Source organism: Glycine soja, chromosome 6 (assembly GCF_004193775.1).
Source record: "Glycine soja cultivar W05 chromosome 6, ASM419377v2, whole genome shotgun sequence".
NCBI lineage: Eukaryota > Viridiplantae > Streptophyta > Magnoliopsida > Fabales > Fabaceae > Glycine > Glycine soja.
The window spans coordinates 4,159,669-4,228,749 of NC_041007.1; the positions used below are offsets into that span (position 1 = coordinate 4,159,669).

Here is a 69,081-nt window from a genome sequence, read left to right on the forward strand (position 1 = left end):
TGGGCCCTTTCAGTGGGAGCATTGACGGGCGTAACGAAACTATTCAATCCTTGACCGCAGCTTGCATTTTCCAAAACTTGATCAACGGCTACAGATTCGAATTTGTAGTTGATCAAAGCAAAAAATGGTGGCGCCGAGGGGAAGTTGGATGGAGACGCACGCGCGTGACGACACCTTTATAAAGTCCCTCACACTGTTCCCTTCTCCTTCATTCCAAAGCGTGTCACTCTCTGCTCTCATTACTCTTTTTCTTTTCTCTTTCTCTTTCTCTGGACAAGGAATCAATTACCCTGTTCACGTTTGTTTTCTCACTACCACAAACACAAAGCCTACAAACCAAGCAAATCATCCCCTTCTTCTTCAATCATGCCCCTGTCATAACACATCGACATACTAGACAACCTAGCTTCCATGGCAGCTTTTTAACCTTCCTCTATTTCTCACACCTAGAACAAACCCCTACCCCACCAAACAACACTTTATTATTCCCCTCTTCCTCACCCTCCAATCTCTCATCATTCTCTTTCACCCGTGCTGCTCCAATTTTATTACACACCCAACATGTACACAACAAAGAGAGAACAACAAAGGTTCAGGTTCCAAAACGACTCTAAAACCCCCTCCTTCTCTTCAACTCTACTCGATAAAGTCTACCGTTCCATCGACCAGAGCAACGACATGAAGCTCTACAACGAAACGATGGGGAAGAAACAGAGCAGAGTCGTCGTCGAAGAAGAAGAGATAACAGCTGCCAGCATTCGCCGCGCTTGTTTGCTTGAAAAATGGAATCGAAGCGAAAAGGTTGGAACTCAATGGAAAACACAAACGCGTTGGCATCATCATCGTCATCACGAACATGACCAGGACGTTATGTTCTTCAGTTCAACTTCGAGTTCCTCGGATTCTAGTTCTGGTTTGTTGTCCTCCTCTGACACGGAATCATTGTACGGACTGAGGTCGAAATCGCGATTTTCGTGTTTCGCGCCGCCGAGGCCGAAGCCAGTGATGACGTCAGCGAGCAATGAGGAGGGTCTAAGAAAGTCAAAATCGAGGGCGTTAAAGATTTACAACAATCTGAAGAAGGTGAAGCAACCCATCTCACCGGGGGGTAAGTTAAGTAATTTTCTTAACTCTCTGTTGGCGACAGGGGGGAGCGTAAAGAAAACCAAAACCTACGACGACACGAAAGCTCCCAAGTCGGGACAAGACTCCACGTGTTCCTCCGCTTCCTCCTTCTCGCGGTCTTGTTTGAGCAAGGCTACACCTTCCTCCTCTAAAGACAAGTTGCGAGATGGAGTTAAGCGAACGGTGCGTTTTTACCCCGTGAGTGTGATCCTGAACGAGGATTCTCGACCGTGTGGGCATAAGTGTTTGTATGAAGAGGACACGCGCGTAATGGCGTGGAAAATTGGGCGCAAGAAGAATGAAGATGAAGAATTAAGGGTCGTGGATAACAGTAGGCGCGTGGAGGAGGCTGCTAGAGAGTTCTTGAAAGAGTATCGTCGAAGCCAGAAGAAGAGCGATTTCATTAATTTGAGGGATTTTACTAATTTGGATAATGACGATGATGATGATGATGCAGCGAGTTGTTCAAGTTCGGATCTGTTCGAGCTTGATCACCTAGCGGTGATGGGAAATAATAGGTATCGTGAGGATCTTCCCGTTTACGAGACTACTTATGTTAGTACTAATCGCGCCATTGCTAATGGCCTCATATAATGTACTACTAGTAGTTCTGTTCATTTCAAGCCTATGATAATAAATTACATGCAGATTATATATTACTATAATCATTTTGTTTCATCTTCATAACTGTTTTTTCTATACAAGATAGGGAGACGAATTAAGGCAGCGTTTTATCGAAACAAAAATGTACTAGTTTTAATTAGAAAGCAATATGATAGTATTATATTTATAAATTTAATAATGGTTTTTCTTCTTAACTATGAATTTATAAGTAAATGGTTTGATTCGGATTCCAAATATGAATTAGCAACCCAATTATTAGTACGAATTAGAAATCGTGATTTGCTCATTATAAAAATAAATAAATAAATCATGAATTGTTTGAGATGATTGTGGGCATATATTGTGAATTAGAAACCAAATGAGTCGTTTTCTACTTTGTTTTGTCATTGTTTGAGCAAGACAAAAATGCGCCAGTTTTAATTAGAAAGCAATAAATTTAATAATGGTTATGGATTATAAAATTAAGTAAATGGTTTGATTCGGATACCAAATATGAATTAGAATTCCAATTAGTACGGATTAGAAACCGTGATTTGCTTGAGATCGATGATTGTGAGTATTGCGAATTAGAAACCAAATTAGTCGTTTTCTACTTTGTTTTGCCATTGGTGAGTATCTGGATGAATTCCAAACGTAGACATGGTAACTTTTTTCTGGTTAGTAATTGCATAGGTGCTTAATTTTGTGGCGGTGTGAACTGAGCTAGGCTCAGGCACATCCCGTGTTAGATACAGTAACTTTTATCCTTTGTGTAAGTAGGTATCTAGGAATGCGTGCGTGTGGCTGGCTGAAGAGAATGTTTTTGAGTGAACGAGAATATGATAAAAAAAGGACAGTAGCTGCGTGATTTATAAAAGCGAGTAGGTTACAAAAGGAGAGAGAGGTTTGGATGTGTTAATATTTCTGGATCATGATCAAACATTCACACATAGATACTGACAGAGTAGGTAGATGAAGGAGGGGTGATCAAAGAAGAAAATTAATACTAAAAAAGAGGAAGAGGAAAACGAAAGATTCGAGATGGTAGTCACAAGCAAAATGAGGGGTGCGATGGCAACCCATGGGAATAGAGAAAGTGAACACTAAAGCTTATGCTTTCTCAATTTTCTTTCTTCCATCCTCTCTGGAATTCGTATTTTGTATTGGCCACCGTTACTTGCAGGTTGCGCTACCATTCAAAAATACTACAAATGACAACAGCAGCATTTTTTTTCTTTTTAAATTTTAAATGTTGTTGTACTTTAATGGGGTCTTATAGGTTGGTTGATTGTTGCAAGTTGTTGTTTTATGGTGGGGAAAAAAAGGTTATGATAGGAGGGGGCAATCGATGATGTTGAGTGATGAGGGCAAGAGTGCAGTTAGTTTTGTCCTTTGTTTTGAGCACTTGTTGGTACATAGTACAATGCAGACTCTGCTTAGAATGATGGTGTTGAAAGCAAATCCAAGTCACTGATGCGCGGTAAAGTAAGCAATTATTGTTGCGGGGTGTTAACTTAAGATGCTGATTGCTGATTATTCACAGCCACACAGAACAGGACACTGGTCAATAGCCAGACATCTGGGTTCCTTGTACTTAACAAGCAACAAAGTTTTTTTTCTTCTTTTTTTTTCATGTAATTTTCGTCCTTGAGATACTTTTTATAATCTTTTTTATTTTATTATAAGAAATTTTTCTAATTTTGAGATATATTGATTTTTTTATATTTTTTAAAAAATTAATGAGAATCAATTAAGTGAATAAAATGATAAGAAAATAATAATTTTAAAATTATAATACCAATAATTGATAAATTTAATATAATGAATTAAATTAATTATTTTTTTTTAAATGTGAATTGATTAAAAGAATCTTATAATTTGTAACAAAAAGAAATATAATTTTACTATTTCTGCATTTTAGGAGTCACTTTAATGGTACAACTTACAAAAATGATTAAAATATTAAATACTATATATTTACAATACACTTCTTTTATATATATATAAAAGACAACACACTATATATCATCAAATCACAAATTATTACATATACTAAATTTAATAATAATTTCTTTAAATATTGTTTTAATTATAGAAATTAAATTCTAATCAAAATGGATCTCATCATGAAATACATACTTTTATTTTATAACTTAATTCTAAATATTTTTCCAGATGAAACTCGTAAATTAATTTACATTTCTTACTTTTAGTTTTTTTTCCTACTGTTATTAAAACATAAACATATTATGTGATTGTTAAATCCCTTTATATAGGAATATTTTCAATTTTTTTATAAAATTCTTTTGAAATAATCTCTTGCATTATTATTATTTTTTTTGAATGGCAATGTTTCAGTCAATCTCTTTCTCTCTTCTTGAGGATGGGGAAAGATAACTTAGCTGCGCATTCATTATTTAGGTGAAGCGCAATTTAGTAAAAAGAGTGAGATAAGGACTCTTAATGGTTTTAAGGGTTTATTTAAATTAAAAAAAAATCGTATAATTTTTATTTATGATCATTTATGTGTGCTAATAAGCTACACTTTTAGGATTTGTTCTACAAATATAAGTAAATTATTAAAGTATTTTACCAAAAATTAAATGAGAGTATTAACAGTTTAGAATAGTTTAACAAACTTAAAATATAACATAAAATTATACGTAGAGATAGTTAAAATAAATTTACTTAATCCATATTTCACTTCACCTAAACATTTTGTGTGTGTCCTAGCTAAAATAAATTAATAAGAGTCCTAAAGACCCATGTGCATAGCAATTCTCAAGTTAGAGGTGTTGGATCATGATCGATAAATAAAATTTTATTCTAAAGAGAAATTATATGTTTTAACAATAAAATATACAATAGAAGGGGAAATAAAAAGATAAAGGACATAAATGTGTGATAAAATAATATGATGGAGAGAAAAATATTATGAGAAACTAACACAGTTTTAAATAAACAATACTATTACTCTATTTTAAATTATTCGTAACCATTGGAAAGCGAACCACTGAATGTAGGGTTGATTGTTAGTTAGTAGACCTAATAATAGCCTACTCAAATAAAGCATATTATTAAGATGACTACGTGACGAGCATGCATATGGTTGCAAAATGTAGGAAGACCCACATAAAAAGAATCTCTCCCTTAGTCAAAATATCAACATGATCACATATCATTTAGAAACTAATATTTACCTGCTGTTGTGCAATTAACGGATGGTGGATGTATGACTAAATTATTCAGGAATTGCAGGTAGGGAAGTGCTTACGTAATTTTTAATGCACTATTTTACGGGTTTGAATTTAAAATTAGAGCAAAATTAGTAGGGAAAAGCTTTAAAAACTCTCTCGGAGGATTTAAAAAATGAGTAAGGATAGTTCCTATGGTTAAAGATTCCGTACAGTGGTGAGTTGGACAAGTAGCAAGCAATGACGAGAGGAATAAATTTTTGCTGGTTCGTCCAAAAAGACTAAGTGTTTTTTTTTAATGAAAAAGGATAATGATTATCGCATATTTTTCTTTTTTTTTACCATCTTCCTTTTCTTTCTTTTTTTATAATATCTTTATTTTATTTATTTTCTTTCTTTTTTTATAATATTTTTATTTTATTTCTTTACTTTCTTTTCTCTTTTCACCGTCTACACCTAAAAAATGATGTATGAAGTCATCATTATCCAAAGAAAAATATACCCGTTTGAGAGATTTTGCATATACTAAAGAGTATACTATTTATTATATTATCATTAAATAATTATGCAGAAACTACTATTCAGCAAGGCGATCCACATGATGTTATTTTACGGCATGAGTATCTTTTTTCAATTAAATTGTCCTTGTGGGTATCTAGATTGAGCAAGTTGTTACTTGTCACGTTAAAATACTTAGCTATAATCATAATTATATTCATTTCCCTCGCACTCATGAATCCCTATATCCACATATTTTATATTTAGCCCTTCGGTTAGAGCTTGGACTATCTAAGCAAACTTATTAAACTGAATTGATTCGGAAGCTACAGATAAACTAAAAAAGTCAAATACTGCTGCTATACTTTTATTTGGATGAATTAATGCTGCTAAACTATTCCGTATATATTCCACGCTGTGAAATTGGAAGATAAAAGAATAATAATGGAGATAGAAACAGGCTAAGAAAAGAGTAAGAACTCTTGTGGGCCTTTCCAAGGTGGGAGCTTGATTTAAGTAAAGATCTTGCTATTTACACCACAATTTTGCTAAGTATACCTCCATAACCCCTTTCTACCTCCCAACTACCCATTATACCCTTTTTTCTTAAAGATGTAGATCCCTTTTCTTTTTGGAAATGTATTTCCGGAATAGGTATATATTTTTTTTAATAAAATATCACTTAGGAATTAAAATTGTTGATGAGAAATACAAAAAAAAAAAAATCATTGACTAGATAGTCGCTTATCTTAAATCCATTTATGTTAGTCTTATTTTTATTTTATCATTGGAGTTTTTTAAATCCTATCTAAAATCTTATTTTTTTTTCTATTTTCATTATTCTTTAAACCCTAATTTTAAACCATCTTCACCATATATTCATTATATAATATTGTATTTTTATCAATAACATACAATATTTTGTATTTTTCTTCATGTAGCATTATATTTCGAGGTATGTTCATGTCTAAATTTATATATCATACACCTTAATTCTAAAGCAAAACTTTTGACGATAATTTTTTCCTTTAAGTGCATTCACTCATTTTTAATCCAAGTCTATGTTAACGATTTAGGCCTCAACCCTCAACGACTCTTAAGTACTTTGATTGAGGTACAATTTATTATTATCTAAAATGTTTTTCTTGAATAACATATATCACTCTAGAAGTGTATCTACAAAACTATAAACTATAGTTTTGGAGATATATTTTCAAAATAGGTATATTTAATTTCAAAATTACATTTTTGCAAAGCAAAAGGGATGTCCATCTTTAAGTGAGAAGGGTATAATGGATGGTCGGGAGGTAGAAAGTGGGGTAGGGGTGTGCTTAGAAAAAAAGTGTGTAAATAGCAATAGCGTTTAAGTAATAGACACAGGGCTGACCCAATGAATAATTACATTTAGGACCATTTCTTCTCATCAATTCTTTTTTTCTAAGTTCGCATCTGAACTTTCTTTCCTACAATCCTCTATGCAAACAAGTTTTTATTGTATACTCTATCTAAAGAAAACTTGTATCTGGAATAGATATACAATGAATATAAGTTTCTTTATGTTAAACAATGGTTCTAAAGGTAGAATATTATCTACTAATAAGAATTTTGTTTTTACGTAAAATTTAGGCATTACACAACTTTATGTATAGCAATGACACTATGTATCCATACCCAAAAACTGATTCTTTTTTTTAGAGGAACACAAAAACTGATTCTAAACTTGAGTAAATGATTAATTTAGTCCCTCAAGTATTACATTTTTTTCCTTTTAATAATTCTTGAAATAATAAAATTATATAAAATATTAAATATCTGTCAATTTAATCTCTATATAATTTCTAATACTTGAATGATTATTTATATAATTTATTTATTTTATGGAGATCACCCCTAAGTTTGTAAATTACTGTCTTAATTTTCTAGAGTCTGGTTATTTCTAGTTATGATTTTTTTAAAATACTAATAATTCAAATATTTTTTTTATAAACAATGGAGTTAATGAAAATTGAATTTAAGCCCTTTATGTATCTACCTCAACTCTCCAATCCTTAGGCTAGCCTTAATGGGTTGTTCAACTAAATTCTTATTTTACATTTTTTTACTACAGATCATATTAATAACTTAACCTTTAATTTTTTTGTTATGAAACTTTCAATAAAAAGTATTATATTAAAATTTTAAAATGTTACAACATTGTTGGTTTTGTTTGTTTTTTCGTTAATAACTATTTAGGAGAAAGTGTGATACTTTAAGATAAAATAATGATTTATTCTCTTGATCTTCTAATATCATTATAGTATAATAAACAAAAATATCAAAGAGTCTAACTCAGGTGATTGAGATGTGTGGATAGGGATGAAAATAAGTTGAGTCAAACCAAGCTTTACTCACCTTTAAGGATTGAGCTTGGTTCATTATCTGTCATGGGCTTTTTTCAAAGGCTCGACTCGGCTTACATAAAAACCTAACTTGACCTACGAGCTTATTTAAAAGCTTGCTTAAAGACATCTTTGATCAGTTAATTATTTTAAAACCTAGTGAAATACAAACTAAAAAAAAACTTATAAAATTTAGTATAAATAGTGTACAAATCCAAAAATAATTGATAAACAAAATCATATTGAATTCAAGTCGTTAAAATACAAAGTATATAAAAAGAAAATGAAAAAAAGAGCATAATATTAAAAAATGTATGAATTAGAGATGATTTATATTAATATAATCAAACAAAAATATTTAAATTGTCTGAAAATGTCTTTACAAAATATTCATTTGCTTGAAAGTATTAATCTAGTTGTATTATCCTTTTAGCTTGAGTCTCTTTCTTTTTAAAAAATTTTCACACGCAAATGAACTCTGTAGACACTTTATGTCACTTCATCCTCTCATTCATAATGTCATAAAAATGAGTTGCTATAAAGCTACCAAACAAAATATAATTCAAGATATACACTCTTAAACCAATAAATTAAAGTGCATATTTCTATTTATTTTATAAGAATCTGAAGAGTTTTAAAAGTTTTTTATTTAATAATAATAATACTTATTATTATTATCATTACTTAAACAAGCTTGTCAAATTTAACAAATTTTTTTATAGTTTGGATTTTGATCTTTTTATTTAAAAAGACTTTTTAAAAAGCTAGAACTTGATCTTTATAATAAACAAATCAAGTCGAACTTTAGATAGGTCAAGGCAAAGACTACAAGCTGCTCGACTCATTTTTTTTCATCCCTATATGTGGATGCAATCCTCGTATTTAATTTCTATAAATAAAAAAATATAATAAACAAAATAAAGATTCAACAACATGCATCACGTACGTGATACGTCGATCTTTTATGTACAGAATACTTGTTTTTTTCTTTCTGAAAGCTTAACAGCGATCGAACACCCTGAAGAAATCTAACTCCTACATCCTAGGAAGATATTTGTTGTTGCCGCTTTTGAGATGTTTGTTTTCGAAAAATTCGAATTAATCGCCTGGGTGTGAAACAAAAAAATTAACTATGATAATGAATTAATCAATCTTTGGTTTATGTTATACCTATCTTCTTGGTTTTGAAGTAAGTAAACTCCGCCAAATTCTTACCCCGCCCCTTGCCGTTTTGCGAAGGTCGAAATTTATAGGCAACATCTCATGTCCATAAGATGGACAAACAAAAACATTTGGCCAGCCGGGAAATCTGTCCCATTCTTCAACTATATACTATTGTAAAATTCAAGCTATCTCAATTTGATATGAATAATGATTGGTGGGAAATATATGCCAAGTGTGGAAAAAAAATTATTATTTTTTACCACCCATGTTATGCGAGCAACGTCAGAACACACTCTCTCTCTAAAACTCACATTAAATTTATCTGAGTAATAATAATTTTTTTGGATATTATATAAAATTAGCTTCTTCCAAATTAATTAAAATTGTGTCATTTTTTGTAAATTAATTTTAATTTGCTAGACTAAATAGATTTATTATTGTGTGAAAGTAACCGAAGGCAAGGTTCATGACAAAGTCCGTCAAGATTGTCGTGTGCACTTGGCCTTCAGTTAACAACGAAAGTTGATGATTATGACTAAAGCACTCTTTAAGACCACATTGTTGATTGTTACCCTCCTGCAGAAATTGAACGCAAAATTTGGAAGAACAGACATACAAAACTACGTACATTAAACCGACATGAATCTGCGTGAGAGCCCTCGTACTCAACAGAAACTTTCTCGGCAATCATCGAAGTCAAACAGAGGGGTGAAGCAAGAGGCAGCTGCTAGCCCTCTCTCGAGTGGATGCTGTCGAGGCTTGAGCAGCGTAAGGACTGTGTCATCCACCGCACCAACCTCGCAGCAACACGATCAGCTCCAACAGCGTTATGAAAAATTGGAAGCGAAGGTAGTCTTCAATTATACACCGTAGTATTTAGTTTTATTCAGAAAATATAGAATCCGTGACTTTTCTACTCTCCACTTTTTCCTTAATTATCTAACTCATTCAAGTGATATGTGTGAGTTGAATTAGGTAGCAGGTTTGGAAAAAGAAGTGCAAAGGCAGACAGAACTTCGAGTCATGTATAGGAAAAGAATGGAAAGAACACAAGATTACTTAAAATACTGTCTCCAAATAGCACAGGAAAATGGAATCTTGGACCTCATTGTCCACTCCAAAGTTGAACTCTCACAGTCTCCCCTCTCTCTATATACCGCCAACTCCACTCCTCCCATCCCCACTCCTTCCCACCACCCCAATCTAACGGCCATCATTGATCAAGCCAAAATCAATGGATGGTATATCAACCCAAGTGAGGTAAGTTTACTTGTTCTCATTCATTCAATAACTTTTAACATGTCAAGTACATACGAATATACAAATTTAATTTTTTGCAATTAATGGACAGATTGAGTTGGTAGAAAAAATAGGGCAAGGAACCACCGCAGACATTCACAAAGGGACATGGCGTGGATTTGATGTGGCGGTGAAGTGTATGTCCACTGCATTCTTCCGCACAAACGAAAACGGTGTCGTATTCTTCGCTCAGGAGCTCGAAACCCTCTCAAGGCAGCGCCACCGGTTCGTGCTCCACCTCATGGGTGCATGTCTTGAGCCTCCTCATCATGCATGGATAGTTACTGAGTATCTCAACACCACGCTCAAGGAGTGGCTACATGGGCCTGCCAAAAGGCCCAAAAACAGATCCGTCCCACTTCCTCCCTTCAAAGACAGACTCATACGGGCCTTGGAAACAGCCCAAGCCATGCAGTATCTCCACGACCAAAAGCCCAAAGTGGTTCACCGTGACTTGAAGCCCAGCAACATCTTCCTGGACGATGCATTGCATGTTAGGGTTGCGGATTTTGGACATGCACGGTTCTTGGGTGACGACGAAATGGCCCTCACCGGAGAAACAGGCAAGTTCTGAATTCCGATGAATATATTGAATTATTTGATTGAGGTCCTATAATGAAATTTTGTTTTCATTTTTTCAGGAACATACGTGTATATGGCTCCAGAGGTAATCAGATGTGAGCCCTATAATGAAAAATGTGATGTATACAGTTTTGGAATCATACTGAACGAGCTACTTACTGGAAAATACCCTTATATTGAGACACAATTTGGTCCCGCCAAGGTAACTACATCAATTTGATTCTTAATTATTTGTTTTGTTGATTCTTTTTTGTATACTACTGCTATGTTTAGGATAGTTTAAATAAATAATCACTTATTTTTGAAGAAGAAAAAAAAAGAGGTAAGCTAACAAAAGATTAATTTTTTCAAGATAAAATCAAACTAAACAAGCATTACCTTTATTATTAACTTATATGTTCATTTGTTTAAGAATAACACATAGATTAAGAAATATAACTAATATTTTGTTTATATTAAAACTATTTTAACTTTCTAATATAACCTTTTGTTATGATAAATACGTAAAATGTTCAATAATTTAGTAGAAATATAGACATCATTGAAAAAAACTGTCAATGTTATCTTGAACTTTTAAGATGACAAGTAAATCAGATCCCACAAAAAAAAATGACAGGTAAATAAGAACTAGATTTTATCCTAAAAGTACACAATTAATCACCGAACTAAAATTTTGGACACAAAATTTTTTGGTTGTAGTTAAAGTCCTATTTGAATATATTTCTTCAAGAGTCCTTGTAAGAAAAAAAAAGTAAAATGAATTAAATTTTTTCTCATAAATTAAAATACTCTCATACACTTAACTTTTTATAGAAACTCTCTTGTCCAACTTTTTAAAACAAAGATAAGTAATTGATTTTAACTTATAAAATAAGCTCAACTCATTTTTCCTTCTTATTTTCTTCTAATCTTACTTTGTTGTAATATATATTACGAATTTGATATTAGATTGCCATGGAAGTTGTGGAGGGCAAGCTAAGGCCTTTGCTTCCATCAAGGGACGATGGTGACCAACTGGGAGAGCTAATTGACTTAATATGTCTTTGCTGGGATGGAAATCCATCCACTCGACCATCCTTCGCAACAATTAGTCGTAGCCTCAAAAGCTATGCCAAGAGGGTCCTCCAAATTTCTAGTTAGTGTATCGAACATCAAATCAATTGTTTACTAATTCGAAAAGCAGTACTAGTATAATTAAGCAACATATGATGCACGATTCGTTTATACGTGGAATTAATTAATAAAATGCATAATGAATTTTATAAAATTTATCTGGTAAAAAGCAATATCAATAGATCATTTTTATAATATAAACTATTTAATTAATTTATATTTACATATGTTGCGTAAGAAGATCTCTACTCTAGTCCAAGTAAGGAAATAAATAAAAAGATGTGGTGGAATATTCAACTCTTCCACCACCCAAGTCCCAACCCAGCACTAATTATTGTTTATTTATTTTTTGTCATGAACTATTGGTCTTGAGGATCAAATGAGATATCATGCATTATCAAGTTTAAAAAAAATGGAGATCAATATCATTTAATTTACATTAAGACTAAGCCAATATTCGAATAAAGATTGGTTTAATTATATATTAAATATAATTAATAAAATGATATAGGGACACCTTGTGATCTCTCAATAAAAAAAAGGAAAGGATGTTATTTATGAAAAGTCTTCATTTACCATGTACGAAGGTGACTAGACTCGAGAAAAAAGAAAGGACAAAAAGAATATTAAATTGTCAATGCTGTCTAACTGTCTAAAGCAGATTATAAGGAAGTCTTAATCAGGGTCCCCCTCTAAGCTATGATACATTGTAGTTGTTGTTGCATTGCTGGGAGGTGATGGTGATGATTTCTGATTCTGATCCAAGTTACAAAGCAAAATGCATTATTGATTTTGCTATATATGCAAAGTTGCTCCTCCGACCTCTATTTTGAGTTGTTCTTGTGATGATGGGGGATTTTCAATTTCGGAATATATATCTCTAGAGAATCCTCTTATCATTATTCTCCACCGACGATATGCTGGCAATGTCTGGTCTCTAGTGCTTTTTGTGGCTCCTTCTTCCTTTTTGTCATAATTTGTTTAGCGAAGCAATCTGTTTGTTGCATGGAAATATTTTTTTAAAAAAAAAATACGTTTTTCTGTTATTTAGTTCAATTGTTCAAAATTCAAATACATATTTTTACTGTTATTCAATTCAATCAACGTTTTTTTTTTCAAAATATTTATTTTAAATGAAAGAAAAATGTGACTTTTTAATTATTACACCTCACCTATATTCAAAATACTACTATTACATATGTCAAAGGGTGTCAGTTGGTTCAATAAGTTGCATGAGCTCATAATACTCACCAAAAAAAAATACTACTATATATGTTCTCACTTCTCATTTGAAAATGATATTATTGAAAAATACTTTTGGGTTATCTTTCCCTGGTAGAAAAAAAAAAAAAGAAAATGTGAAAGAAATAAAGTACAATAAAAAATAATTAAACTTGTGGGCATTCCAGAAAATAAAAAATTGGGTATGGCCTAATTTTTTGGTATGGACTCTCACGTTCTAAAACTTACTAATGAACGGATTCATGAAAGGAGGGTAAAATTTCTGGTACGCATATCTCTGAAATCACATGATGGAGAAGTGCGAAGGCAGAAAACACATGGGCAGCTTGAATAATTCAGCCAACTTACGTCAAAGACTTTCCACCTAATACGAGAAAAATATGAAATATGTGTTTTGGATTATCCTCGTTTCCTAATGAGTCACTGAATATTATCAGGGTGAAAGTTGACGAGTTCAAGAAGTCGAATAATATTAAAATAAATGCAAATAAGCAAATATTTAACCATCATAGATTTAATTAATTTTATTTGCTTTTTACTAATTAATAAAACTTACATAACTGAGACCTGATCAATTATTTGATAGGGAAATTCTTTAAATAACTGATACTGATTCAATTGTATATCGATTTTCTTTCGTGCATAAAATATAATTAATTTTTAATTAGAATTTTAGGAATAGAGGCGTGTCATTCCTTTAATTATTTATTAGGATCTAAGCTCCAAATTTTTTCATTAAGATTAATCTCACTTTAACTAAGTTCTATTTTTAAGTTGTAAAGTTTAAAATACACTTAATAAAAATAATAATACTGCACTTGAAAATCTGAAATCATATATAAAATTTATAAAAAAAAAATAGATTAAAAATATTTAAAATTCAAATAATATTAATAATAAACAAATAATTTAAGGTAAAAACTTAATGGTCGAAACCTAAATTATGTGTGCCTGCATTGATCTATATATTCTCATTACTTCTTGATTGATGCTAATATTAAGCACAATCCATTAGTATATAAATATAAGTTGTAGCCCTATTTCTAATTAATATAGACAGTTGCTCTGTTATGCTTCCGAAGACGTAGACATATTGTTGAATCAGTAAATAATATGTATAAGTTATTCCAAAAAATTATTTATAGTTGGCCGTATTGATTAGAGTTTGGCCAAAAATCAGTCTTTGATCAGATTAGTACTCTGACATTTTGGGTACGTTCTCTTCAGATACTTGCATTCTTACTTTGTTGCTTAATGACACTTGGGCGTTAGAATTTACATACGTGACTACAACCATCACACTGCACGTTGCCCCAACACAAAGACAATGAACATCCTCATCACCCACCAGTGTGTTTACATGTGCCTTTGGAGCTCCAAATTTGAGCTTCAAACTTTAACTTCAAATGTGAGTTAAAAATGTGATTCTAACTTTACGACTCAAGTTTCATTGAAGTAATTAAAAGTAATTTCTCATCACCCAAAACTTGAGTCACATAATGTGTTTTAAGTATATTTTTATTATCTTGATGAATAGCAAAGATAAAAAACATATGTGCATGCATATTTGATAATTTTACATCCAAAATAATTTTTATTGCAGGTTTTTAAACAATTTTGTCTGACAAAATTAATTTTTTAATATCTGTCATACAAATAAAAAAATACATTACAACCGACTCACGTTGTTTTAAAATTAATTTTACAAAATTACATTAATTCAAATTAATTTTACAAACATATATATGCACACACATCTGACTTGAATTGCAATCATATTAACACCATAGCTGAACATAAGTATATATTATATTATGTGTATACCAATCAATTTACTTAGCCAATGTTTGAAAATTTGTTAGCAAGCTCCTTCAACGTATCTTGAATCCATAAGACACTAAAACTCTAAAAGGTTAATTACTTCTGCAAACGTTCATTCAAGGTACAGAGAAACGACGAACGGAGAGCCAAACATGTGTTTTAACGATCAACACAGTTTATAATTACAAATTTATGGGTTAAATATATTTTTTATTTTTTACAAATAAGATAATATTTATTTTTAGTCTCTCAAAAATAAATTGCATCTTTTATATCTATCATTTATAAAAAAGTGTCAGTTAGGATCATTGTTCGTCACAAAAAATTGTCTCCATTTAATTTCTCTTTTATAAATTATGTTTTAGGAACTAAAAGTCATCATTAGTTTTATTTACATGCTGCAAACATATTTAATAATAATTTTATTGAAAATATTTCTAATAAACTATTCTTAAAAATCAAGCTAAACTGAACACAAGAAGTGATGAGTACTAACAAATACTATTTCTAATCCTTTTAATTTAGTATTTATTTTTGTTTTTAGTCATTATAAATTATATTTTTTTTTTTGTATATAACGCTTTAAATAATATTTTTTGATTCTTTAAAATATTATCTAAAGTATAATAAAATAAACCGAACATAATTTATAAAAATTATAAGTATCAAAAGAAAAATAAGTTTAAATGGTAAGAAAAAATATATTTAAATGTAAAATAAAAGTAGGATCATTTCCAATAAATTGACGGAATATATATATATATATATATATATATATATATATATATGCATGAAAAGAAGTTAGAAAGTGTGCAGTTTTTGATGCTGAAGCAACATGTCTCATTAATATGGATTATGTTTGTTTAGTAAATAAACAATACCTGCTCCGCTATTTGTTTATTACATCCATATACATATAGACATAGTCATAAAGTCTTGGTTTCTGTTTAGTCATTTTGGCCTTTCTTGGGGGCTGTGATGCAAAACCAGAGTTTCCTCTTACCGCAAATCACTCGCACACACATTTCCATCTAAAAACTCTTACTTTCAAATCAGTCTGCCTCTCTGTCCCCAAACAAAACCTTTTGCCGTTGTTTATGACTCACATCACTCACCCTTAATCCCTGTTCTTGTAAATCTATACCTGTGTTTGTGTGTGATTTTTCCAACCTTTGACAACCAACTTTATCCGCCATCCATTGTTTTCTATCTCACATAATTAGTTATAACTCCACCTGATCTGTTTCCTTTCATCTTTTTATTTATATCAGTATCAGTAAGTGCTATTCTTTTTTGTCTGGTACTCCTAACCCAAGTCCAAGTTGTTCTTGGTATATACTCTACACATATTAAAAAGAATAAAATCATTTATAAAGTAGACTTGCGCCAGTGTGTTTTGTTTCTTGTGACTGCTTATTAATTTCGTCAACTTTGTATTATTTTTATTTTTTTGCTGTAGGGTTGTGAATGGATGTTATTAATAAGCAGCAAGGTGGTCTAAAATGCGGTGAAGTAACCATGGCTGAGAAGAAGAGAGAAGTGATGGTGGCGATTCCAAACGAGCAGCAGCATAGCAGGGTGAATTCGCCACACAGAATATTAAACGACAACGAGGTTGCCGGAGCAAAGTCGCCACCTTTAAACTGTGCTTCCCCTGAGATAAGGTTCATGCCAAGCCCAAACAAGCCCCCAAAAGTTTTCACTTCCAACGCCAACCTCACTCGGCGAAAATCACTCACAAGGTCAGTGTATTCCAAACCCAAATCAAGGTTTGGTGAACAACCTTACCCCATTGATGGGACCCTTTTGGAAGATAATGCAAACTCAACTTTGCAAGAAAACTTGACTGTTGGTTCGCCATATAAAGCATCACCTAATAACAACAACAAAGCTGGGACTGTTAATAGAACATTCTCCATCCTGTCTGTGATCACTCCCAAGACACCGCTGATGGCGTCTCCCGGGCCGGCCGGGGAGGATTTCGATGAAATCATTTACAAGAAAGTTGAATTGAGTAAAAACAAGCGTAGTAGGAGACTGACTGCTAAGATGTTGTTTGAATGGTTTGTGTTTGTGTGCATTGCAAGTAGCTTGGTGGCTAGTTTAGCTGTTGGAAAACTTAAAAGGACCGAGATTTGGGGTTTGGGGTTTTGGAGGTTGTGTGTGCTTGTGATGGTGACCTTTTGCGGCATGTTGGTTACAAGATGGTTTATGCACATTGTTGTTTTCTTGATTGAGACCAACTTTTTGCTGAGGAAAAAGGTGCTGTATTTTGTCTATGGACTGAAGAAGTGTGTCCAGTTCTTCATTTGGCTTGGTTTGGTTCTTCTCACATGGGTGCTGTTGATTAACCGCGGGGTCCACCGAACTGAACTGGCCTCAAAGATTTTGAATGGGGTAACATGGACTCTTGTTTCCCTCCTCATTGGAGCATTCCTGTGGTTCGTGAAGACATTGTTGTTAAAGATCTTGGCATCGAATTTCCATGTCAAGTCTTTCTTTGATCGAATTCAAGAATCGCTCTTCCATCAGTACATTCTGCAGACTCTCTCTGGACCTCCACTTGTAGAAGAGGCTGAGAAGGTTGGGGCATCGTACAGTGTTGGTCATTTTAGTTTTAGGAGTACAGATGGTAAAGGTGGCACAAAGAAAGAGACTATTGATATCGCAAAGCTTCACCAGATGAAACAAGAGAAAGTTTCTGCGTGGACTATGAAGGTTTTGGTAGATGCAATGACAACTTCAGGGCTGTCCACAATCTCTAGTGCACTAGATGAAAGTTTCGATGAAGGAGAAAATGAACAAACTGATAAAGAGATTACTAATGAGATGGAAGCAACTGCTGCTGCCTATTACATTTTCAGGAATGTGGCTGCCCCTGGTTGCACGTAAGAATATATGCACTATAACCTCTAGATGCTTGTAAATGCATTATTTGTCCTCCTCCTCCTCCTCCTTTTTTGTAATATCTGCCACTCTTGTTTCTCCATAATAGTTCTGTCATTATGAATAGGTACATTGATGAGGATGAACTTCGGAGGTTCATGATTAAGGAAGAAGTGCGAATGGTATATCCCCTATTGGCTGAAGCAGAAACGGGGCAAATTACTAGAAAGTCCTTAACAGACTGGTTGGTAAGGTCTTTGTTGTAGCAACTGCTGACTCTATATTTGATTGGTGCCTCTACCTATTGCTTGTAACTGCTTTACCTGTCATGGCTGTTATAACTGCTGGGGTTACTGCTATATATATATCCCCTGCATGTTTGCCATAGTGTGAGTGTGAGTGTATGTACAGAGCCAATATTGATTCCAAAAGAATAACAACAGCATTCAGTTTTGTGCCTTGTGTCTGTGTGTGATTATATCTTCTTTTTCTAGTTTTGATCTTGCTTTGCAGTATCACAGTTCTTGAACCAACAGTCTTCTATATGTGCTCATCTAAAATTTGTCATGATAATGAAGGACTGAAATTCTGTTTTGGTTGCTAACATTTTCACTCCATAATGTCTGTGTTCTTCAGTTGAAGGTTTATCAAGAACGCAGAGCATTAGCACATGCCTTAAGTGACACTAAAACAGCTGTAAAACAACTAAACAAACTCGTGACCGTACTCCTAGTAGTGGTGAACATAATCGTGTGGCTTCTACTGATGGAGATTGCAACAACAAAAGTACTTGTATTCCTCTCATCACAGCTAGTACTTGCAGCTTTCATGTTTGGAAACACATGCAAGAACATATTTGAAGCTATCATCTTTGTGTTTGTAATGCATCCATTTGATGTTGGTGATCGGTGTGTTATTGATGGTGTTGAGGTAATCTATAGCTTCTAGATTTTGTCTCCTTGTTTGAGATTTGTATGTTTATGGCTTCTGATCGTCTGGCAGCTATTGGTTGAAGAAATGAATATATTGACAACAGTCTTCTTGAAGCTTAATAATGAAAAGGTGTACTATCCAAACTCTGTCCTGGCCACAAAACCAATTAGCAATTATTACAGAAGCCCAGATATGGGTGACCGCGTAGATTTCTCCATTGATTTTATGACACCAGCAGAGAAGATTGGGGCACTGAAAGAAAAAATAAAAAGGTAAGCTAATCGTATCTTCATGGGTAAATGAGTAGGTTCTTTAGTCATCATCAAATGCATTTTCCTTTTTAGGTTATGGCTTCCAAGTATTATTTGACCATCCATGGATGTAATAACCTATGAACTAATAAAGGAAAAATGAAACATTTTAATACATGCCTCCAAATTTTTTCACTAGTTGCTGTGATTTTCTTTCTAATCTAAATTGGTGGAGTACCATCAAGATTACCATATGAGGAGCATGTCGTATTCTTTTATTGTGAATTAAGATGTTGCATATAAGTTTGATTGAGAGTTGAGACTTGTTGTAAGTGAAGGTGTGCGTCTGAAACAGGAGGATAGATGGGGTGTGCAAATTTTTTCCTATTTTTTCTTCACAGGAAATTTATAAGATAACTGGAGTTTTGTCACCAAAATTGGAATAACTCGTATTTCTGTTATGCCCTTGTAGCATGTCTGTGCTTTCCTTTGTTCTTATGTCTTTTTATAAAATTAGGTACGTGGAGAGAAATCCACAATACTGGCACTCCAATCATGGCTTAGTAGTGAAGGAGATTGAAGATGTAAACAAGATTAAGATGGCTCTCAATGTTACCCACACAATGAACTTTCAAGAGTTTGGGGAGAAAACCAAGCGAAGAACTGAATTGGTGATGGAAGTAAAGAAAATGTTTGAAGAGCTCAATATCAGATACAACCTTCTTCCTCAAGGCATTCATCTCAGACATATTGAACCAAACTCGAGTGTGCTCAATACATGATTCAGCTGCATGCATGTGTGTCTCCTATGTTTCATTTCATCTGTCAAATACCACCAGACCTTTTCTTTGGTTGATTTAATTCATGATAGTTGTGAGTGGTGCTTTAGTAAAGTATATATATATATATATATATATATAGGGCCTTAATTAACAGACAGTATTAACAAATGTTTTTTCCCTAGATATGATAATGAAATTATGAATTCAGGACTCTTATTCTTGACTATACGAACCTTCAAGTGGATCCAATGTAAAAGTAAAATTTTGTCCCACAATTGAACTCCTTCCTGTGTCTGGTTATAATTCTGATGCCTGTTGAATGGAGGTTTAGCTACTTTTCTTTGTCATAGTTGGATTTCCTCTCTCTCTCTCTCCGAGGCTGTAGTAATTGAGATAGATCCCACTTCCCAGGTCCAAAAGAAAAAAAAGGCTAACTGTATCTGTAAGCGAAACAATTGTTCTGCGTTGTCAATTGCAGCGGTTTTCAGTTTTGTTACGAAGAACTAGTAGGTTTCTTCCTTTTTTTTTTTTTAAAAAAAAAAAAAAAACTACTAGGTTTCTTTGAGTAAGTTTGTTCATAAACACTTTTAGTCTAGATAAAAAAAATAGGAAAGAAAAAAAAATCTTTTCTTGTAAGTTAAAATTAATTTATGTATAAGGTAAAAATATGTTTTTAAAAGAAACTAATATAAGAATTTTTACAATTTATAAGTTAATTTTAATTTATAAAAAAGTTTATTTTATTTTTTATTTATTTTTTTCTAAAAGTGTTTATGAAAAAATTTATCTAAACAGACTCAGAATAACTTTTAGCTTATTTTTTTATTTTTATTCTTTTCTCTTCCATACAATCAAATGAGAAGGGAAGTAAAATCTCTCTTTTCATGTATGTTTCCTTTCAATATTGAGAGATTTTTTTAAAAGAGAAGAAAAGCAAATAAAATATTTTTAAGGTATTAAGTACATTTTTTTTTTCAAAATTACAAAAATATCGAAGTAAAAAATTTTAAAATTTATTTACTTCTCTTATGAATTAAATAAGAAAAGGATTAATCAAATGATCCGAACATGTAAAATTTCTTTTCTTTTGAACCAGTGAAAATTACAAATCCATAGTCTGACCTAGTAAAAAAAAAAAGTAAAGGATTATTTCCTCTCTTTGCCCGTTAAATGTCTATTCAAGTTAGTCCTTGCTCCTTAATGTCACAAGAGTAAGCAACATTATCCCTCTTGAAGCCACAGCTCTTAAGTGGATCATGTTCCAGATTATCGATAACCTTATCCTCCCAATACCAGGTAAAGAAAATCCCACGTAGGATAACCTACAGGTGCCACGTCAACATAAAATCTCCAGTTAACACCTTGCATCTTATCGTGTCCATTTCGTGATCCACTCTCTGAGCCCCAATCTCTTGAGCAGCAGAATCTTCAGGCCAAGCCAGGTAAGCAAGCACAACACAACCCCGAAATGGCTTCTGCTTCTGTTCCCATGGCTTTCTCGCTGAGCTCTGTTATCAACAACAACAAGCCTTCATCCGAAGCCTTCTTCAGGCCACTACCCCTACGGCAACCAAAGAGGACCCTCTTCACCACAAAGGCAGTGTCAAACTCCAAGGCTCAAATCAATGCATCTTTGAAGGAGAAGGCAGTTGCAGGACTCACAGCAGCTTCTGTGACAGCATCTATGGTGGTTCCGGAGGTGGCTCATGCTGCTGGATATGAGTTCTCCCCTTCCCTCAAGAACTTTCTGCTAAGCATCTTTGCTGGTGGGTTTGTTCTAGTAGCCATATTTGGAGCCGTTATTGGGGTTTCCAACTTTGATCCGGTTAAGAGAACTTAAAGCCCGCATGCTCCAATGCTTTTTAATTTCATATGTCTTTTTCACTACTCTTCTATCTTCTTCTTTCATGTATGTTATATGCAACTGGTATATGTTATATGCATACTATCTATATCCCAGCTGCACTTTATTTTATGTTATATTCTCCTTATATATGCTTATTAATCTTCATGGTTCGATGTTATGTTTAATGGGTGATCCTGCTAAGAGATTACGGTTTGTGATATAGAAGGAACCACATTTTTAAAAAGTATGATGAACCATTATCAGAATTCTGAATAAAGGAATGCCTCAAAACTTAATTCACAATACAAACAAGTATGTCATGAGTTCATCATTCCAATTCAATGATCCTAACTTGGATATTTAGAAGCAAATTGATGAAACTCTACGTAAATTGTTGTTTGAATTTTTAATTTAGGTGTCCTTGTATTCTTACATACTTTTTTGAGTGTTGTACCGAGTCCCTCATACCATAGCGTGACATGAAAAATAAATTTGTATCCTCACATTACTTTTGAAGTAGAATCAAGACTCGGTACAATACTGTTAAGTGTAGAAGAATTTATCCTCAACCTTTTCGGCTTCAGAAAACCTCAGAGACGATAAGCCACGCCATGCCCTGGAATGAATCTAGCATTTTTTCCGTTTACACGCGAGTTTCATTCTGAAGCCTGAAATAACGATTAGAGTCAAGATCTAATACATTTATGTGCGGATATTGGTATTAGTAGAATCTAGTTATTCACTTGTGCCAATTTGGTTATCACTCATAATCTATTTCTTTTGTCGGGATACATGTTCCAATGGAAAATCAATGATTATTATTAAACTAGACACACATTTCAGTTATGTTCACTGATTCAAAATTAATTCTATTAAAATCAATCTTACCCAAGTAACGAAGGTCTTAAATTTGTGGGGAGATGTTGGGTTTTGCATGTGAATTGCAAAGAAAATGTAATTACCATGACAGCCAAGTCACAAGCAAAGATTTGTCTCAGGCTTACCATAACCCATCCCATGTATCAACAAAAGATGGTATATGAATTGTGTATGCCATTACATCTGCAAAGAAACAAGCGCAAGAAGACATAAGAAAAACAAATCTATGAGCAAAACCATAACACACTGTCCTTGCTATCTTTTGAACCGCTATTGGAGTCTGAATTTGAAACCTTGCAAGTCACAACAGATGGCTTAAGTTAAATTCTTACATTTGAAGACTTGTTTGATAATGTTGTAAATAGAACTGAAGACCTCTTTGTGTGCCAAGATACCTGCCGGTCCAGCCTGTACAAGATACGATATGGCATTCTTTATATTAACAATTTAATTATAGAGAAATTTAGATTATCAATCATAGATTTAATTTTTAATATTTAGCATGAAATTCAATTTTCAAATGTTAATACTACTAATTGAATCAATCAAGAAAGCTCATATCAATCTTATAAAAAATGCACTACCCTTTTAAAAGTGCAACAAGGTAAATTAAATTTACTGCATACTCCAGTAAGTCTGCGGTTGATAAGCTCCCTCGAAAGTCCATGGTCTAAATGGAGAACTATTTCTAGCAGCCTTCCACAAATAGGCATATAAAAACACAAGATGGACGGAATGAACAAATAATTTTCCTAACGCTAAAACAGAAATATCAAAGGGGTGTTGTGTGTGTTTGTGACTTTAAGAGAACCACACAAGACATGTAATGTATCTATATTTCTAGTTAAATTAACTAGTTGATGGAAGGGTGCAGTGACCACCAAAGTTTGATTGCACAACAAACTGGGCTTGAGTGTGTTATGGGGGTGTGGCAAAGTGGGCATGCTTGCTTTTCTTTACACCATTCTGTGATACAGTTCCTTCATAGAGCACATCAAACAGGAGATGAAAGAACAGACACAGAGGTAAAGGGGCATTTGAAGAATTGAAAGAATGCAGGTAGACAATACCAGAATAATACATGCGGAAGTAGCTGTTAGGTGTTGTCACTTTCCCGGCAGACTACATTTGCTAACCCCAGTAGTCGCTTCTTTGCTTGGGTGTTGGGACTATTAAACGGAAAATGGATTTCAGCTAATGCTATTATGAAAAATTGGGTCATGAAATTTTCTGCAAGAGGACTAACACTCACACACACAGAGCAATACAGTACCTGTGCAAGTAATAACAGACAAAACAACCCAAGTACACATCAAAACAAAAAGAAACAATACTGAGATAGAATAAGGGAAAATGACACCAGGTGTATGTGGCGCCATGATTCAGCCAATATAACCTACATCCATAGCCATAGGAGAGAGCAGTTCAATATATTTTGTAATCAAGATTGATTTTCTGTTACAATGGAGCTTTTCCCTTGGGCTTCTCATGCCTCTTCCCTAGCACTCGTGCTAGAATCTCCCCAAGAATCCCAAGTCCCTTTTTTGTTTTGACACCCTAAATCTCTCATTTGTTTCTCACTGATTTTGATTATAGTAGCAGTGTTTTGCATGCATGTTGTAAAATTTTCATTAGCCTATACATTATATAAGGGTCACACATATATATTATATATATATATATATATGGAACTAAATCCGGCTGATTTTTTAGGCACACTTCATATTGATAATGAGGACATGATGGTCATAGAGTTGCCTAATTCCATTAATGCTTTCATTTAATTTCACTTGTCATCTGCTGTGATGAAGTTAATGACATTTTTGAAGGAATGATGGAGCTGCCTGATTTCACTAATGCTTTTATTTGATTCTGCTCACTATCTGCAGTAATGAAGTTAGTGACATTTCTTTAAGGAAATTTGATAAAAACAACTCTCTTTCTGTCTTGAAAGAAAACAGGCTTCCTTCAAAACTATATATGTAAACTTTCACAAAATTAGTTTGGCAATGTCAGAATGTGTTTATTCCACTGTAGATCCTAAATTTGACAGGTAAAGCAATATTTAGAATATGGATTGATGAGAATATTGTACCTCATACGCTGAAGAATCAGAGACCCAAATTTCTTTGTCGGTATCAGGAAATACAAGGGTACTTTCTTCACTTAAAACAGGCAAGCCATGTCCTATTCCAAATGACAGTGGAATCAGATTATTGTAGAAGATAAAACTTTATTGATAAAGCAGATAAGCAAAGGATATTATTGGTAGACATGACAGTTCCCATAAAATGCTACAAATGAAGTAATACATACAACCCTCAAAAGGAATAAAGAAATTAACTGAATAAATAGTCAGTGAAAATAACTAACTAAAAAATAAAATAAAACAATCTATAACCTGCTGATCTAGGATGGGTCACAGAGATGTATGGTGAATTATATGTAGATATATCAACTCGACACTGCAACAAAAATTATACTTGGTTGAGTCAGTAGAAACAGTCTCAGTATGTAGTATCTGCACATAAGCCAAAATTAATGCAAAACATCTGGAAAAGAAACACAGTTGTCATGATGCTTAATATGATAAGAGAGAAAAACTTAGATTCATGGAATTAAGCGAAGGTGCCTACCTGATATGTTATTTAACTTCACGTTCATGCTTCATTTCAAGGACAGTAGTACAAACTATCATATGCATCTAAACCTTTTATGAAGCAACCCAAGTCAAGGATCAGCTTCCGAAAACTAAACGTATATCACTATGATTAACTTAATTCTAGAGGGCAATTTCCCCAATTGTTAGCGGCTAGTGCCTTTTTTCAAGTGAACACATAATGAGGCAGATTTGGGTATATGATAATAGAGGCATTTGATAACTGACTGTAAATGTAATGAGCCATTCTCAAACCCTTAAAAGTAGAAGAAGAACATGAGGTGGGCACGAAAGAAAAACCAATTAGAACAAACTCAAAAAACAAGAGATAACGGCTTGAGAACTAAGAAGGAATAACGAAACTAGGAAAGCCAAAATGAACGCTTGATTTTTCACTAACACGACGTTGTATTGAGAGAAAACGATAAATACCAAAAAATATAAAACGCCGTTGCCGGGGATCGAACCCGGGTCACCCGCGTGACAGGCGGGAATACTTACCACTATACTACAACGACATTTTTATTTAAACCATTATCAGATTTTTTTATATTAATAAAAACTTCTTACTGTTCACACCTGATAGCTTTTTAATGGCGAATAAATGTTGCTTTATCCCACCATGCATGTGTGTGATTAGATAATAACATAGCCCAAGTGCGTGGCATAGAAAAGGTGAAGCAATGGCTGTGTCCTCCACCACCGCCACAGTACGTATTCCTGCTAAGAACATTCCAAACCCTCAAGCGCCAAAAATTGGATTCTCAAGTACAATCGCTTTTACTGCGAAACCGCAAAGAAGATTATTACGCATCAGAAGCTCCTCAGCCGAAACCTCTGGCACAGAGGTAGATTCAAAGAGTTCCATTGAAGTTCCAGAAGAAACATCATCACTCATTTCTGCTCTCAACGTCGAAAAGATTCTCCGTGGCTTACGTAAGTTTTTCAAAATACTATGTGTTTATTACTACTATTATTTGTACGGGTAAAAAGGCATTTAATTGATGAAGATGTGGTTTAGAATGCAGCAATTACAGATGCAGATCATTATGGTAGGCTAGGTATTCCACGAGGATGTCCCTTTGAATTGGTCGGAACTCGGAAACCACCTTAATTCAGTTTTTTGTTTCAACATAATTAATTAATTAATTATCCATTTTAAGTTTTTAACCTCTCTACAGGTGGGGGGTGCATATAATATCAAGGTTCAGGAATTGAAGAGTCAGAATTTAGAGGAGGATGAACTTGAGAAGAAATTGGAACTTCTCAAAGTCAGTAATTTAATATATATATATATATATATATGCAGTTATGATCACATTTGAATTACTTTTGTGCTATTTGTTCATGATTATTTGATTACTACTATAGGAATCATACACCATCCTGTCATCGGAGGAAGAAAGAAGAATATATGACTGGAGCTTGGCCAGAGCAGAAAATGCGGACAAATTCGTTTGGCCGTTCGAGGTTGACATAACACAGTCAAAAATTTCAGAAGAAGATCCTCCACAACTGGTAGGTGGCTCTAGAAAATAAATATTAATATAATTATTTACCAAGAATGTGTTTGATTAAACGGATATAACTAAATGTCAACATAACTTAACTCTAAGTAAGAGTAGCTGGCTTTTAAATGAGATGTTTCATTAATTTGCTAACGGTTACACAAATATATATAACTGAATAAACAAAAAATATATTAAAAAGATTATTATGAAAATTTTGTCACAGCATATAGCTTAACATTTAAGTACATTACTCCTGACTCCTGAGTATTTCCTCTTTTTTGTGGCAGGACCCCGAGGATGTCGGACCAACGAGAGTGGTTGGGTATTTCTTATTAGGATGGATAATGTTGTCTATTGTGTTATCTATTGCACTAAACTTGTAAAGAGAAAGATCAATTCTACAATTTTTTAAGTGAGTTTGGAGTATGGATTTTTTTCTTCTTCTTTTTATATGTTATATGATATATGAAAGGTAGTTTTTGTTTCAACCCATTTTTGTGCATTTGAAGATAAACTCATATTATACGATATGGTTGTATTTTTCTTATTATTAGTTAAGATTTATTTAAGAAATTAATTTTTTTTATTATTCTAACTTTTTTTTGTTATTTAATAAGTGTAACTTATGTCTTTGTAATTTTCTATAAATTTTAATTAAATGTAAAAAATATTAAAATAAATATATTAGAAAATACATTGTTAATACAACATATAATATTTTCTAGAGTTACAAACCTTGAGTATAATATTCCAATATTTTCATATCAACTTCACTAATGATGATTAGAAAATCTTATGATTAGAAAATATAAAATTGATTTGATGGTTAGAAAATGAGACTTATGGGTGAAGAAAAAAAATAAGAAAAAAATAACTGGTTCAGATCCAAAAAAAAACTTCCCTGATAACTACACTTTGATCAATATCTCTACACAAGAATAAATCATGATAGATGTTGCTAAAAATTGACCAAAACCTCTTAATACTATCTTCTCACAAAGCAAATACCTGAAAAGTCAATAAACTACAGAAAACCGAATGTCATAAGTTTAGAAATACTTCCCAATGAAATTGAAGAAAAAGAAGAAAATTCTCAGAAAACGAAATGTGTATAAAGTGTAAACCATGTATATAATTCAACTCAAGGCAAACCACATATGGTTACTGGTACTTGTTACTGAATTGCCCTTTTTTGCACACAGTTAACCCAATTTATCCAAACACTAAAATCATGGACTTGTAGCTGAACATGTACAAAGGCCGAAAGACATAACATAATTTCTCATCGATCACATTCTGTCATTCTTAGTTTCTTACCACAGTTTAAGCAAAAGGGGGTTGGCCTTGCATAGTCTCATCTGAGTGCACAACGTAGCAATCTCATCCCTAACATCTTCCTTACTGCACTGTTCATTATGCAAACTGCTGAACGTAAAAAATGTTGTGATTTTGAAGGATGAGTCTCACATTCCCTAGAAATAGTTTTGTCTGGTTAGTTTATATAACCTCTTGTGCAGGGGTGGACGGACGTATAGTTCAAGGGAGGCCTTGTCACCCTGAATTTTTAAATTTATTTTTATCATAAATATATTAAATAATTATTTTTATTAATGGTTTAATTATATAAATAATAGAGATTTAATTATGTTGTCATTTTGGTTATCAATAGGAATCAGAGACAGTGACTCACACATATTTTAACAACCGAATTATATAAAACAATCATTTATAAGTGACTAACAAAAGATAGAATTTTCGCGCACGAGCTTTTGTCACACCATCGCTTGCAAGCCATTTTGAAATATCCTTCAAAAACACAACAAAATTTTAGCGTGATCATCCCATCTATTTATTGAAGCTGCCAATATCTTCTAAACTTGCTTTATATTATATCATTTGTTTTTCAAAAACAAATAATAAAAAACACTTTATCTGCACTAGATAAACTAATGATATATCAAACTTCCTTATAGAATATTTGTTGCATTCGATAAAATATATATATATATATATATATATATATATATATATATATATATATATATATATAATGAACTTGATAACAAAATTATTCCAACTTAATCCATTCTCTTTGATTTTAGTCATAAATATATACTTGCATTAATACTTTGAGGAAAAAAATTCTCATCATCCACTATTATATATACTATCAGTCTTTAAATAGATTTTCTCATGTAAAAGATACATATATAGCCTTAGTCTATAAAAAAAAATCTTTTTTAATATTTTTTTTGGTGTATTATCTTTTTTAAGATGCTTTATTATTAAATATACTTTCTAGTCACATCAAATTTCAAAAAAAAAATTTATATTTAAAAAATATAATTTTAGGTAACTCATTTTCAATTCTATAGTCGTATTCATCCTTTACTTCTTTTTTTTGCAAATTATACTTATATCTTTGTAATTTCTCGAATATATACATGATATTGTTACCTTTTTTAATTTCCACAATAATCCTTTTAATTATTCAATAAACATTATACTAATATTGTCCCCTATATCACCCCAAAAGACACCTTACACTATATACTTTTATAAGTAGGGGTTATTGCTGTAAAAAAAAAAGAGTAGGGGTTATTCAAAAAGTTAAAAATGAAGGGATGCCATATGTAATATCAAGAAATTATAAGAGAGGTAAGAGATCTAAGTGAAACCCAGTGTTATTCTTTTAAAATAAATAATATACTAATATTTTAGTTTTATTTTGAATACTTTTTTAAAAAATATATTAAGTATGAAAAGTTGTGAAAATATAAACTTTATAAAAGTTATTACTATTTCCTTAAAAAACTAAAAGTTATATCGATGGTATACATGTTAAGTGTGAAAGAAAAGACTAAACCATCTAAGGCTTGTTTGTTTAACTGTTTTCAGGCCTTAAACATGACAGGAACATGTGTGGACTGTAAAAAAAACAAATGGAGTGTAAGAGATAGAAGAAAAAGAAAACAATTGATATGATAAGAAGAAAAATATGGTGGAAGAGACAGAACAGAACAACCCAATGTGAAATTCCACCATTAATTTTTTTATCAGCGAACCAAAAATGATGCCCATTGCTGAAGAACTGCAACTAACCCAAAGAACTGCTTAAAGATCGGCTAACATAACTCTGAGCTAATCCCATCTTTGTACCTCAAATTGAAGATTCACCATTCAACAACGTTACTGAATCGCTCAGAGAATAAAATAAATGCCTACCTTTCATATCGTTGATGTCAATATTCATGTATTGTAGATAATTGCTCGTGACTACTCTTCCCAGAAGAAACAAGAACGAAGCTTTTTTGACCTGTTATCTTCTCTAAGTTGGAAACAATGGAAGAGTCTCTCTTAGAAGCAAGATCTCGCTCACGCGCTTTCACAATCGCTTCTCTGTCGTGAATTTCCCTTTCTCGAACCCTCCAACCTTCTTCCCATTCCGCTCTCTCTTTCTCCATTCTCTCAATAGCTTCCAGCAATTTGTTCTGAAGAACCTCCTGGTGCTTAATCACACGCTTCGCCAACCTCTTGAAAAATGAACCCATCAAACCCATTTCTTCTTCCACTTGCTTCTTTCTCCTCCTTTTCCTACCTTTCTTCGTCCGTACTCCATCAACCCCAGTTGTTTTCGTCGCTAACAATTGACACTCATTTGCCACATTACATGTGTTTTCAACGGCAAGGGCTGAATCAGTCTTTTTTTTATTACGAGCGTTTATGTATACAGCTTCAAGTTCCCCAAAGTTTTCGTTTCCCTCTTGGTTTTTTCCATTTGCGTCAGAGAGCACCGTGTTGAATGCTTTCCTGAAACACCAACACAAGCAGAATTACATAAAAAGAGTGTAAGAAGAGACAAAATAAAAAAAAAGGGGGTACGGGTTAATATATGGAGAATGTGTATTACCAAAACGACACGGTGGTTGTGGATTCTTCTTGGGGCTGGTGACAATTAAGTGCTCCCAGATATTGGGGTTGTTGTTGGTGTTGTGGTGATGGATGAAATTGATTTGGGTGTTGTTGGAACAATTGATAAGAATGTTGATACTCGTGTCGCTGTTTGTGTCGTGGGTTGTGGAGAAATTGTGGATAGTATTGGTGAGCACTGTGGTTTGGGCATAAACTGGATGATGAGTTAAAAGCGTCAAGTGAGAGTTCCTCATAAAAGGTGTTGGCCACCATATCGTAGTGAGGCTGCTGCATAAGCAGGGTTGGATTCAATGCTCTCTGGTTCTGGGATGGTGTAAAGGACGCCTGAAGAGTGGGAACTGACTCGCCCTTCCAGTTTTGGACAACTCAACACATATGATGCCACCATGGGTTAACTCATTCCTCTATTAAATCTTCAAATTTGTTTTGTGAAACCTCAATCTCATGAATAATTATCAACACTTTTTTTCTTGGAAAAAAAATGTAGATGGAAATAAGATATACAAAAAGGAAGATAAATAGATTAATTAATTAAGATTAAAATTTTATATTATTTGATTTCAACAACCCATCATCTAATGTATAATTATTCTAATTTAACTAAAAATATTGAGTGGAGTCATAGGGATTCTGCTTTGTTCATAACCGAGAAGAACTTTGAAGGAAAATATTAATATCAATAAGAATTCTATTTGAATATGATTGTCTTTAATAAATATATTTATAATCCTACTTGACTTGATTGAAGCACGAGTACATTTTATTTTTTTTTTCTATTTGAAAGTGTTTATATTTTAGTGACCTAGCATGCTAAAAATAAATTTAAGTTAAACCAAGTTTGAGTGAACTCATCATGTTTTACCACAATTCCACCACCAATTCAAATATATACTTTTATACAAAACACCATCATTTTTATCATCATCTCTATTTTCACTCTTTCTACTTTATTTTTAGCCTATTTCTAAGCTACCAAACACAATGTAGGTGTTTTTAATTGTCATATTTTTTTGCAAATCTCTATATAATATGTAGTTAAAGTATTATTAATTATTTCCCATAAATTAAAAAAAAAGTACCTTTCATATATAGATCAGCACATATTATGAATATATGATAATCACATGTTATTTAATAATTTATTTATCTTGTCTATATCTATAAAGAGATGAAAATAGAAAAGAAATTATAAATATAATAAATGATATTTTTATACCTATAATATGGTATATACAAAAATAGAATGTAAAGTAAGTGAAGATAATATTAATGTCTATATATTAATATTTTAAATTCAAGGATTATTACATGCTTTGGCGTTTGACACTTTGACCAATATAATTAATTGAGATATCAAAATAGAAAGAGAACTTTTAAATAACAATATCATATTTTTAAATTTATTGAGATATCAAAGTTTTCTCTTATTATAAAAAAAAATCACCTTTTTTTCTTGATTGAGAATATATGTCATTCACGTCGCTTTCCAAGGAAAATCTGAAAATCTTATTTTTCTCATATTACATTATTTATTATATTTATAACTTTTCTCTCTCTTTTAAAGGCATCTATTCAGTTACATTTAAATTTGATCGTATAATATGGAAGAAAAAATGTAAAAATCTATCCCTACCGTGTGAATCAACTGTAAAAAAATAAGTTGATGTTGTTTAACGAATGCGTATTGTGAAAAAAAATATATATATAAATACAATTTATAAAATCATACATGATAAAAAAAAAACATGATAGAAAATATAACTATTATGTATAGTTATTAAATTTAAATTTAAAATTCTAACCATATCAGAACGAGATGTATTCTTATATATCTAGATTCAAGTTAGAATCATCCAAAATCACATGAAAATACTAATTAATATGATTTTAAATAAACATTTATATGTTTTGATCTCACATTAAAGAATTAATTTTAAATTCAAATCAAGTTCAAGTTAAAATAACTTAGTATGCGTTTGGATTCACATTAAATCATTCAAAATCACGTTAATATTAATATGTTCTGTTTATGTTTATAAATTGATTATGAATTTATAATTATTTTTTAGTTGAAACATATTCAAGAATATTTCTGCGCTTGATAAAATTTTTATATTAAATTTTTCTACTCCTACTAACTTGTTATCGGAATAAAAGATACAAACATATAAATCACATAATTTTTAAGATCCATTTTATTCAAAATCAATTTTAGAAATAGTTTTTCAATGAGAAACAAAGCATATAAACATTGGCATACCAATATATTAAGTGATATTTTTTATGTGACTTCAAATGATCCAACATAAATTCAAAAGCGAATTTAAGGAAACTTTTATATTAAATAAAAATATCTTATAATAAATTGGACTTGTAACTTACTTTTAAAATAAAAGTTTAATATAAATAATTTCTCTTGAAATTTAATTTTAATTAAATTTATATTTTATTCGTGATCAACTTTCCACTCACCCAAAAACACACTTCCTATTCTCCGTATTGTCCTTATTTAATATAATGCAGCGTTCTTCCCTATTACTTTTGGTTGGATTCTTTTTTTTTTTTAATAACTATGTTATAGGTGCAATGTAACTATTCGTTTTATCAATAGTTAATGTACATCGAGGAATTGGTTGGTTGTGTTTAGTAGTTTTCATTCTTAATTATATTTGTTCTATCTATAAGAATAGATATTGTTAGTACTTGAAAATGTCTCAAAAGAATTGTTTAATTAAAAAGGTTTACATATATTTTGAATTCTTATAAAGTGAATGGATTTTAATTTTGGTACCGTTGCTTTTTTTTTTAAAAAAAAAATCTTTTAGTTTTTAAAATAAATATTTTTGGTCCTACAAATAGGACTTAATTTTAATTTTGGTATACTTAAAACATTTTTCTTTGATTTCCTTAATACTAATTTTTATGATAGATATTATGTTAAAAATTAAAAAATAATAGTAGTGTCACGTGTTTACATGATACTAGTGACACTAGTGAGTGATACTTCAAGTGATTATTTGACCTTCTATTAAACATGTTAGTAACTATTGAGTGTTACATGACGATAAAGACAAAAAAAAAATGATTTCATTTTTTTTATTAATAAAAACAAAAAAAAGTATTTTTTATTAAATAATTTTGTTCATTTAAATATATAATTGTTAATAATTTCTATATTTTATAAAACGAATTATTGAATTTCAAAATTTGTCAACTAGGACTTTAAAAATATAATTATTAAGAAATATCAAACTTTGCATTATGATTATGATTTTTGGATAGGCCCCAAATATCTATCATAAGACACAATCTTGTACAAGTTAAATAAAAATAAGATTATATTTCTTTGAATATTTAATACAATAACTAAATTTTAAACTTAAGATAATTAATTAAGTTAAACAATTATGTCTTAGTTTTTTTTTTTGGCACAGAATCATGTGTTAGTTTATTTATACATTTGTCGGTATATAGCTTGCTGAATATTTTAATTGTTTTAGTTATATATCTTTTCATTTTGTATGACAAATGTTTTAATCACGCATTCTTATTGTTTTAAAAACACGTGGAAATATTTTTTTTTTAACCGTGGCAATGTTTTCTTATTGATAACACTTTTATTTTTATTATCTGTTTTTGTTTTCTAGGTATTTCCTACTAATATCATTGTACTTAACTCGAAGATATATATAAAGTTATTTTAAAGGCGGTGAAGAAGAAAAAGAAAAGAAAGAGGCTGTGAGTTTAAACCATTATGATAATAGTTTAACAAATTATCAAGTGAATAATAGATTTAATTATTAATTTTTTTTAAATGGTTAAACTTGATCACTAAATTTTAAAAAGGTCTAATTTGATCTTAAATTCTAAAAATTAAATCATTTAGGTCTTTAAATTTTTAAAAGATTTAATATGATTCAAGTTTTAAAAAAATGAATTAATTTAATTTTTATTTTTTAAAAAATAAATTAATTTGATTCTCATATTTTTAAGGCTGACCAAAGTGAAATATTTTAAATAGGCTAAAATACAATTAAATCAACTTAATTTTAGTCTTTCTATTTGTTAATTGAAATATTTTTTCTAGTTTTAAAAAAATCATCATTTTAATCTTCTTAATTTTTAATTAAGACAAATTTTTTAAAAATTATAATTTTAATTCCATTAATCAATTTTTTAATTGTTTATTGTGCACTTTTTAAATCTTTTTAATAAATTAAGTTTATTAGTAATTAAATAATTTTTTAAAAATTATTATATACATAATAAATAAACATGTGTTAGATCAATATTTATAAAATATATATAATAACGCTTGAAATTAATCTCAAAAATTAAAATTATGAATTTTTAAAAAATAAAATACAAAATATCTCAAATTAAAAATTAAAATAACAATTTTTTTAAAAATAAAACATGAAATATCTCAATTAAAAATTAAAATTTAAAAGCACAAATATTTTGGAAATTAAGTTTTAACCTTATATATATATATATCGTAGCCAGCTTGCAAAAGTATAATAATGAAGCTGGGCCCATGGGATGGTTTTCTTAAGACACGTGTTATGCAATTAGAGTTCTGACGAGATGAAGACAATGTTTTGGAAGTATACTATGGATGTGCACATGACTCGTACATTACGTCGTTTTCTTGTCTCCGCCATTAATTTCGTGTCTGGAGAATCTTACGGTCATAGATGTATTCTTCTCAGATTCAAATTTCAAAAGCAGATTTTCTTCTTTCTCTATTAATGGTCTTAAAATATTATTATAATCAATTTTCATTAAAAATTAAAAAAATATTTATAAATTAATTTAATAAATTAGAGTATTACCAAATAACAATATTTTCTTAACTTTTTAGATGAAAAAAGCTTTTAAAATAAAATTTAAAAAAAACTTAAAAAAGTAACATTGAGTAGTTGTTTGTTTCAGACATCCAGATTTGAAGTCGCAGGTAGGAGGAGGAGGGGCTGGGGGGCCACCCACATGACACCTGCACTCTATCTTTTCACTGGCTAGATGTAATGTAAGTAAGACGTATAGTCATCTTGTACAACGACATTCCTTTTTTAGTACAAGCATTTCTGTTTGGCGGGGAGAAATTAAAAACTAAAAATAATGAAAGTGGGAGAAAAAAAAGTAGTGAAACATAATAACAAAAAAAGGTAAAATTATATATTTTTGTTTTCAGCTTATCTTTAGTTCTCAATTTGGTTCTTCATTAATCTAATTTACGAATTGAGTCCTCCTATCTTATAAAATCATGTAATAAGTGACATGTTATGTGACCGATCCTTATTGAATATGGAATGTGTTATTATTTTTATTGATTAATTAGAACATGACACGTGATCGTTATCATCCAATAAGAACGTGACAGTGAATATTTTTGTGTAACGTTCAACGTCAATTGTGAGACTTGAAAGACCAACATTACATGATTTTACAAAATAGGAGGATCCAATTCGTGAATTAAATTATGGGAGATCAAATTTATAATTTAGCCTAAAAAATATTATTTAATTCAAGTGAAATAAAATGAAAAAAATATAAAATATTTTAATAAAGTATTTTGATAAGTAAAAAAGAATTTAATAGTAAATAATTTATATATTAGTATTATTTACTATGTATTATTAATATTATTTGCTATTATATATATAACTAACGAAATAAAATAGAAATGTAAAATATTTGATGAAGAATTTTTTTATAAAAAAAGTAAAAATAGATAAATGAGTGAAAATAAATATAAAAAAATATTACAGTTAATTTCACAAATTTTAATATTATTTTTTCTCTAAATCTTCTTTGTCAAGCAAGTAGAACAACTAACTAATTTTCATCTTTTTTCCTTTTTCCAATTTCTTACATACTAAACAAACATTAATGTTCTACTACCTAGGTCCAAAATATGCATGAAGACCAGATATTTTTATTGAAAACAATAGTGTTTTCTTCATTAAAAAGCAATAGTGTGTTTTAATAGGGTAGATTGGCGTCACCAAATACTATAGTAGAAAAATACATCAAAATTAATAATACTATAGATCATACAACCAACTCTTTATTTACTCGATCTTTAAAAAAAAACTCTTTATTTACACGTACATAGCATGAATCTATAGTCTAGTTAAATTAAATTTAATATACAATATACTTAATAAGTTAATATCTTAAAAACATTTAATATTTACTCTATTCGAATATATAAATTTATATGAACAACAAATAAAAATATAGAATTATTCTTCCTTTATCGGTTAAGAGGCATCTATAACTATTATAAAAGCCATAATTTTATTTGATGTGATATTTCTTTTTGGACATTTTTACTTTTAATTATTATAAATTATTACAATATTTTATTTTAATTTTCAACAACAATTACATCTTTCAAAACAAATTATATCTAACTATAGGTAACTTTCAAGTAATTTTCAACAACAATATGTGCTTTTTTTTTATTAGTACATTTTTTCTAAACTTTTTTTCATTAGTCTCTATAATTAATTTGAATTTTTTAATTCATAAAATTTACATTTTCATTCTTATCATTAAAATTCTTTAACTCAGGGAGTTAAAAAAATTAATAGTATGAACCTTCTGGAAATAAAAGTGCAAACTTCAAAAAGTTCAGTTGAACTAATATCCACTTATTGAATAAATTTGAAAATTATGTAATCAAAAAAAAAAAAAAAAACTAATGAGCAGTGTTGTCCCTCGATTACTTTTAGGAAATTGCTATTTGCACTCCTCCTTACTTGTAATAGAGTCCCCTTTCTAATTTTCCTCCCCATGATACCCTAGAAAATAATTTCAAGGTCCATGTGATTTTGCATCCCCCTGCCCCCTCTTCAATCAACCACCACTTACTTCGACTAAGAGAGAGATAGAGATAGAAAGAGGTGGTAGGCGGTTCAAAGTGCTACGGTGGCTTACTAGCTTGATGGCCTTTTCAGAGGTTGGTGAATGATACTGGTTTTGGATGTCCTTCGAATATGCTGATGCTGAAAGAATGGTTGATCCAGGGAAGATGACACCATAACCATGTGTGCCACATGGGTGCCACGTGGTTCGTTCTTGAGGTGGTTTCATGGTTTAGGGTTGATTGATTCTATGGTGTCGCTGTTGGGTTGTTAATGGATAGGAGAGCGTGTTTATTGGTTTTTTTTTTCTTTTTCTTTTTCTTGTATTACACCTTGTCTCTCCTTATTTTTTCTCAAAATATATATACACAAAGTATTTTCTAAACTACACTTATTGAGATTTTTTTAAATTAAAATTAAATTTTTTTTATATATATATTTTTAAATTAATTCCCTTTTTTTATAAATATTATCTTCACATTAAAAAAAATAAAACTTTTAATGTTATTATTTTATTTTTTAAATAATGAATTTTTTTATTTAATTATTTATTAACAGTTTTAAAGTAATTAATTAATAGTCTTAAAATAAATAAATAAAAGATAAAGTGATTAAAAAATAGATTGATTAAAAATATTTATTTATTATAATTTTTAATTTGAAAAATTAAAAATTATTTTATGCATTACAAATAATATAATATTTCCTTAAAAAATCAATTTTTTATTCTCAAATATAAATATAAATTTAATTATTTTTTCCTTGTTTAATGATATTAGGTTAAAAATATTTTGTATTTAATAAAGATTGCATTTAATATCAAATTGTAATGAAAGATAATTTAGAAAAAAATAATAAATTTTTTAATTAAAAATTACACAATTTAAGTATGAATTAAGTTTTTTTCTTCTTCTTACGAATGAGAACAACAAAAATACTAATTAGTAAAAACATCTATATCATTAACTTCCATCTACCCGTTTAAATTCCGTGTTTATATATTTCACGTCATGTTTTATAAATGTCACCAAATATACTCATATATGTTTGTGCATATCACCCGTTGTGTGAATTAATTAGTATAAAATTGTTTGGTTTAATTAAACTTTGATTTCAAATATGATTCTTGATGCAGTTACATTAAGGAAAACTTTGACATTTATAGTGATACTCAACTAAAATAAAATTGCTTCCTATATAAAAAAAAAACTAAAATAAAATTGCTTATGATAAAAGATATATATAATCTATACCAAAACTACATGCACAGACAAACATTTGAAAATTTTGGTGCGTTACAATGTGATGCTAATTGTGTGTAGTTTGTAACAATAACAGTAAACAAATGATTTGTTTATTTACATTTTAAAAAATTCTTATTATGACTTTAGAGAATAAAAGAAGATATTGTTTTTAATTTTCAAAACACAAGAAAAATTATGTAAAGACAATAATAGATAGAAAGAGAAGGAAGGGTGAAACTGTAAAGACAAAGAGAGAGAGAGGAAAAAAGAACAAAGAAAAAATCCCAGCCTTTTTAGACATCTAAAAGTAAACAAATCTAACGACCCAAAATATATTTTTTATGATAGGATTTTGAAACGACAAACTTAATTACAATTACAAAAAATAAAAATAAAAGGTAAATGTGATAAACAAGCCTTAAAGGTACTAAAATTATATTAAATTAAAATGTAATTAAATCTAAAATATTTTTAAAAAAAAATTATACCAATCATAAATTATGTAATTAAATTCACATAAATTATTATAAAACTTTCTTAAATTCTAAACACAACGTTTAGTATAAATGATAATGATTTATGTTATTTATTCAAGTGATTCAGGATTTAAATGTTGATTGACCTTTGATATAAAATAAATCATATTAAAAAAATTAATTTTAGACTTAAAGTCTCTAACAAAATTCAATAATTTATTTTCGATGAAATTACTAATATCATAATTAAAGGAAAAAAAAAAACCGTTCTATAAACGTCCAATCCATGATTTTATTTATGAATCCTTCATAGTCACCATTGATTGCTTTGGTGGAACCTACCTGTCATTGTATAAGGAATCCGCTTGGTCATTTCTTTCTTAATTTGAGTGGTTTTCTTGTATCATTGTTACTGATGCCGGAGACAAGTCCTTCGTCAGGCACCACCTTTCATTGTATTGTTATTGTTAGTTTGTTTTATTTCTATCCAAAAAATACTATAGTAATTTGTTTTATTTCATCGTGGAATCCAAAAATATTGTAAATCATACTTCATGGTTAACTGGTTATGCATGAAAGTAACTTATTTTTAGTAAGGTTGCATGATAAGTTCTTTTACAAATAATTATATTATTTTAGTGACATTAAAGATTATTTTGGGTAAAATTAACCGTTGAAAGCTGAAAAATTAGATTATTAAATAAAAAATATTCAGTAAAATTAGTTATTAAAGTAACTGAAAAAGTATAAAATGACTAAAAAATAATAAAATTATAATTTATTTAAAAATGACAAGAAAAAAATTGATAAATATATTATAAATAAAAATAAAAGAAAGTATAAAAAACTAAAAATTAACGTGTTAAAAAATATTATTTTAAGTAATGTTCAAAAAATAGAGTTACTAAACATATATAATAATTTTTTATTTCAATGTAATTAAAATATACAATAATTTCAATTAAACATTTAAGTAATATAATTTTATCACCATGTCATTTAAGTAGTTCTATAATTTTATCAGCATGCCATTAATCAAAATATTAAATTGTTGAGATTTATTTCATTTTAGTAATTTAACCCCAATTTAATACTAATAATAACATACAGAATCATATTGAATATAAATATAAACTTCTTTTACATTGATGGCCTATCTTTATTAATTTTGGAATGTTACTTGAAAAATAATAACTATTCATATCAATAACACAAATAAATCTGTATTTCGGATTCCGTGGAAATTTTCATAAATGGGTTTGTTTGTATTTTATTTGGTACATTTTATTTTGTTTTACTTTTAAACGAATTAAGACAAATATTTAAATTTACTATTGATACTTAATTAAGACAAATATTTAAATTTGCGGTTGATAACTTTTTCAAATTTTAATCAGTAATCTATTATTTTTAAGACATGATAAATACACAACAGTTCTTACAAATGTATGTAGGACATTATGTTGTGAGTAATTATCTCTATTGTTATAACATGTTATAAATGATGTTAAAGAGAGATATGTAAAATAGTTTAATGTAGTTTTACATCGTGTTTAATTACAATCACAAATTATAGTATGATTTATTTAAGATAATTAATTTAAAAGTCAATAAATTAATTATAATTAGATGATTGTATAATTTTTTTTACATTATCATTTTATAATCTTTTTCAATAACATTTAATTATTTTTAATATGAAACATGCTAAAAAAACTAACAAACTAAATCAATGTCTATTTTATTTATTAAAAAATGAAGTTAATATCCTGTACTATTTTTTTTTATAAGAGAAGAACTGCAAGCATCGAGTCCCTTTAAGTGATTAATATTAATGGAGTCTTTCTTTATTGTCTTAAAAATTGAAATCAGAAATGAAAATGCTCATCTCATCAAAGACAAGACATCATCCTTTGTTTGGTTCCCATTAGCACCACTTTTGTAGACGGAAAAAGAGACAGGAACCACTAAGCACCAATTTTCAAACTCAACACGCCGAAGCACAATTTTAAAAACAAATAAATAAAATAAAAACAATTAAATAAATATCAGGTTAAACGCCGTCGTCCCCATCGTGCATTCTCTAACTAGCTTTCGGCAGAGAAGCGAAAGACACAACACTTGAGAAAAACCAAATATCTCATCAAAATAGTTCCTAGATCCGATCCCATATTCATTTTCAGACCATTTCCACATTTTGGGGAAGGAAGAAATAAAGAAAGAAACCCTCTGTCTTGGTTTTACTTTCACCCTAGGGTTTCTCTCGCGCGATCGACACCTAGGGTTTGTTAGGTGTCCCAATTTCGGTGCTGCATTTGTTTCAAGCATCGTCGTTCCGATTCTTTGCGCGGGGAAGGCGATTTCGGAAACGGCGATTTCAATAATGAGCAGCAGTTGTGTCGTTTGACGAAATGGACAGGGTTTCGCCGAACCGGCGTCGTTCCGACGGAGAGAGTAGTTCTGCTTCCGCTGGGGACACTCGCCAGAAGCGCGCCAGAGTTTACTTCGATTTCGAGTGAGTTTAAGTGCGAGTCATTGGCATTGGGGATTCGTTACCTTTAATATGTGGTGTTCTTCGCTAGGGTTCTGTTTCGACTTACAGTTGATGTTCATCTCTGAATTGGGAGAATGGCAACTGCTTATGTTATCGAGATATGTGATATATTGGATTATTGATTATTCATTTTGTTTTGCAGTGGCACTCATTGTATTGTGAAGTGTTCAAATGCTGGGAATTCCAGTGCATCTGTTGAAGAATTTGTGGATTATGATAATTTTCAAGGATCCTCTCTTCTTCGATCCAACGATGATGATGCTGGCGAAGAGAGTAACTTCGACGAAGGAGATGGTAATGACATCTCAAAAGTGGATGATCTAGAGGTCAAGATGGATCTTACGGATGACTTGTTGCATATGGTAATGTTTTGGGAAACGAATAGTTCTTGTGCTATTTGTTGTCAGTTTAATCGTTTCGAACTCTCTTCTTACCTTTACCATTGTAATTTAGGTTTTCTCGTTTTTGGATCATCCCAATCTCTGCAGAGCTGCTAGAGTTTGTAAGCAGTGGCGGACTGCTAGTGCTCATGAAGACTTCTGGAAGAGTTTGAATTTTGAAGACCGGAACATATCTGTAGAGCAATGTGAGCCTGAGTGTATATATTTCATAATTCATAATTTCATGATAAATTGTTATTTGTAAAAAGTAAGTGCCTTTTAGCATTTAACTATGGGAATTGGAAATAGTGCTCCGTGCCCCTTGTGAACCTGTAAATGTGCTGATATAAGGCTTGTGTATTTACAGTTGAGGACATCTGTAGGCGTTATCCTAATATAACAGCAATCCGTATGTCTGGTCCTGCCTCTAACCAGCTTGTCATGAAGGCCATCTCTTCGTTAAGGTCGGTAGCTTCTGCTGCTGTATTTGGGTTGCCAATCAAGTTATTTATGATTCATGCTCATTCTTTTCTTTTTAACTGTTTTCAGAAATCTTGAGGCTTTAACATTGGGAAAAACTCATATAATGGATAATTTTTTCCATGCTTTGGCCGATTGTTCTATGTTGAGAAGACTAAGCATCAATGATGCTATACTTGGCAGTGGTCTGCAGGAGATATCAGTCAACCACGACAGACTGTGTCATCTCCAATTGACAAAGTGCCGTGTGATGCGTATGACAGTCAGGTGCCCACAACTTGAAATTATGTCATTGAAGCGTAGTAACATGGCACAGACTGTGCTCAATTGTCCCCTTTTGCAAGAGCTTGATATAGGCTCTTGCCACAAACTTCCTGATTCTGCTATTCGTTCAGCTGTTACGTCATGCCCACAATTAGTTTCTTTGGACATGTCTAATTGTTCGAGTGTTAGTGATGAAACATTACGGGAAATATCACAGAATTGTGCTAACCTTAGTTTTCTTGATGCATCGTACTGCCCCAACATATCCTTGGAGGTACATTTTAGAGTCTATAATCACTTTTTGACTATATAGATTCAATCTTCCCTTTTTAACATGTTTTTGTTTCCTCTTCAAAGACTGTTAGACTGCCAATGTTAACAGTTCTGAAGCTTCACAGTTGTGAAGGCATCACTTCTGCCTCTATGACTGCAATATCTCACAGTTATATGTTGGAGGTGTGCATTTTGTCCATGATGCTGATATTAATATCTCAATTCCTGAGCTAGACTTGCAAAGTGAGAAATGACGTTACTGCTTTTGTAGGTTTTGGAGCTTGATAATTGTAGCCTGTTGACATCAGTGTCTTTAGATCTTCCCCGCTTGCAGAATATTAGATTGGTACACTGTCGCAAGTATGGCTTTCTTTCCTTTGTTTCTTGTTTTGCATGTTTCTCTAATGCTTCTATTCACACTGTATTCTTGAGTATTTTCTTTTCTAATTACCTTTTTTAAATTATTGTTCTTGTCAGATTTGCTGATTTGAACTTGATGACCCTAATGTTGTCTTCTATTTTGGTGTCCAATTGCCCTGTGCTCCATCGTATCAACATCACTTCAAATTCACTTCAAGTATGTCATAATTATGTCTGTCATTTTTTTTTCCCATAGTGTGTATACTATAATAGGCTAAACGATGGAATTTGTGGCAATGCAGAAATTAACAATACCAAAGCAGGACAGCTTAACCACATTAGCTCTGCAATGCCAATCTTTACAAGAAGTGGATCTCTCTGAGTGTGAATCTTTGAATAACTCTGTATGCAATGTTTTTAATGATGGTGGAGGTTGCCCGATGTTGAAATCGTTAGTTCTTGATAATTGTGAGGTATATTTTTGGTATTTAGTGTTCATTTTCCCAATTTTGCTTGTGCATGATTTACACAAGTAGTATCAACTAATGAGTGTCATGTATTGTACTTTTGTTTGTAGTCATGTTATTCTGTATATCGCATATTGTGAATTTGGCCTATGGAGTTGTTACCTATAACTTATTTATTTTTTAACTCCAACCTATGGTGTTTTGATGAATTCAGAGTTTGACGTCAGTTCAGTTCATCAGTACCTCTCTAATCAGTCTTTCGCTTGGTGGTTGCCGTGCAATAACTAATCTTGAACTCACATGCCCTAATCTAGAGAAAGTTATTTTGGATGGCTGTGATCATTTGGAAAGAGCATCATTTTGTCCAGTAAGTGATATTGATTGCCTTATATTCTATTTTGCAAGAGATTAAACTTGTTAATTCTTTATGCTTTTTGATTTGAACATTTAGCATACTGCTAAATCGATAATTAAGGCTACTGAATATATGAAGTTTTCTGGTTGTGGGTTTTCCTGACCATGTTCTTTAATCAAAAGTTCATACTTTACAACACAAGAAATCCTGATCTTTCTCCCTCATACACCGCAATCCTGTTTGCATGTGATTAACTTTTATTAATCTGATTAATTAGCTAAAGGCTAAGTTTTTTCTTTTCTTGACTCGCTTCTCAGGTTGGTCTTTTATCTCTCAATTTAGGAATATGTCCAAAATTGAACACACTCAGCATTGAAGCACCGTTTATGGTTTCACTTGAGTTGAAAGGATGTGGTGTACTATCTGAAGCATTCATTAATTGTCCACTCCTAACATCTCTCGATGCTTCCTTTTGCAGGTTATTTTGTACATTATTTTCCCATTTATCTTCCTTTCTAAAGAATTCATTAATTGTCTCTTTGAACATCTCCAGAGTGTTCCTTTGGCATTGCTGACTGACTTTTACTGTCTGGAATTACAGCCAACTAACAGATGGTTGCTTGTCTGCAACAACTGTCTCATGCCCACTGATCGAATCATTGATATTGATGTCATGCTCTTCAATTGGTTCAGATGGTCTTCGATCTCTGTATTGTCTTCCAAATTTGATTGTTCTTGACTTATCATACACTTTCTTGGTGAACTTGCAGCCTATCTTTGATTCTTGTTTGCAACTAAAGGTTAGAGTTACTGAAGAATGGTTTGTTATTCTTGAATATGTTTTTTTATCATAAGTAGTGGCTAATGAGCTGGGTTTTTACTAGTTTTACTATTCTAGTACTTGACTTAGAATAATTGTACTCATCTTATAACATCATATCCTCTCATAATTTCAATGTCTTTTCTCATTCCACCATATTTTGGATAATTTGACATTTTATATAATTATTATCTTCATTTTTTCTGATAGTGCTACATTTTTCTCCTGTTTCATGAAGGTTTTAAAGCTGCAAGCATGCAAATATCTCACTGACACATCACTTGAACCTCTTTACAAAGGAGGTGCTTTACCAGCACTTCAGGAGTTGGACTTATCTTATGGAACTCTTTGTCAATCAGCCATAGATGAGCTTCTTGCTTACTGCACAAACCTCACTCATGTGAGCTTGACTGGCTGTGTGAATATGCATGATTTGAATTGGGGAAGTAGTTGTGGGCAAAGTGACAATTTCCCTGCTGTAAACACCCCATCTAGGGCAAGTTCTAATGAGAATATCCCTGAATCAAGTGAGCAATCCACTCGCTTACTGCAAAACCTCAACTGTGTTGGATGTCCAAATATTAGGAAGGTTGTCATTCCATTGAGGGCAAATTGTTTTCATTTGTTATTTTTAAACCTTTCACTCTCGGCAAATTTGAAAGAGGTTGATGTTACTTGTCTCAACCTATGCTTTCTTAATTTAAGGTATGGTTGGCTCTCCAATAAATGTGTGTTGGCTTCTATCCATCTCATATCAGATAAGATAATGTCTTAAATTCTTTGTTCAGCAATTGTTCCTCTTTGGAAATTTTGAAGCTAGAGTGTCCAAAATTGACCAGTCTGTTCCTTCAGGTATTAAGTCTTACCTGCTAGTTTTAATCTATTGATGCATTTTTTAATTTTGAATATTGACACTTCAGTGTTGTCTGGTCTTGTTATTTTATCTATGTTATAATAAATTACGTATTATGTAGGTTATCTTTTCTGCATTACAGCTTTTATCAGCCAACATTTTTACCTAGTGAAACTTATGACATGTTTGAAACATTAACCTGCTTTTGCATCATTGATTTTATTTCACTTACTACATATTTACTTCATTCTCTTGGCTTGGATTGTCTGCCTCCTTTAAAACCTTGTATAATTGAGTATTTTCCTGTTTATAAAGGTTTTTAATTAACTCTAGAGGGTTGCATAAGTCTTTATAGAAACATGTTTGGATTTGCGATTGGCTTTTTGTGCTCCACCTGAAATGTAGCTTGTTTGAAATGTATCTAGCATATTGTGTTAGGATCCAATTGCAAGGTATGAGACTTGAGTCCCGCATTGAAGTATAAGATTCTAGTGTAGTTTTACAAGTCCTTGGCCTTTCGAACTAAAATAGCTAACTTTTGTAGTGTCCTTATCAATATAATTTACAATCAAAATTCAAAATGTTGCACCTCACCCTTTATTAATTTGTGTCAAACCTCTTTGTTTCATTAATTTTTGGTGTTTGGTAATTTGGGTTTTCAGTCTTGCAATATTGACGAGGAAGCTGTTGAAGCTGCCATATCAAAATGCTCTATACTGGAGACCCTTGACGTTCGCTTTTGTCCAAAGGTGAGAGAGCAAACTCAATTTTTGTGATATTCCTTCATCGCGTGTTGTCTTAGGCTTTTAGCAATTTTAACTAATTAACCTGTTCTTACATAATGATAGAATAGTGCTTGAGCATTGTTGTTTTTGGTCATGATCTTCAACTAATTATAGTATACTTTATGGTGCTTCATAGATAAGCTCAATGAGCATGGGAAGATTACGCACAATTTGTTCAAGTTTGAAGCGAATATTCAGCAGTTAGTCAACTCTTGTTACCATGATCAAGGATATAAAAAAAAAAATCCCTAGTGCTTCACTTGGATTGAAAGCGCGCTTGGTAATAAATTTGATTATTTCTTCGTGGTGTTGTAAATGGCTAAATTTTAAATGTTTGTTTGGCATATGGAAATCCGTTCTGTATTTGCAATAATTTATCTTTGTTGTACCCGTATTCTTGTAAAATCAACATTTCAAATTTAAGCTCTCTTTATTCTGAAGCAGTTTAATGTATCCATGTTGAAGAATAAAGGTAGCTTTGATTCTTGTCTTATTTTTTTTCAGTTTTTTGTTTAAAAATTGTTCCCTAAAATAATTTTACACAATAATCAATTTCTCCTCCAAAATTTATTGATGTTTTCAAAACAAGTGCTTTAAAAAAGAAGCAAAAACAACTGAAGAAATGTTCCCATTTAAAATTAGGAAACTAATAAGGTCTAAGTTTCTGATGATTATTGCAGTGTTACATTGCAATGGTTTATCATTATGCAGTAAATTATGTATCATTATCAATTACTACAAAATATAAAAGTAAGGCATAGTCCGTAAATTTATGTATCTTGTTTGTATATCAAGGTGCGGTTATTATCATTAGACCCAATGGGGGGAATTTAACACCCGCCTATTATGACATAAGGTAAGGTTTTTTCAGTTTTAATGGTAAAAATTGATCGCAATATTTTAAACTGTTATATTTAGACCCAATGTCATTTTCCTCCACGTATTACCTCAGTTGTTCTTTGTAAACAGTTTAAATGTATATGTTTTAATATTTTTTATGTATTATTGTTATTATTAAAATATATTAATGTTAAATTAATTTTACATAATATTTTTCTATAAATTTATTCTTTTATTGAGTTAGACAATTAGTTTTAAATTAATTTATTTTACTGAACAGATTGTCATTTAAAATAATTTTTAAAATAAAAAATGTCAAATAACTTTTATTTTATTTTTAACAAAATCACATTTGTAGTAAAACTCTCAAATTTCTAATTTAGTATAATCTCCTACACACATAAAAGATGTTCGAGTCCTAAATATAAAATTGCATTAAATATTCAAGAGAACGTTGTTGCTTTTAGTGGTTTCTACCAAAAAAGACTTAAAATAACCTTTAAATTGCAAATAAACAAAAATAATTTCAGGTTTTAAATCGATTTTAGTTTCTTGCCAATGGCTCCTTGTGGTTCTTTCCTAAAGAAAAAAATGGGGTGAAGGAATGATGCATCGAGTTAAGATAGGAAAACTTTTCAAATTTTAGATCACTCAGAAAATTTATATCTTACCTAATCCAAAATAAATGAGTATGTATGGGGTGCAAACATCGGCGAGTTTGTTAATATATTAAAAAAGTAACTTTATCTTTAAAAAAATAACTTTTTATGTAAGATAATCTAGTAATTATTATTTAAAAATAAATAAAAAAACAAATAAATTTATGTCTGGTTAGAGTCATGCAAATTGCTTTTTTCTAAAAATAATCAGTTGATTTTAAGAAACTATTCAAAATAGCTTTTTTTAATCCGATTTTAAATTCCTTTAGATTTCTGATTATTTTGAAAAACTAAAATAAACACATGAAAAACTTTTAAAAGTGATTATTTAAAAAAAATTATGAAAAAAACGTAACAGACTCGTACAATTTTTTATATTTTTTTTATTTCGATACACAATGCTATTTGTGTTTTAAGGTTCTGCCTTGGGAACATAGGTTCCGTAGTCTTAACTATGCTGGCTACTCAAAAGCGAGCAAGTATGTTTAGGTATTCATAGTATTGATTCTAGTTGCTTTAAATCAGGGTCCAAACTCCCTGTTTCCTCGTCTTCCGGTTCCCTGTATGAATCAGCTATAACCTTTCCTTTACTCAGCACATCAGAAGGTACGGTTTGTAAGAGGCTGAAACACAAAGCTTCGTTAGAATCACATCTTTCTCAGTCATATGCGTCTATAGGTTATGTTTGGATAAAAGTTGTAAACTTAATTTTAGCACATTTCTGGATTAGACACAAAATGAAGAAGGAAAAATTTCTTATTTTAGGAGTAAAAATATTTTTGAGCTCTTCCAACTAATATCCAAACATACACTAAGTTGGTATGACACGCAGAAATATGTGCAAGAGGCAGAAATGATATTATGGGCAAGAAAAACAACAAAAACTACACAAATCACCTGTCCAGAGCGCCAAGGGCAGAATTGATTTTTGCCTTCATTGATTTGACTGAGGCTTCAGGATCATTTCTTGATGCATGAAGAAGCAAGGAATCAAGTTCTTCCAGCGACCTTCACAAACAAAATTCTTTCAGCTGGGGTTTGAATTTTTCATTTTGACAGAATTTATTTCTGTACAGCATATGGCTCAATGGCTAATTGTGATAGTCAATTCATGCATTTTTTAAAGGAAGTGGGTTATAATACCTCAGACATTCATCAACATCATTGAATGCCGTTTTACCATTGCCACTGTCAGATGCATACTGTGCCACCTATAGAAAGATTGTGACACTCTAATTAACTTTCATACACATAAATATGCCATGAAGTGAATGGCGATAGACGTGGAGAAGGAGAAATAGATTATCCAAAGATTGATATCAGCAATGGCATAAGCTTTGAACAACAATCATTGAAGCTGTTGGTTGTTCTGTGTTTGTTTAGGAGTCTTTTGAAATTTGCTTGATAACAAAGTCAAGTATGGCTGTATCAAGTACTTTGCAATGTTCTATCTAATGGAGACAGCAACAACCAAAGTGAGTAGTTTCCGTATCAAATAGAAGCTTGCCATCAGACTTTAAAATTTTGGGGAACTGTGTATATGAAAATGCTCGCTGTAAATATATGAATACTATACTCAATAATAAGAAGGAAACCTCATAAAGCTTTTAAATGACTTAATAGTGGGGGGTAAAAAAAAAGAAAAGAAAAGATCGATAGATAAAATACATTATCACATTCATAATAAGAACTAAGAAGTTGAAGGAAGGCTTCACTTACTGCTCTAATATTTACACGAAGTGATGCTGCAGGCCCAGAACGAAGTAGAGACCGGCAGAGGGCAAATTGGGGTTCCTCATCCTCTAATGTTTTTTCTGTAGTGGCAGAAAGAAAAGCCTTAGTAAGTAAACTTTATATTACCTTCAAGTTATTATTGCTGCAAAACATGTCACATGAACACCTATAGCTTAATAATAATAATAGCGAGATAAAATGGAAAGGAATGACTTCAAAATGTTGAATTCAGAGATTTTCTAATGTCTAGATATCTAGCATGACAAAGGCATTACCTAAGTCCTTGATCTGAAACTCTGTAAGTATGACAGCTGGTATATAAACCTCCAGAGGATCAAGCTTTTTTCTAGAGCATTTCAGAACAAATTTATTAGATTTAGAATCAACACTCTTCAGATTCACTATATTGATTTAACCACAAATTATAAACTAGAAAATCCAAAACCAAGAAATAAATCAAATATCCCCTCTCCCCAAATTCCTGCTTGTATAAAAAAATAAATGAACAAATAATACACGCACAAACAGGTTTAATTTACACAGTTAACCAATCCTAACATAATTTTGTCATCTATGGGAATTTTGTTTACTTTTATAATACATGAACGTATCTTAAAAATAATTTTCAATTGGTTGATAGTATAAAAACTCTTTATACTTTAGGTACATACAAATTAAACTCAAATCAAATAATAAGTTGTCTTCAAAGAATATGTATGGTTAAACCATCTCAAAGCAAGTCAATACGATACATATTAAATTGCGAATAATAATCTACGTAAAGATAATAAAATCTTGTGAAAACTAATTAAAGGAACTAACTAACATAACAGCTAAGTAAAGTAATTATAATTATAGGAACTAATTAACCGTTAGAAGAAATCCATGACATGGTGCATTATGATTCATACCTCTTAACATACTTATCGAAAGGACTTGCTAGGGCAGTATCACCTGCAATGTGGAAACAGAGAGAATCATAATTTTTTTTTTTGATAAGCAGAGAGAATCATAAATAAAACCAATCGAAGATGTGAAAAAAGAAAGGGTGAAAGAAAGACGAACGGTTAGGAATGAGAAGCAAGTGGGAGAGAACAAGAGACAACGACACCGTGCGCCGCCCTTCACGCCATGTGGGGGGTGACACTGCGCACCTCACACGCTTCGCCTTCCAACTCCAACGATGCAAGGGCTTCTTGTTACTGCTAACATGCGCTGGGGTGCCTAGTGACGCCATGTCCACACAACATCATACTCTTTCGCGGCGTTCATGTATTGCCGATAACGTAACCGATTCGGTGGGTCCCACTCTTATCCTCTTAGTCGGGTCTTGTCTTCCCACAGTGTTGCAATTTGCAGATATACCCTTACCATTCCTCATGATTATTCTATTTACTCTTATTTTTTATTTACTTTTAAAATATTTGATATAAACTATTTTCTTATAAGGACAGCGAGAGAACCTTTCTCATAGAAGAAAAAAATTACCATTAAATTTTATTTTGAATAACTAATATTAAAATATACTATTAAATATATTTTTTGTTTGTTTTGAATTACTATTTTTTTTAAGTCATCTAGTATATATTAAATTTATCCCTCTTCCTTGTATAAAAATCACTCCCTCACTTCAGTCACTTGCTCCCTCCTTGTGAACAGTAAAATTCTGTTTTCTGCGTTGACTTTCATTTGTTGGACAACAACAAAATTTAAATTTTACATGAAAAATGTTTAATTAATACTAATATAGTGTATCTGTTAAATGTTTAATTAATGTGACGTGTTACGTACTTTTTAAATTTAAAGCACGTATTGTTTTACATGAAAATCACAATATATAATTACTTGTAATATTATTTTTGGAAAGTTTGAGAATCGTTTTTATAAATAATATTTTTAATTTCTTTTTAAAATTAATAGAAACAATTATTCCTTTAAAATAAATAGAATTAGACAAACATTTGAAAATGAAATTATTTATCAAATATAATTAGTTCAATTAATTAAAATAGTTGTAAAATATATTCCTTTTGTTTATAAAAGCCGGCCAAATGATTTGAAGCTGTTAAATTGTATTTAAAAATTTTATTATATTACAAGTAAATCAAGTTTAACATCTAAGATCTATACAATTTTGATAAAAACCGTAGTAGATCTCAATCTTTTAACAATATACCAGCAACCAAAAATGAATTTGCATCCAGTGTATGTTACAATTACAACTACAACTAAAATCATCGACTCATCATAACTTAAAAAAAGAAAAAGGAATAAAAAAGACAGCTATGAAACTTTGCATTATTTAACATTTTTTAAACAATAGCGTATGATAATAATTTCTTCAGTCTCTCGTCCTTTTCGAACAATATAATGAATTTTGTTTTCCAATTTGAACAAACCAAATATAACCTCACCGACAGAAAATGATCTAATTTGTTTGGCAATACCAACTTCATTTTATATATTTAATAATGGAAATTCACTTGCTTTAATCTTATAAAATTTCCAGAATCGTTGAGAAGTAAGAAGGTGCCAAAAAAAAGGGAAAAAAATAAAAATAAAGTTGAGAAGGACCACTCGGTTGGTGGAATTTCATGCATTTTATTATTTTGAAGTTTGAAGCTGAAGGCACCAGTTTGAGGCAGACATAACACAGATCCGTCTTGAACTTCTCTGTGTTCTGAAACAGCAACAATGGCAAAAACCATGACTATGTGGTTTCTGTTGGTCACTCTTTCCTTCGTTTATGCTGCTGCCACTGCTAATACTCAAAGTAAGTCCAAAAAAAGTCTTTTTTTTTTTTGTTCTATCCAGTGGTTTTGGTTTCAGATTTGGAATGTAACTGTTAGTGTCTGGGGTGCAATATGTTTGATCTGCCTTACAATCACTTTAAGATGTACTTTTTATTTTCTATATTTTGACTTTAGTCTTTCAGATGCGTCCCATTGTAGCTTCTTCTTATTCTGGATTGCATTTTTGACATTTTAAATGAACTGAGTGTGTCTGTCTACAATGCCAGTGATGCTGTCAGCTGTTCTATGAGTAGATCTCAATTGCTTAGAGCTATCGTGTATTTTTGGTCTCTCAGGGGATTTTTTTTGTGTGTGTGTTCTTTGCTAGCATGGAAATTGGTGCCATGTTGGATCTTGCATATTATGGTGGAAATGTCTGGTGATTCTTGATTTAGACGACCAACCATATTGTCTTCAGCTTTAAAACTCGTTAAACTTTGTGTTTTCACTTTCCTATTTGTGCGGTATTGATTCAATAATGTGCATCTTATGTGTATAATGGCAACAACCCATTTGAGGCTTACTGTTTTCGAGATCTACTTCAGTCATTTCCCCTAGATTGATTTTGTCAAAATATAACTTTTGTTGTCTTTGGCGTTTCTAGTTCTAGGAATGAAATAGAAGTGTGGATATGATTGTAAAAAGATGAAGTTGTAAAGTACATGATAACCAGGTGGCTTTGTTTGTTTGAAAATGAAACTTTTTTTAGGAGGTAAGGAGCAAACAAGGTTAAAAAATGGTCATCAACCACAATTGCAGTTGCAAACTCAAGGTTTTTGGAGTGTATGCAACTTCAGCAGTCACATCTGTCCTTGATTTTTCGCATTTCAAGGATTGTAACAAAATACCACAGTTTAAAATCTTGAGAGAAAATGAATTGACTTCTGTAAAAGATTATGATTTTATTAACTTTTCTGCACTTACCCTCCAATTCCACTGTCATTAGGTATCCAAACAATAATTAGTCGTTTTCCTTTCTTTCATTAGCTATAGTGTTTTGTAAAGTGATGCCTGTGGAAATGTCATTAGGATTTAATAAATGGAGCTCTTAAATGGTGACCGCTTTTATATTAACATAGACTGCTTTTGGATTTAGCAATTTGAAATTATATGTTGGTTCAGAGTAGGAGAACAAGTTTGGGCAAATGAATCTCTAGCATTCATAACGGCCACTGTAAATCTGAATTTATCAGAGATAAATTATCTGTATAAGCCACACTTTAGTTGTCTAAGAAAGAGAAAACATTATTTGTTGCTTTAAAACAAAATCCTGACTGATATTGTTCTCAGCGTGGTAGAAATGACTGGCAACCTTCATTATATTTGTCTTAAACGTGTTTGCCAGATGGTAGGTTCTTCTGTGGGGGAATATATTAATATTTAGCAGTACATGGTTTATTAATTGAAGTTTTCTAGTTCTTTCCTTCTTTGGGATTGTGATATATCATACACGTATGAGATGATATGTTAGTTTATGTTTCACTAATTGTTTTTGTTTGTGACTGTCGAACACGGTTCATAAAACTTAGTTCATGTGCCTTGCCTTGCTTTCTTATCCTTAGCTTGAGACTACATATTTTGACGTTTTCATTGATTATACAAATGACTACTTCCTCAATACAAAGCCTCCTTATGGGTTAACGAAAGTTCCCAAGTACATGGTCTCCTTCATTGTTTTATTTTTTTTCCTTACTGTATGATTTGATGTCTCACTCTAAATTTATCTTGCATTTACTAGTATCTTCCCATTTCTGACATAATGAACAAAACTTTGCAGTCAAAGTTACTAACAACCCTGCGGACAAGTTGGTAGTTGCGATTAACGAAAACAGAACTGCTCACAAGGTGTCAGCCTTAACGGACAACCCGGGGCTTGCGTGTATTGCTCTACAATACATTAAGGCATACCAGGGTGAATGTGATGCTGTGGGTGGATCTGATGGCAAGAAACCTCCTGAATCTCGATTTGCTGAAGTTTTTGCTCCAAACTGTGGTGTTGAGGCATCAACTCTTGCTCCTATAACGGGTCGTTTCCTGGCGTGCCAGACTAAGTATGTCCATGCCCCTGAGGCATTTTCTGATATCCTCATAAGGAACCAACAGAGCTTAGACATACTCTACAATAATAATCACACTCAGGTTGGTGCTGCTGTCACAGGTACTGATGGGGGCTCTCCTTACTTCTGGTGTGTGTTGTTTAGCAGTGGCAAACCCAACAAAACATTTACTTTTGAGAGTGGTGTGGCTAAAATAACAAAACCCGGTTGCTTTAGTGGAGCTAATGATGAGTGCAGTGGTGCTAGTTATTGGTCACCACTCAATGAGATGTGGGTATTTGCCACTTCGCTTTTGATTGCAATGGGGTTTGCTTTAACATTATGATCATAAACTGAGATAATTTGTATGATCTCTCCCCTTTGGTTTAGATGCCTTTGCAGTCTTTGATGTATATGAAAGGCTTGGCCTCAGCTATTCTTTTTCCCCCCTTGCTTGATTTTGTAATTTGTTAAGAGATTCATGGCAATTGTTTTCCCAACTTTCTTATTTACATATAAAATTTGTGGTATTGGCTCTTGCAAATTCTCTAATGTGATGGGACTACAAGTTTTCTTTTTCTTTATTTTTCCTTTAAAAAAAAAAGAGAAATTAAGCTACATTAACAAGATTTCTATCCCAATAATAGGGATTTGGATCTTTGAAAACATATACTAACCCTCATAAAATAAGGATTAAATGGGATCACTGCATATTTATAAATTAATGTGTGTGTATATATATATATATATATATATATACGAGGAATCAAATTATACTAACGTAATTTTGACCAATTATTATTTTATTTAATAATTTTTAATTGGATAATATTCTCTTAAATTTTACTTTTTGATCGAAGATTATGGTTTATATATACAAAATTTTATATTAATCTAAAATTATTTTTTATTTCATTCATATATATTAAAATCGATAAAATATAATTTTTTTAAAATATACTAAAATATAAATTATTTTATTATCTTTTTATTGTTATTCAATTTTAACAAAATTTAATACAGATAATTTTGATAATATGTAGATATACTTTAATAGTCGGTGTAACAGTTGATCAAATTACATCAATGTAATGACAACTATTACACCATTTTTATAAGTTGATATAGAATGCAATTTTTATTTTTATTAATCTAACTGTTAAATTATATCTACATATTACTAAGATTGTTTGTGTCAAATTTTATCAAAATTGAATAACAAAAAAGATAATCAAATGATTCATATTTTAAAATATTTATATTAAGTTAATTTTAATATATATGAAAGAAGTAACACGAATGCTTCTAAAGTTTCACGAAACTTAGTTATCAATTATTACCTTTTTTTTTATAGCTAATTATAGTATAGAGAAATGATAGAGATATACCCTTTTATTCCAAAACTATTGCTTTTTAAAATTAATGCATACAGCTTAAAAAATATTTAATGCTACTTATAAATTATAATACTTAAAATACTCTCATTTAAAATGTATTATAAGAGTGCTTGTGGAGTAGGACATAATTGCTAAATAAGTTTACATGGAAAAACATTAAAAAAAATTAATGAAACTTGAAAATTTTAAAACATCAATAGTTTTAGATTGAAAGAATCGCTTTTTAACACATTCATTTTTATTAGTTAAAATTAAAATTTATTAAAAAAATATAAAAATTTGTAAGTCTCACCTCTTATTTAACAAAAATCTATTATATTTCATAATTTTCAATAAATTTTAAGTGATAGTCTAATATTATAAAATTAGAATGTGTTCAAAGAAAAAAATTATTAGATGATTAGAAATTATCATAATAATACATGTTAATTATTACATGTATCTATTTAAGTGTTATTAATTATTTATTATAAATTATAAAATTTAAATATGTCATTTAAATATTGGTTGAAATCAGGGATAACTAATGGTATAAAATTGGCTAATAATTTCACATCAAGAGTATTTTAGAGAATATATTTCAAACGTCCCTCTTACACCAAATAAGCTTTAGTAATCACCTCTTATATTTAGCCAAGTTCTATCAAAATAGGTTTTGAGATGAATGAACTCTTTTTTTTTTCTCTCTCAAATTATGATCACAAAATGAGTATTGAGTTCAACACTAGAGCAGAGGAAAAGAAAAGAATTTCTTACATAATTTTCAACATCTTACAGATATTACGCTACAACAAGAGCGAGTTTCTTTCCATCACAGAGACGATTTAAATTTCAAAATAAGAAAAAGAACAGTAAGAATGGCAAGAATACCGCCAGAAGAACCAATGACTCTATGAATCCAGTAACGATCAAACCCTGCAAAGCTCCTGTCCATGGAAGCTGATAAAGCTATGCCCAAAGTCAATAGAAAGAGCAGAAAAGGTAACAAAACATCAACGTTGATGGGTTGCTCCTCATCTTCCAACTCACACTCTGCTTTGCGGTCTATATAGAGAGGAGAAGCCACAGCCAGAATCGCCAATCCTATGGCAGCCAATCTCTCATATGATGAAAATCTGCTTCCCCTTCTGCAACCTCTAAATTCCATTCACTAGATTATCACTCACCTTGGTTCTCTCTGTGGGACTGGAGGGGAACTGTGGGGAAAAACCACCCAAATGTCAATTTTAACATCAATGTTAAAAGGCTTCAGCTACACTCAGTCACTCACCTTTTCTTTTTCTCATTCAAGTACTAGTTTTTTGTTATTATGGTACAAAAGTTTAGATGAACTAGGTAGGTTTTGAGACTTAAAAAATAATACTCACAAAGATATGAAACTCGAACTTACTAGATGTTTGAGATATAACTCGTATTCTTATCGATTAGACCAACCTCGCTCATTCAAGTATTATTATAGCATCACTTTGGATGAGGAAAAATAGAAGACAATATGCTAACATCTTTAGAAAGAATCGAAAAGATCAATTCAAGCCTAGCTTAATGATGTCCATATTTGACATGAATAGTATACTATCACAGGTTAATTATTTACAAATAAAGTGCTTTTTGTCTTGGATACTGTTAGGAAAAGTAGTACAGCATTTTTCTATTCCAAAAGATGAACAAGATATAAAGTGCATGCGGACTAGAAATGGTGTGTTGCTGATAAAGCTACGCTTGTTAAATTGTAAGGATGTGAATAGGATTCTCCATTAACAAAGCACAATATTCGCTTCTCTGCCTAAATTTCATTTGGAATTTGATGCCGTTTCTACTACTGTGGATGTCCGTGCAACATCGATTTTAAAGAAATGCAGAAGCTTCACGAATGTCTACAATACGTCATAAATTCGAAGTTGAATTGAAAGAATTCTAGGAGCGAAGATATATATAGCTTGAATAAAGAAAAAGGAGCAGGCTAGAAAAATGTTCTCAAGAGAAAAAAAAATTCCCTTTTAGTGTAGCAGCGGTTGAAAAGTACGTGGATTTAGACTGAATTTTGTAAATAAAAGGTATTGAAGTTAAATGATTAATCTAATGTCCGTAAGTTGCTAATTCTATTAAGGGTTTTACTTAATTGTCATTTCCATTTTAAAAAGTTAGAGTTGGATTCTTTATCCTTCATTTGTCAACAAAGAACAAAAGAGTGAATGAAGGATTAGGAATGAACGGTAAAAGATAAAAGAAAATATACTTGGATTCTTTATCCTTCGTTTGTCCATATAAGCTTCGTAGATTTCTAACCACATCCTGCATTTTAATTAAAGAAGTTAGCAACTTATATGTTAAAATTAATTTATTAGTGAATGGAGATTGCTATCACATACCTATTATCACAAAAAAGTTGTTATCACTGTAGCTTTTATTAGTGAATCACCTAATGTTATTGTCATAATAGATTAGGTGAATATTACCACGTATTTGTTATCACAAACTTCTCATTATGCTACTCTACTTTTAAAAAAATTCTTCAAGGAGATGAGTTAGCATATGTGCATTCTTTCATTATATTTGATAGTTATCAGTGATGTGATATAAATTAACTGGTCTGTTTACTCTGTTAGGATATGATCATCTCTTAATTTAGCATCTTGTTTGTTTATCTTTAACATATTGATGCCTTAGTTAGAACCTCACTCCTTATTTTTCCTTCTTGTTGTATGTTTGCCTATTTATTTCTAGATGACAGGTTCTTCGATTCATTTGGGGATTGAGATCCTTCCTGTCAGTTTCGAACCAAGCAATGATGTTAGGTCCTGTCTGTTGCTTAATTTTCAAATTTTGATAATTTGAAAGAAAAAAAAACTTTTAACTAATGATACATAAAAATATAATTAACTAAACAATTCAACTGTGTTAGTAATTTATTATCTTATAGTGAGTCATAAATTCAATTTCTATTAAAACACTTTTATACATAAATGTCTTGTTTATACGGAGTGATCAAAACTGAAATCGCAGATTTAAAATAAGAGGCACCAAAACTGTAATTTAACTTTTATAAAATAATAACTTTATCTTCTAAAATTAATTTTAATCCCTTTAATGATGAGATCTAGAAGTGCAAAGCCAGCAGTTTATTTTGAAACTGCAGGGAATTCGATTCCCATTTCAGCAAAGATCCTGATGTAGGTCAATTATTTACTTTTTCATTTTCGGTAAAATAAGCATTTTCTTAATATTATTTGTAAAAAAAGGTGCTATCACGATGCTTCATAAAGTCAGGGACAGGGAGACTTGAGAGAAGGAATTGGGATCATGCCATTCGATGTTCAAATCCGGTCAAAATAAAATATAATCCTTTCATTCCTGAGGGTCTTTCTTTTTGTTTAACTAAAATGGAGACCGACAAAATTTAATTGAATTACTAGTATGATTATTCTGTAATCCAATCCAGTCCCCAATTTAAATAAGGACCTTAAGTTTATTGACTAAGAAGACCATAGGATTAAAAGAAAAAACACAATAGGACTGTGGAAGCTTGAGCCTTGAGCTTTCAACAGCAAACTCCATAACTCTAAAATCTCTGGAATCATAAGCTCAAAAATTGTGTTGCCTAGAATAGAACTATCATAATCGGGATGGAACGTATCTAAATTAATAAACAGACACAGAGGCACAAATAAACTCTCCCATGTTCTATTTAGCATCAGCACCAGATGTCCTTGACCTGTTCCCTTGAAACCGTGTCAACCATTTCTTCTGTGAAGTAGTAAGGTTAGTGGAGTGCAATGGTGCTGCAAGGCCTTGTTTGGATTGTTCTGTGACTGGAAGCTCAGCAGGGAGTGCAGAAGCAGTGCTGGTGAAGGCATTTAGGACCAAGAATGCTAGGATGGGAGAGAGATCCAGCGTTCCTCCCAGAGGGGGAATAAGTCCACGGAATATGTTCAGGTATGGGTCACATATGGTGCTGAATGAAACAATAATCATTTTATTTAACACTTGCAAATTCTTTAAATGAAATCTGCTTATACTATCATTAACAAAATGGTAAATCTTACTAGGGTTTATATATGTATAGTTTGGGGAATACGAGTGACCCTATCCCTAGGTCTCTACAGATAATATTGTTCTCATTTCAATCCTTATCATCATCACGTATAAAGACCGAAATTTACTTCCCATAAATATTAAGAGTGGTAGGTTCAGTCATCAGTGTATAAGATATTTACTCAATAAAATAACAGAATCAAACGTTTAATCGCATAAAATATCCTGCTAACTAAAACACAACTCATATATTTTTGTTAATCAATAATTAAAGGTATGTTCGTAATTGGCAGTAGTTCGACTAACAGAAAAGGCTTATCTCGAATCACATCAATGAGAGAAGTGATCTTGCAATAAAATTGGCCATGTGACAACAATCCAATTGAACACTGAATGATATCCTACCTAGGAACAAAAAAAGAAGAAAAAAGAGAGAAAAGGTTACTCACCTGAGAGGACTAACAATGGAAGGAGGAGTGTTGGGAAACCATGTCAAAACAAGCCTGACAATGAGCAAAGTGTTGTAAATGTTCAAGAAATTCAGAACCCCATTCGCCACCACCAGCCCTGCCACCGAATCCCCAGGCAAAACGGCAGCGAAATTATGACCAGAAACCAACCTCACGTTCCTTTGCTTCCCAATCTGAACCCAAACCATCAATAATTAATAACATTATACATAAGACGTACTTCTCATTCATCTTTTCCATATAAAAAATATCAAGAAAGCGGAAGTTTTGAATTACGTACCTGCACGCAAAGGGTGTGAAATTCGGAGGGGAGAGAGAGAATTTTGTTGAGGAAAGAGTTATGAGAAGCAAGGGAGTGTAGAAATCTGAAAAAATTGTCAGCGGCAGTGGTGAATGATGTGTGGAGGTGTTGGGGTGGTGAAGAGAGGAGAGTGGGGAGTGCAAAGGGCATTTGAGCATTTCCCCAACAATTCGAAAGCTTCTTAGTATCAATCTCGGTGGACGAGTCGTTGGCAGCCATTCTTGAGTTGAGGAAACTCAAAGCAGCGTTCTATCTATCTATCTATCCATAACAACCTTTGGAGGCAAAAGAGGATAACGCTATGGATTTTCAGGGAAAAGATAATCCTCTCAATCTAAAACAAATAAATAAATATCTTCGTCTCTTCTCACAAGAATGACATGTCAAAAATCAATTGTTAGTAGTATTCTTTTCTCAATTGTTAGTAGTATTCCTTTGGTAAATATTTTTTTCTAAATTATTATTTAGATTTAATTTTATCTTTTTTAATTTTTGTTATTAAATTTAATCATTTAATTTTAAAAATCAATTCAATTTGTTCTTTTAATTTTTTTTTTCAATTTGATTATCTAATTTTTAAAATCAAATCATTTTTTTAAATACATATTTTGTAACTATTCAAAATCCGAAAAGAATGATTTTAAAAATTCGATCCTCTAATTATTAAGTGATTTTAAATCATTAAAAAGCATAATTTCTTTTAATTTAAACAAAATGATAAAATTCAATCAATTTAAAAAATTAAAGAATTAAATTATTTTCGGATCAAATTGAATTAAAAAATAAATTAGACAACTAAAAACTAATTTAATCCCATAAAAAATAGGGAAACAATTAAGGGAACGAGTAATTTGATTCCTTGCTTGCCTACCCACAATGTTTGAAATTTCTTTATTTATTATTTATTTTATACTCCTATATGATTTTGTTTTTTTTAAGTATCATACATTCTTAATTTTAAAAAAGGAGTTTAATAATAATACACTATTAATCCGTAAAAAATATACTATTAGTGTTTTTTTATTTATAAAATCAATGTAAAATATTTTTTTGTTCTGCTTATATATTATATCATTTTATTGCCGCAAGGACTCCAATGTTAATGATTTTTGGTAAACCAACTTCACATGAAGCTGAGGCCATGACACTTTTATCAACTATTTCTTGGGTCGAATCTGGTGGGTATCAAAATATAACTTTCGAGACTAATTGCAAACATATTGTTGATGATCTCCAAGCAAGGAATTTTGTCAATTCTGAATCTGGATAATTTATAAATTTAAACTTTTTTCTATTTGTAACTCTTGTGTTGAGTTTTTTAGAGGCGAATAAATCAAGTCATTTATTGTTTAGCGAAGATGTTTAAATCTTATACTAATACTAGTATGCATCTTTCGATTCTACAATTTGTATTCCAAATTATATTCCATCTCTTGTTTTGAATGATATAACATAAGATTGTTGGCTTCAAAAAAGAATAATAAAACGTGTTATGATATTAACTTATACATAAAATAATTTTAATTTATAGAAGAAATTAATTTATTTAGTCAAAAAAGAAATTCATTTGTTTTCTTTTTCGATAATTACTTATAACACGTTTATCTAAACCAGAAAAATTTCTCAGAATATTCATAAATCAAAGATGCAATCAGTTTAGACCAAAAACTCAAGAGGAACTTGAGTGTATGGTAAGACACAAATAAGATAGTACGTATGTTTAAAAGTATAATAACCTAATAATACTACTTACGAAAAAATTTGGTGCATTGACGAAATTTGTTCACGCAATTAATAAATTTGGTGTAACGACGCAATTCACACGTTCACGCAATTAATCGCAATTAGTAAAGTCTAATTTTAGATAAAGAGTGAGCAACTCAAACTTTAACATTTCAATATTAAGTGTTTCAAGTTTTAATTTTTCTGAATTTAAAATCTGAGTCATCCAATATTCATTTAATGGTTCTCATTTGATTCATTGATTGGTTGAATTGATCACAAAAATTCTAGGTCATTTCTTATATATTCCCTTGGCTTTTTTTAAGTGTTGGATGTTTAGAAAAAAAATTATTTATATTAATTATCTGTTATTTATAAAGTTCAATATTATATTAATTATTCTTTTATCTATTATATCGTTCCTTATTTTTAATATTTAATTATTTTACACTTACATTTATTTTGAAATGAGAAGAAAAAAAAAGATAAAAAAGAAAATCTCGTGATTCTTTTATGTTTTATTCTCATATTTTATTCATTCTGCAAATTTGATTAATTCATTTTAAAGTTGAGATATTTAATCTTTTATTTTTTTAAAAAATATACGATTTTAGTCCTCTTATATTAAAATAGACATTTAATTTTTTTTATTTTAAAAAATTTACAATTTTGATCAAATCTTCAACTTTGTTCTGGTTTTATTTTTTTTTATTTTGATTCCATTAAACTTAGACCTATCATATTCATTTAATACATAATCCAAAAATGTTTTAACTAATTACACTATAAGAAATAAAAGAAATGAAATGTGGTAAAAAATAAAAAATTATACCGAAAATGAAGATTTTCTAAAATATGAGAACCAAAAATTTTAATTTTCTAAAATATGGAAATCAAAATTATGAATTTTTTAAAATAGGGGACCAAATATCTTAATTTTAAAAATAAAGGGACCAGAATTATAAATTAAATAAAATAAAAGGATGAAGATTACATTTAAGCTTAAAATTTATTATTTTTCTTAATTTCTACGTAATAATCTTAAATCACACATATAATTATTGATTATTTCATATAAAACATTGTTTAAGTAAAAAGTATATTTTGACTTTTTAATTTGATTCTTGAATGGCCGTGTTAACCTTATTTTAAATGGATAAAAAGTATAAGATTGAGATAATTTTAAAAAATGAGGATCAAAATTAAATATTTTAATAATTAAATGAGTTAAATAAATAAATAGATGATGAATTTCAATCTTTGAATTTGCATCAATAAGGATGTCAAATTCAATTGAATAGAAGAAATCAGATTGAGACGTTTTTAAAAATTATAGTATTAGATTAATTTTTTTTTAAAAATGAGACATCAAATTAAATATTTTATAATAATTAAGTTATTTTTCATTCATTAGATTACAACCCGTGGTAAAAGATGGAACAGCATTTATGTTAGTAGCATGGATCGTGTTAGTTAACAAAGTGTTCGGTTGGGAGCGCGTGCCTCCTCTCGTTTTGGACATTTTTTACGTGAAAAATGCTTTATACGCGCGTTTACAATAGTAAGCAGTAATTATCCGTCGGTGGGCGCCGAATGAGGCACGTTTCGCATTCTGATTGGAAGCATTCGAAATATTCAACGAACAGTGCGAAATTAGCAGGTACACTAACATGAAAAACTCGTGGCTAACAACAACTTCTCTTCTCTCCGATTATGGCTACTCATCTTTTCAGACTTCCTCTCTTCTCGCAACCCAAGCTCTCCTTCAATCACACGCCTAATCATGCACTCCACTTCATTTCTCCTCTGCCGGCAAAACGACATCGCACCCGCAACCGCCACCGTCGTCGAATTCTCCGGCCACCGTTCTCTGTTTCGAACTCCTTCGGCACCGAGATTGGCTCGCCGGAATTTTCTCTCCTTCAAAGCAGGAGAGAGGCCAAAGACTCGCCGGTTCTGCTCGACGTCACCGGAATGATGTGCGGCGCGTGCGTCTCCCGAGTCAAAAACATCCTCTCCGCTGACGACCGAGTTGACTCGGTCGTGGTCAACATGTTGACCGAGACCGCCGCCGTCAAGCTGCGGCGGATCGAGGAGGAACCGGCGAGCGTCGCGGAGAGCCTCGCTCTGAGACTGAGCGATTGCGGATTTCCGACGAAGAGGAGGGCGTCGAGCTCGGGAGTGACGGAAAACGTGAGGAAGTGGAAGGAGTTGGTGAAGAAGAAGGAGGAATTGGTCGTTAAGAGTCGAAGCCGCGTCGCGTTCGCTTGGACATTGGTCGCATTGTGCTGCGGATCGCACGCTTCGCATATTTTCCACTCCTTGGGGATTCACATTGCTCACGGTAATGCTCGAAATCTTGAATCGAACCTGCGAAGTTCGTTATTCTCTATTCAGTTGCAGATTCGTGTAAATGTAATTATGGAAATAAACCAAGCGAAAAGCTCGCTTGCTTTTCTATTTGTAGGACCGCTTATGGAGATTCTTCATAGTTCATACTTGAAAGGTGGTTTAGCTTTGGGGTCTCTATTGGGACCAGGACGAGGTTTGTTCGTTTTTCTTTTGAAGAACCATGTCTTGAAGTATTTAAGGATTTAGGAGAATCATGTATTCATAGTGTTACAAATTACAGTTTTCTTACTGTATTAGACTCACGATGATGTCGCAGAGTTACTCTTTGATGGCCTAAACGCATTTAAGAAGGGGTCGCCTAATATGAACTCTCTCGTGGGATTTGGTTCTGTAGCTGCTTTCATCATTAGTTCGGTGAGTTTCTATCTGGAATTTGAGCGTTCCATTAAGTTACTAGACAATTGAATTTCTGATTTTGTTTAATGTGTCGTTAATTGAAAGTTCGAACTTGTCTTTGCTGTAGATCTCGCTACTTAACCCCGGCCTGGCATGGGATGCATCATTCTTTGATGAACCGGTGATTTTCTTTACTTTCATTGGTCCTGGTATTTATCATTTGAGGATTTGCCACCTCAAGCCAAGCTAGAACAAACTATTACACATCTAGGCTTAGGATCTTCTTTGTTTAGATTTGATTACCTCTTGCCTTTGTAAAAGATGCTATTTATTGTCTTAACTTCTTACATTCTTGTTGAGTATAAGCTCCTCATGTGAGTATTGAATCTTTTAGCATGCAGGTCATGCTTCTTGGTTTCGTGCTTCTGGGACGTTCTCTGGAGGAAAAGGCAAGGATTCAGGCATCTAGCGATATGAATGAACTGCTTGTAAGTTGCAATGTCGTGCACCTCTGTCATCTGATAATATTCCAGCTAAATAAGATTTGTATAACCTGATTATTTGCTATCTGGAGTCAAATATAAGATTTCATCTGATAATGTTTACAAGAACAAATTATTACACATTTTGTAGGGTTCTGTTAATAATACATCATTAACAGGGTTTGATGAGACTTTAGCATTTTGAAGCCTAACTGCTCCAACATCATTGAAACAGACTTTTGATTTAAGAATATGTTCCTTTTGATGATTAAAAATTTAAATGGCCTTTGCAGGTTACAGCACAAATGAGACTATACATTGGTTTTACATTTTAAAATCCAAAATCTTATTTCAACTTCCGCTTCCTTCCATTTTCTGATCAATTATTATCTCTTAGAAAAATGAAAAATCCAAGAACTGGAACTTTTTTTATAAGAAAAAGTGGCTTACATGAATATTAAGCATCAAATTATAGTTTTACTGTGACGAATGGCAGTTCTTTAGAGTCATGCTTTACCGTAGGTTTAATTACTGTCTTACATGATTACACTGTGGTGAATGTTTTGCCAGTCACTGATATCCACTCAGTCAAGACTTGTGATTACTTCAACAGAAGGTTCACCTTCTACTGACACTGTGCTTTGCTCTGATGCAATTTGTGTTGAAGTCCCAACTGATGATATTCGAGTAGGGGATTCTGTGTTGGTGTTGCCTGGAGAAACTATTCCTATAGATGTAAGCCTTTCTGATTTTTGGTAAAATTCAGTTTATCTTAATCGGAACAATGCTTTAAAGTTATATTTGTGGTACCTGAATTAAGGTTTAAGGACATCTGAAGTTCCTATATTGACTGTGCACACATATCATCACATTAAGTTTCTAGTCACTAGGACCAAGTGCTTAATTAATAGGATGGGCCTAATATGCCATCAATGTCCTATAATAATGACATTGTTATAGAAAATAGTCATTCAAATGTTTACGCTTAAAATTGGAGGCTTCCCTTCATGATTTAAGATGGAATGTATTGAGAAACTTGTTGGTTCATATGATATTGCTAGCTAACTAGAAAAATTCATGAGCAGGGAACGGTCATTTCAGGAAGAAGTGTTATAGATGAATCCATGCTTACAGGGGAATCACTTCCTGTATTTAAGGAGAAAGGGCTCACAGTTTCAGCAGGAACTATAAATTGGGTAAGTCTTGAACTCTGTGTTGTCTCACTAAATTGACATGTGGGCACATGTGAGATTTCAATTCATCTATCTTTGATAAATTGATTGGGAGAAAAATTATTGATCTATTTCTTTGGCCAAACAAATTTCTATTTCAGGATGGTCCTTTAAGGATTGAAGCTTCTTCAACTGGCTCCAACACTATGATATCGAAGATTGTACGCATGGTTGGTATCCCTTTTTCTGTAATGGCTTGTTGGTGTCAGATGCTGTATAATGTAAATGATATGATCATGTTTTTCAGTTCTTTTTTTTCTGAGTTAAGAATGCAATTTCATGCATCCCTAATTGTTAGTTTTATAGGAAAATGTGATGCTGAACATATTGTATAATTACGTTGCTTCATTCAAGTCTTAGAATCATGCATGTTATGATATTAATTTTTCTTGAGACATTCTGAGCTTGCATTGCTGATTAGTCCATTGACTTGTGATATGTGGAAATCAAACAATTGTATAGAGTTTTGGAAATATTACATCTTTATCTTGTGAAATTTAGGTTGAGGATGCTCAATCACGTGAAGCACCTGTACAAAGGCTTGCAGATTCAATAGCAGGGCCATTTGTATACAGTGTAATGACTTTGTCAGCAGCAACATTTGCATTTTGGTAAGTACTTATATTTCCACAGAAGTTCTTTAGTTGATAATTTTATGATTTGCTCCACTGATCCCAATTCCCAAATGGTAGTGGGGTTTGTCATGGCTATTATTAATTTACTATTATGCCATATTGATGTTATTGTTATCCAACCTATGTGACTCTCCCTGACACTTCAACAGAATTATAGTTGTGTTCTTCTGTGTCCCATGCAGACATTAGTGTTTATTTTTCTTAGAATCTTGCTATAAGATTTATGATTGTCATGCACATTTAACTTTCCCAAGTAAAAGACTTAATGTATTGTTCATCTTGCCCCTTATATTTGACAAACTAGTTGCATTTGTCTCCAGGTATTTTGTAGGATCACACATATTTCCTGATGTTTTGCTCAACGATATTGCTGGCCCAGAAGGAGATCCTTTGTTGTTGAGTTTAAAACTATCCGTAGATGTTTTGGTGAGAATGAAGCACCCCCTTTTTACTGGCTTTCAGCTTCTGTTGTTGGTTAGGACGTGCTTGACAAAACCTTGCATGTGCTTTTTTTCTGATGAGTCTTCAAAATTGCAAACTGCCTTCGATTTGGACTCTTCACACTAGTCAAAACTAAGGCATAACGCTGTAAGATAGTAGTTGTAATGTTATCTATCTGAAACTGATCGCAACAGTGTGAATAAAAGAGGAATAAAAAAATAGGGTCATGATGGAATTGCTCTTGAAAAAAGAAAATTTTCAGGCAGGACAGAAATGAATATTGGTGTTTATAATTTACTTGTGAGTTAATTTTTTTATGAGTAGTCTTTGCCCCCCACTTTGTAGGTTGTTTCTTGTCCATGTGCACTGGGTCTTGCTACGCCCACAGCAATCTTGGTTGGCACCTCACTTGGTACGAATGCTTATACTTTTTGTATTTAGTAAACTAACATAACTGTTACTACTTTAACAGTGCATGAAATATAAATAAATATATCACATTGCTCTTGTAGTTACTCTTTAACATACCATTTGCTATTGGTTGAAATTCAGATTAGACCCACTAAACGAGGTGGTTCCCATTTATTGTTTAATAGGTCCAATATGAATTTCCAATTTGGTTGGCACTGTGTAATGTTTTCTTATTTTGTTTGCTATTTTTTCTTTAATATTTCTTTT

General features: G+C 31.4%; 12 protein-coding genes and 1 non-coding gene across 14 annotated transcripts in view; 8 read left to right on the forward strand and 5 right to left on the reverse strand.

The window, feature by feature from the left end:
- Window positions 1–216: 216 nt before the first annotated feature.
- LOC114414843 (protein BIG GRAIN 1-like B) lies at window positions 217–1,803 on the forward strand. Its single transcript, XM_028379280.1, has one exon. It carries the CDS (start codon window positions 562–564, stop codon window positions 1,717–1,719), a length of 1,158 nt encoding a protein of 385 aa, XP_028235081.1. The 5' UTR covers window positions 217–561; the 3' UTR covers window positions 1,720–1,803.
- Window positions 1,804–9,534: 7,731 nt separating this feature from the next.
- LOC114414844 (serine/threonine-protein kinase STY13-like) lies at window positions 9,535–12,157 on the forward strand. Its single transcript, XM_028379281.1, has 5 exons — window positions 9,535–9,811; window positions 9,938–10,222; window positions 10,314–10,824; window positions 10,903–11,045; window positions 11,792–12,157. Exons 1-5 carry the CDS (start codon window positions 9,602–9,604, stop codon window positions 11,981–11,983), a joined length of 1,341 nt encoding a protein of 446 aa, XP_028235082.1. The 5' UTR covers window positions 9,535–9,601; the 3' UTR covers window positions 11,984–12,157.
- Window positions 12,158–15,933: 3,776 nt separating this feature from the next.
- LOC114414846 (mechanosensitive ion channel protein 10-like) lies at window positions 15,934–20,174 on the forward strand. Of its 2 annotated transcripts, none has more exons than XM_028379283.1 (6): window positions 15,934–16,350; window positions 16,479–17,907; window positions 18,033–18,153; window positions 18,542–18,835; window positions 18,908–19,110; window positions 19,607–20,174. In XM_028379283.1, exons 2-6 carry the CDS (start codon window positions 16,487–16,489, stop codon window positions 19,869–19,871), a joined length of 2,304 nt encoding a protein of 767 aa, XP_028235084.1. In that variant the 5' UTR covers window positions 15,934–16,350; window positions 16,479–16,486; the 3' UTR covers window positions 19,872–20,174. The 2 variants fall into 2 exon arrangements, with proteins under 2 accessions (XP_028235084.1, XP_028235083.1); XM_028379282.1 differs by having other exon boundaries at window positions 15,934–16,295.
- Window positions 20,175–21,234: 1,060 nt separating this feature from the next.
- On the forward strand, window positions 21,235–21,895 carry LOC114414847. Its single transcript, XM_028379284.1, has one exon. It carries the CDS (start codon window positions 21,340–21,342, stop codon window positions 21,709–21,711), a length of 372 nt encoding a protein of 123 aa, XP_028235085.1. The 5' UTR covers window positions 21,235–21,339; the 3' UTR covers window positions 21,712–21,895.
- Window positions 21,896–25,701: 3,806 nt separating this feature from the next.
- Window positions 25,702–25,773, reverse strand: TRNAD-GUC. The gene has a single exon. It is a non-coding gene; the product is annotated as a tRNA-Asp (tRNA).
- Window positions 25,774–25,886: 113 nt separating this feature from the next.
- LOC114413997 (NAD(P)H-quinone oxidoreductase subunit U, chloroplastic-like) lies at window positions 25,887–27,256 on the forward strand. The gene is made up of 5 exons (XM_028378378.1): window positions 25,887–26,191; window positions 26,284–26,345; window positions 26,437–26,526; window positions 26,627–26,773; window positions 27,054–27,256. Exons 1-5 carry the CDS (start codon window positions 25,939–25,941, stop codon window positions 27,147–27,149), a joined length of 648 nt encoding a protein of 215 aa, XP_028234179.1. The 5' UTR covers window positions 25,887–25,938; the 3' UTR covers window positions 27,150–27,256.
- Window positions 27,257–29,694: 2,438 nt separating this feature from the next.
- LOC114414848 lies at window positions 29,695–31,117 on the reverse strand. Its single transcript, XM_028379285.1, has 2 exons — window positions 30,677–31,117; window positions 29,695–30,576 (listed from the first exon to the last, which is right to left on the reverse strand). The coding sequence occupies exons 1-2, from the start codon at window positions 30,970–30,972 to the stop codon at window positions 30,009–30,011; spliced, it is 864 nt and encodes a 287-aa protein (XP_028235086.1). The 5' UTR covers window positions 30,973–31,117; the 3' UTR covers window positions 29,695–30,008.
- A 10,233-nt stretch (window positions 31,118–41,350) lies between these two features.
- LOC114414849 (F-box/LRR-repeat protein 15-like) lies at window positions 41,351–47,373 on the forward strand. Its single transcript, XM_028379287.1, has 16 exons — window positions 41,351–41,806; window positions 41,988–42,207; window positions 42,299–42,431; window positions 42,593–42,689; window positions 42,775–43,243; window positions 43,327–43,425; window positions 43,514–43,602; window positions 43,720–43,819; window positions 43,905–44,075; window positions 44,284–44,436; window positions 44,742–44,902; window positions 45,026–45,224; window positions 45,483–45,949; window positions 46,033–46,096; window positions 46,760–46,846; window positions 47,019–47,373. The coding sequence occupies exons 1-16, from the start codon at window positions 41,703–41,705 to the stop codon at window positions 47,085–47,087; spliced, it is 2,682 nt and encodes an 893-aa protein (XP_028235088.1). The 5' UTR covers window positions 41,351–41,702; the 3' UTR covers window positions 47,088–47,373.
- Window positions 47,374–48,719: 1,346 nt separating this feature from the next.
- LOC114414850 lies at window positions 48,720–51,404 on the reverse strand. The gene is made up of 7 exons (XM_028379288.1): window positions 51,181–51,404; window positions 51,027–51,069; window positions 50,391–50,461; window positions 50,101–50,195; window positions 49,525–49,592; window positions 49,279–49,389; window positions 48,720–49,004 (listed from the first exon to the last, which is right to left on the reverse strand). Exons 1-7 carry the CDS (start codon window positions 51,350–51,352, stop codon window positions 48,875–48,877), a joined length of 690 nt encoding a protein of 229 aa, XP_028235089.1. The 5' UTR covers window positions 51,353–51,404; the 3' UTR covers window positions 48,720–48,874.
- A 1,237-nt stretch (window positions 51,405–52,641) lies between these two features.
- LOC114414851 lies at window positions 52,642–55,487 on the forward strand. The gene is made up of 2 exons (XM_028379289.1): window positions 52,642–52,888; window positions 54,685–55,487. The coding sequence occupies exons 1-2, from the start codon at window positions 52,810–52,812 to the stop codon at window positions 55,287–55,289; spliced, it is 684 nt and encodes a 227-aa protein (XP_028235090.1). The 5' UTR covers window positions 52,642–52,809; the 3' UTR covers window positions 55,290–55,487.
- A 1,664-nt stretch (window positions 55,488–57,151) lies between these two features.
- On the reverse strand, window positions 57,152–57,487 carry LOC114414156. The gene has a single exon (XM_028378488.1). The coding sequence runs from the start codon at window positions 57,485–57,487 to the stop codon at window positions 57,152–57,154; it is 336 nt and encodes a 111-aa protein (XP_028234289.1).
- Window positions 57,488–59,653: 2,166 nt separating this feature from the next.
- On the reverse strand, window positions 59,654–61,466 carry LOC114414852 (ylmG homolog protein 2, chloroplastic-like). Its single transcript, XM_028379290.1, has 3 exons — window positions 61,123–61,466; window positions 60,822–61,015; window positions 59,654–60,292 (listed from the first exon to the last, which is right to left on the reverse strand). Exons 1-3 carry the CDS (start codon window positions 61,360–61,362, stop codon window positions 60,022–60,024), a joined length of 705 nt encoding a protein of 234 aa, XP_028235091.1. The 5' UTR covers window positions 61,363–61,466; the 3' UTR covers window positions 59,654–60,021.
- Window positions 61,467–64,460: 2,994 nt separating this feature from the next.
- LOC114414853 (copper-transporting ATPase PAA2, chloroplastic) overlaps window positions 64,461–69,081 on the forward strand; it is an 8,746-nt gene continuing 4,125 nt past the window's right edge. The window contains exons 1-11 of the mRNA XM_028379291.1: window positions 64,461–65,209; window positions 65,333–65,410; window positions 65,534–65,631; window positions 65,741–65,794; window positions 66,015–66,101; window positions 66,666–66,830; window positions 67,181–67,291; window positions 67,429–67,497; window positions 67,829–67,938; window positions 68,283–68,388; window positions 68,749–68,815. Coding sequence (XP_028235092.1) covers window positions 64,579–65,209; window positions 65,333–65,410; window positions 65,534–65,631; window positions 65,741–65,794; window positions 66,015–66,101; window positions 66,666–66,830; window positions 67,181–67,291; window positions 67,429–67,497; window positions 67,829–67,938; window positions 68,283–68,388; window positions 68,749–68,815 — 1,576 coding nt within the window. The 5' untranslated portion in view covers window positions 64,461–64,578. The remainder of the gene's footprint in view (window positions 65,210–65,332; window positions 65,411–65,533; window positions 65,632–65,740; window positions 65,795–66,014; window positions 66,102–66,665; window positions 66,831–67,180; window positions 67,292–67,428; window positions 67,498–67,828; window positions 67,939–68,282; window positions 68,389–68,748; window positions 68,816–69,081) is intronic.

Bases quoted from the DNA above. Each gene is read 5' to 3' on its own strand.
- LOC114414843 (XM_028379280.1), top strand. From the start codon at position 562: ATGTACACAACAAAGAGAGAACAACAAAGGTTCAGGTTCCAAAACGAC.
- LOC114414844 (XM_028379281.1), top strand. From the start codon at position 9,602: ATGAATCTGCGTGAGAGCCCTCGTACTCAACAGAAACTTTCTCGGCAA. The intron at 9,812-9,937 runs GTAGTCTTCAAT...GAGTTGAATTAG, and splicing joins ATGAAAAATTGGAAGCGAAG to GTAGCAGGTTTGGAAAAAGA. The intron at 10,825-10,902 runs GCAAGTTCTGAA...TCATTTTTTCAG, and splicing joins GGCCCTCACCGGAGAAACAG to GAACATACGTGTATATGGCT.
- LOC114414846 (XM_028379283.1), top strand. From the start codon at position 16,487: ATGGATGTTATTAATAAGCAGCAAGGTGGTCTAAAATGCGGTGAAGTA. The intron at 18,154-18,541 runs GTAAGGTCTTTG...TGTGTTCTTCAG, and splicing joins AGTCCTTAACAGACTGGTTG to TTGAAGGTTTATCAAGAACG. The intron at 19,111-19,606 runs GTAAGCTAATCG...TTATAAAATTAG, and splicing joins CTGAAAGAAAAAATAAAAAG to GTACGTGGAGAGAAATCCAC.
- LOC114414847 (XM_028379284.1), top strand. From the start codon at position 21,340: ATGGCTTCTGCTTCTGTTCCCATGGCTTTCTCGCTGAGCTCTGTTATC.
- LOC114413997 (XM_028378378.1), top strand. From the start codon at position 25,939: ATGGCTGTGTCCTCCACCACCGCCACAGTACGTATTCCTGCTAAGAAC. The intron at 26,192-26,283 runs GTAAGTTTTTCA...TTTAGAATGCAG, and splicing joins AAAGATTCTCCGTGGCTTAC to CAATTACAGATGCAGATCAT. The intron at 26,346-26,436 runs GTCGGAACTCGG...ACCTCTCTACAG, and splicing joins GAGGATGTCCCTTTGAATTG to GTGGGGGGTGCATATAATAT.
- LOC114414848 (XM_028379285.1), bottom strand. From the start codon at position 30,972: ATGCAGCAGCCTCACTACGATATGGTGGCCAACACCTTTTATGAGGAA. The intron at 30,577-30,676 runs GTAATACACATT...TTGGTGTTTCAG, and splicing joins ACAACCACCGTGTCGTTTTG to GAAAGCATTCAACACGGTGC.
- LOC114414849 (XM_028379287.1), top strand. From the start codon at position 41,703: ATGGACAGGGTTTCGCCGAACCGGCGTCGTTCCGACGGAGAGAGTAGT. The intron at 42,432-42,592 runs GTGAGCCTGAGT...GTGTATTTACAG, and splicing joins GAACATATCTGTAGAGCAAT to TTGAGGACATCTGTAGGCGT. The intron at 42,690-42,774 runs GTCGGTAGCTTC...AACTGTTTTCAG, and splicing joins AAGGCCATCTCTTCGTTAAG to AAATCTTGAGGCTTTAACAT.
- LOC114414850 (XM_028379288.1), bottom strand. From the start codon at position 51,352: ATGGCGTCACTAGGCACCCCAGCGCATGTTAGCAGTAACAAGAAGCCC. The intron at 50,462-51,026 runs GTATGAATCATA...GAAATGCTCTAG, and splicing joins TTCGATAAGTATGTTAAGAG to AAAAAAGCTTGATCCTCTGG. The intron at 49,390-49,524 runs GTATTATAACCC...TTGTTTGTGAAG, and splicing joins GATGTTGATGAATGTCTGAG to GTCGCTGGAAGAACTTGATT.
- LOC114414851 (XM_028379289.1), top strand. From the start codon at position 52,810: ATGGCAAAAACCATGACTATGTGGTTTCTGTTGGTCACTCTTTCCTTC. The intron at 52,889-54,684 runs GTAAGTCCAAAA...AAAACTTTGCAG, and splicing joins TGCCACTGCTAATACTCAAA to TCAAAGTTACTAACAACCCT.
- LOC114414156 (XM_028378488.1), bottom strand. From the start codon at position 57,487: ATGGAATTTAGAGGTTGCAGAAGGGGAAGCAGATTTTCATCATATGAG.
- LOC114414852 (XM_028379290.1), bottom strand. From the start codon at position 61,362: ATGGCTGCCAACGACTCGTCCACCGAGATTGATACTAAGAAGCTTTCG. The intron at 61,016-61,122 runs GTACGTAATTCA...GTTTGGGTTCAG, and splicing joins TTCACACCCTTTGCGTGCAG to ATTGGGAAGCAAAGGAACGT. The intron at 60,293-60,821 runs GTGAGTAACCTT...TGTTTCATTCAG, and splicing joins TCCATTGTTAGTCCTCTCAG to CACCATATGTGACCCATACC.